Genomic DNA, 71,512 nt, shown 5'->3' on the forward strand with positions numbered 1-71,512 from the left:
AAAGAGCTCTGATTGAGAATAGACGAGAGAATAGATGAGATTAAGGTTTAGAAGTAAAGAATTTTACAAAACGTAGCAGATCCTGAGGGACTGCCTCCCTTTTTATATATGCAACAATATTTACAAAATATCCTTATACTTTATTCTAATGTTTAAATTACATCTAAAATATAAATTATAAACAGTCACTTTAAAATATATTCTAACACTCCCTCATCAAAATGAACATATTTGAGATTCATTTTGGACAATAGCAGCTGAAAACGATTTGGATCCAATGCCTTAGTGAAAAAATCTGCCACTTGATTTTGAGTATATATATGTTTGGGAAAGATGAAATCTTCTTTGAACTTGTCCCTTGTAATATGACAATCAATCTCCAAATGCTTTGTTCTCTCATTGAACACTGGATTTTCCGTAATGTGAATTGCTATTTGATTATCACACCATAATGTAATAGGTAACTGCAATTTCTGTTTTAAGTCAGTCATGAGGTAAGAAATCCAGACTAGTTCACAAACTGAGGATGCAAGACTGCGGTATTCAGCTTCAGCACTTGATCGTGAAATTGTCGTCTGCTTCTTTGTCTTCAATGATATGACTAAATCTCCCATTTTTATACAAAAACCCGTCAAAGATCTACAATTATCTAAGCAATTAGCCCAGTCGGTATCTGAAAAACACTCAATGATTTTGTTAGTTTTATAAGGATAGAAAATACCAAATGAAGGATTACCTTTCACGTATTTTAATACCTTGAACGCCGACTTCCAGTGTAGCAAATTAGGTTTATGCATATATTGACTTAGTTGTTGAACACTAAATCCTATGTCAAGTCTTATAAAATTAAGATAGATCAATCTACCAATTAATCTTCTGTATTTTTTAGGGTCTTTCAAAGTGTCATATCCATGTTCTTCCAATTTAACACTTTTCAACATTGGTATTTTGTCTGGTTTAACATTTATCAACCCTGTTTCATGAAGAATGTCCAATATATATTTATGTTGATTAACACAAATTCTATCATTGGATCTACTATTTTCCAATCCAAGAAAAAACTTAGCATCTTCAAGATCTTTGATTGAAAATTTTTGATTCAAAAAACTTTTAACATTTTCAATTTCAATAAAATCATTACCAGAAATCAACATATCATCAACATAAATAACCAAAACAGTAATAAAATTCCCTTTGCTTAAAGTAAACAAGCAGTTGTCATGAAGTGATTGAGAAAAACCATAGGAAATTAACTTACTTGAGAATTCAGCATTCCACTACCTAAAAGATTGTTTAAGTCCATATAGACTTTTAATCAATTTACACACTTTACCTTTTTCAGCTTTATCATATTCTTCAGGAGGAATCATATAAATATTTGCATTTAAAAAACCATGTAGAAAAGCATTATTGACATCTACTTAATGTAAATGTCAACTATTTGCAGTAGTTAAAGTTAAGACAAGTCTCATGGTGACAGTCTTTGCAACTGGTGCAAAACTGTCTTTATAATCTATCCCTTCTCTTTGATTATAACATTTTGCAACAAGTCTTACTTTTAACTTGTCTATTGTATCATCTGAATTAATCTTAGTTTTAAAAATTCACATGCATCCTATTGTTTTCTCACCTTTTGGAAGATCAATAATTTCCCATGTTTGATTACTCTCAAGTGCTTCAATTTCTTGTTTCATAGTTTTGTTTCAGCCATCAAGGCTCACAAATACTAGTGATATTTAAAAGAAATTCTTTTTGTTTTGTGTTATTTAGACATGACTGAAATGAAAATGTTTTAGGAACATAATGACATTTGTTAACACTCATTATATATTCTTTTGTCCAAATAGGTTTTTCTCTAATCCTTTCACTCTTTCTTAAAGGATCTCTAAGTCATACAATTTATATGCCTTTTTTCCTATTTGATATCCTAAAAATACATATTTAATTCCAAGGATATCAAATTTAGATTTTTCTGGTTTATTATTTGAACTATAGCAAAGACATCTGAATGTCTTGATATCTTCCAAATCTATATTTTTTTGTTTTTAAGAATTTGAAATGGACTTTTCCAATTAAGGATTTGAGATGGTAATCTATTAATAAGATGTGTTGCCATTAAAATTGAAAAGGTCTAAAATTTGATTGGTAAATTAGATTGAAACATAAGAGATCTTGCAACTTATAGAAGATGTTTATGTTTTCTTTCTACCACTCCATTTTGTTGGGGTGTGTAAACACATGATTTTTTTATGAATAATTCCCAATGATTTAAAAAAAATATTTACATCTGAAATTAGTAAATTCAGTCTCATTATTAGTCTTCAATATTTTAACTCTGGAATCATATTGAGTTCTAGTCATTTTACAGAACTCTATAAGTTTGTCACAAACTAATTCTTTGCTTTAAAAAAGTACAAGTACATTTACTAAAATCATCAACTAATGTGAGCATAAATGGACAGTTAATAAAAAAAAATTGTCTATAAGGACCCCAAATATCAGCATAAACTAATTCAAAACATTTAGAACTATTGGTTATGCTATTTTGAAATGGCAGCCTATACATTTTTTATTTATTGCACACTTCACAATGCTCTGATTTTGATTTGTACTTAGAAAATAAATGTTGAATAACAATATCGGAAGGATGTCCAAATTTAGCATGTAAAAACTTCAAAATTCATAATAGTTGCACAAACTAAATCTGGAGTTTTTATTAGCATTGTCAATATCAACATTGTCTTTTTCTTTATTACAAGAATCAAGAACATATAAGCAATTTGAAATATAACCAACACCTAGAGTTTCATTATATTCAAGGTTCTACAGTTTGCAACAAGTAGAATTAAAAATGCATTTAATTTGATTTGATTTCAAAAGTTTTGAAATTGAAACTAAATTATATTTAAATTCTGGTACAAAAAAAAATATTTTCAAGAATAATTTTGTCTCTTAGTTTGACTCTACCAGTGTAATTAACATACACTTTTGTTTTGTTTGAAAGATAAACAAAAAATGATTTTTTTAATGCTTTAACATCAAATATGTTTTGTTTGTTAAAACATAATGATTAATTGCCCCTGTATCAATGATCCATAATTGTTCTTTGTTTTGAAAATCATTAAAATCATTTGTTTTTTAACCGTTATGAATTTTATTAAAAGTATTTGAACAAAGCATACCTGCATTGTTTTTGCTAGATGATGTTTCAGAGAAATTAGACTTCAGTTGTCCAAGTATCATGTTTAACATCTGAATTGCTTCCTCTAAGTATCCCTTTTGTGAAATATTCATCTTTTGATCTTCTTCTTTAAAATCAAAGGGTGTAGATGCCATATTTACATTCTTCTTTCCTTTTGCATCACGATTTCCTCTCTACCAATCGGGATACCTTATAACCTTGAAACAACCTTCTTGTAGATGACTAGTGCCTCCACAAAATGTGCAATGAAGACTGCTTTTTGAATTACTCCATTTATTGATTTTGTTTCCTCCATTTCCTTTTCCTCCAACCTTGAACGACATAGTAGTATGTTCCACATGTTTTGGCTCACGTTACTAGTCTGTCTTTATTTTTGAACGGATAACAAAGTTGCATAAGCTCTATCGATATCTGGTAGAAGACCAGACACTAATATTTGACTTCTACATAGTCAAAAGAATCATGAAGCCCAGTCAAGAATTGTCTCAACCTTCTTTTTTCAACCTGATCTGAAATTCGACAACATTTATTAATTTGAATCCTACAGTCACATCTTGGAAGAGGATTTAGTGCCCAAAACTCATCCCAATGTCTATTCATCTTAGAAAAATAAAGCTCAAGTTCTCCAAAATTCTGCTTCATAAAACATATTTATTTCTGAAGCTGGAAAGAAGATTGTTCATTCTTAACTTGGTATCTTTTCTTAATTCTTTCCCACAATTCAAATGTTGTATTAGTATGAACAAAATCTTCTTTGATTTCAGATATCAAGGAGTTCAAGATCCAAGACCTAACTAGTGAATCTTCCTTCATCCATCTAGATTAATGTCATTTTCAGGACAACTAATTGACCAATTAATAAAATCTTGTTTCGATTTTTCCATCAATGTTATGCAAATTCTTCGGCTCCAGCTAATATAGTTTTTGCCATTGAAAAGAATTGTAACTATTGACATACCAAGGTTATCGTGTGCAGATACATACAAAGGATCATCTAGAATCTGTGTCATTGTTGTTATCGATTTTCTTGTATTTTCTTTCAAATTTCTTGAGTTCTTGTTAGAATCTCCTTTACTTTCTCGTTTTCTTCTTGATTTTCTTCAGTTCTTGTCGGAGTCTACTTTACTTTCTCGTTAATTTTTCCTTTCGCTCTGATAACATGAAAAATTATGAGGTGTTCTTGATTATTATCAACACCAGAATAGATTTAAAGAGCTCCGATTAAAAATAGATAAAAATAATTTTATAAAACGTAACCGATCCTGAGGCACTGCATTCCTTTTTATATATGCAACAATATTTACAAAGTATCATTATACTTTATTCTAATATTCAAATTACATCTAAAATATAAATTATAAACCGTCGCTTTAAAATATATTCTAACAATATATTAAGATTTTTCAATTTAGATCTACATTATTTGTATATAAATATAAATATTTTAAAGAGAAATTTGATATATTTCACAAATAATATTTTCATCTATATAAATATGATTAAAAAAATTCAAGTATTAAAAAACCTATTTATCTTTTATCATATCAAATTAGGATTGAAAAAATGATTTATAACTATTCAAAATAAAAATAAAAAATGACAGAAATTTGAGTTATCTATGTATTGATAAATCAACATCAAGATGTTTATCAATCAAATTATTCTTTTCAAAAATATAGTTAGGACCATGGCAACTCCTTTTCAAATGTATAAAAAAATATTTGTTTATCGAACCCTCAAATTCACACTAGTTAGATTCAAATTATAATACCAAGTGTAAATGGAACACAACCATACGATTGAATTCAATTTATATTTATATATATATATATATATATATATATATATAAGTTTTTGACATGTGGCAATATGTTACACATACTCACTATATTCACCTAACAAATATTAAAATCAAAAGTGAATATTTAAAAACACATTAATTAAAGTAGAATATTAAGATTATGAAATAATTTATTATTTATTTCATAAAACACAGTTTAAATCAAAAAAATTATTATAAAATTTATAAAAACAAAAAAAGATTATTTAAATACAATATCATAAGTCTAATCTATATTTCTATAGATATTTCTATCAAGTTTGAAATATATAATTGGTTAGTTTAATCTATTATAGTGTTTTATTAATAATGAATAAGTTGTAAATTCAAAAAATAAATTTAACTGTCTTTTTCCTTTTTTTAGGTAGAAAAAAAAAATAAAAAAACTCTAGAAAAGTTGTAAAGACCTCCTTTTTATGACCCATTCAATGATTTTTTTGTTAGGACTCAGAGGTGGTTTGTTTCTCTTCTCACCACACAGATTTGAGTTGATATTTTGTTTCATTCGGTACAATATTCTATTAGTCGGATTGAATTTGTCGTCTCAGATTTCTGTAATTCGAATAATACTTTCATTCTTTGGTAGGTCGTCTAATACTTATACTCTCCAATCATGTTGGTGATTATTTCTCGAGTTCGTGTTTGTATCCTTCTTTGTAGTAAAGAGATGGTGTTATCGGATCTGAAGTAATTTTTTATTTTTCTAATAAAAAGTTTTTGAAATTTTATCTTTTATCTAAAGATATTTGTGCATGTATCTTCTAATAATTTTTTATGGATTTTTGTTACTTAGACCATATTTGTAGATGATTAGTTTTTATTTGGCAAAACTATTTCGAAATTGCTTACCAACCATCGGGTAAAGACAAATTTCATTATCGTTCATAATTTTTTTGATAGAAATTATTCTGACACCGCTTAATTGGCTTGCTTTCATTAATCAATCATTATTATGGAACTAACATCAGTTTGTCTTTGGAGTCGCCTTAAATTATTGTATGATTTATTGGATGATTTTCATTAAAATTTCAATATTTGTAAATATGTATTATTTAATCTTTATTAATTGTAACCCTTTATTTATTTGACAAGAATTAATTTCTTATAAAAAAATATATATATTACATAATGATTGAATAAGGCAACCCATAATAATTTAAGATGGTTGAAATTAAATACATGTATTAAAAACAACCGTAGCATTTATTTTACGTTTCCATGTGACAATAATACACAAAAATATAAATTTTATTTCACATTTCGCGCCTGGAGATAATTATTTAATTAGTAGGGACAGTGTGAATGTGTTATAAACGTACATATAAAACAGCCTTTTCATACTATGGCACATGGGTCGGTATGTCTACTACTGATGTAAACGTTAATATAGATGCATCATATTTATCAAATATAAATTAAACTAAATTTTTTAGTTGACCACTTAAAATATTAAGGTCCACTTTTCAGTTTCGGTTATATCAATAAATTATAACACATCAAACATAGTTTCTACTATCTTATCCACAAATTATTAATTATTTTCTCTTTTAATCTTTTAAATAAATAACCCTCTACCGAACCGGTGAGTGTTTGATATGATTATAATTAATAAAATATTAATTTAGATTATTAACCTTAAATTGTGAAGAAATATTAGAGCTCATTTGAAGAGCCCATTTGAAAATAATATATTTTATTAAAATATTTGTAATTGTATGTCATTTGATATGATTTAAAAATAATCATCTAGTTATTTATTTAAGGTCTTATTAAAAAATAATAATGCAACAAAATAAATAATTGTGGATGAGATAAACAAATTTGACAAAATGAACTTAAAAGATCCACTTATTTGCATCCATGGTCACCCTATAATTTTTATTTCTCTGGTGACCACTTTATTTTTTTTTGACGAAAATACCATTATCGCTAACGCGAAAAAACTTTGTGTTTCGTGAGGTGGAAAAGTTCTTTATATAAATACTTAAATTTTTTCATTTTGTTATTTTTATTTCTCTTTACTTTTTGTTCTCTTTTAGACGGCGACGGTGGGGGCGACGGAACCCTAAACGAACATATCACACAAATCGATACCAAAACGAACACATTATACAGATCTGTGAGTTTTTTTGGTTGTACTTGTTGCTAAGATGATTGTTTGTTCCTCATCCTATCTCGTTCCATTTATTTTTGTTTTGTTTCGATGGAAGGCCGACGACGCCATTGATATGGTGGGAAGGTGATCAGATACTAGGTGGAAGAGATCATCTCGCCAGAGGTACGTGGTTGGCTTGTTCTAGAGGTGGGAGAAGTGTTTTTGTTACAAATGTCAGGGAAATTCAGAAGCTACCAAATGCTATGAGCAGAGGTGCTCTCCCATTTGTTGGGAATTTTGAAATGAAGATTACTTTTATACTGTAATCTAGCAATGTGAGATGGGTAAATGCACAAGTTATCCAAGTCTAAAACAGAAGATCAAACACAGAACAAAACAACACCAGATTTACGTGAAAAACCCTCTCAACCTGGAGGGTAAAAAACCACGGGGCCAACCAGCAAATTTCACTATAAGCAATAAACAGATACAAATGTTCTTCTCAACTTTAAACCCAAAGTTGAGGCATACAAACAGAGAAAACCAGATTCATCCAGACTTAAGCTAGTCTAGATATAAGATAACAAGAGATTGAAACCTGAAGTTGAAAATGTAAGAGATCCACTGCCTCCTTCTATTCTTCTTCCTCTGTTTCTTCTTCTCTGTTTCTTCTCTTCTTTGCAGAATAGCTTCTCTCTCTAGAAGTGATAGAATGAGCAGCATTCTTAGGGTTTTGCTTGTTTTATTAGATGCCTAATTGGGATGGACCCAAAGGCCCAACAATCTCCCCCTCCAGACCACGGAGAGAGGTACACCGATCTTCAAGTCATCACTTGGTATTCACGCCGACAAGCCGACAACAAAGCTCAAACTTGTCTTTTGGAACTATCTTCGTAAACATGTCTGATGGATTTTTATCAGTGTGAATTTTTTTCAGCTTCATCTGCTGGCTTTCTATTGCATCCCTTAACCAATGAAATCTCACATCAATATGCTTAGTTCTGGAATGATATGTAGCATTCTTGCTCAAATCTATAGCACTCTGGCTATCACAGAAAACAACTGTATCTTCTTGTTGCATACCAAGCTCCAAGAGAAATCTAATCAACCACATTAGCTCTTTACCAGCTTCAGTGGCTGCAATGTATTCTGCTTCTGTGGTTGACAAAGCCACACATTTCTGTAATTTGGATTGCCATGACACGGCTCCCCCTGCAAAAGTAAACACATAACCTGAAGTGGATTTTCTGTGATCCAGATCTCCAGCCATATCAGAATCAGTGTAACCTTCTAGCACATGTTTACCATTTCCAAAACTCAAACACAAATTGGAAGTGCCTCTTAGATATCTAAGAATCCATTTCACTGCTTCCCAATGTTGTTTTCCTGGATTAGAAAGGAATCTGCTTACCACACCGACTGCATAAGCTATATCTGGCCTAGTGCAAACCATTGCATACATCAAACTCCATACAGCTGAGGAGTATGGCACACTTGACATTTCATCCTTTTCTTTTTCTGTTGATGGACACAACTTCTTGCTCAATTTCAAATGGCTAGGAAGTGGACAACTTACTTTCTTTGCTCCTTGCATGTTGAATCTTTCAAGCACCCTTTCAATGTACTTCTCTTGTGACAACCAAAATCTCTTAGCCTTTCTGTCACGAGTAATCTTCATGCCCAATATCTGGCGTGCTTGACCCATGTCTTTCATTTCAAATGTCTTGGACATCTCTTTCTTCAACATAGCTATAAACAGAGCATCATGTCCTGCAATCAACATATCATCAACATAAAGTAAAAGGATTATAAATTTTTCATTAGGAAATCTTTTGAAGAAAACACATGGATCTGCCTTGGTTTTCTGGTACCCATGACTCATCATAAAGGAGTCAAATTTCTTGTACCACTGTCTCGGGGCTTGTTTCAAACCATATAGACTCTTCTTCAATTTGCAAACCATGTTCTCTTTTTCTTTCACTTCAAATCCCTCTGGTTGCACCATATAGATCTCTTCTTCAAGGTTACCATGAAGGAATGCAGTTTTTACATCAAGTTGTTCAAGTTCAAGATCTAGGCCAGATACTAGACCTAACACTACACGAATGGAAGTCATCTTTACCACTGGTGAGAAAATTTCCTCAAAGTCGATGCCCTGTTTCTGTCCAAAACCCTTTACGACCAGTCGGGCTTTGTACTTCATAAGTTCTCCATTTTCATCTCTCTTTAGCTTGAACACCCATTTATTTCTCAAGGCCTTTCTTCCCTTAGGAAGCTCCACAAGCTCATATGTGTCATTTTCTTGCAATGACTTCATCTCGTATTTCATTGCATCCTGCCACTTAACTTTGTCTTTATGAGCTTGTGCCTCCTGAAAACTTTCTGGCTCTCCTTCTTCTGTCAACAGGATATACTCTGAAGAAGGGTATCTTTTAGAAGGTTGGTGCTCTCTCTCAGACCTTCTTGATGGGGGCTCTTCTGGCTCCTCTTGACGATGTTGCTCCCCCTGCTCAGGAACACCATAAACAGTCTCATCATCATTACTACCATTCATGTCAGAGGTTTCCTCAGTGGATTCTTCATTTTGTTCATCTTCATCTGTTATTGTTGACTGTACATGTGAAGGAATTGGTATGAGTTCTATGGACTCATCAACCCTCTCTGACTTCTCAATTATTTCTGGATTTATCCCATTCTGACCCTCGAAGAACACAACATCTCTGCATCTAACAATTCTCTTCTTTTCTGGGTCCCATAATCTGTACCCAAATTCCTCATTTCCATACCCAAGGAAAATACATGGAATTGCTTTATCATCCAACTTGGATCTTTTCTCCTTTGAAATATGCACATATGCTTTGCATCCAAACACCCTTAGATGCGAGTATGAAATATTCTTCTTAGACCATACACTTTTTGATATTTCAAACTTCAAAGGAACAGAGGGTGACCTGTTTATGAGATAGCAGACTGTGCGAACTACTTCTCCCCAAAACTATTTTGGCAACTTTGCCATCTTCAGCATGAATCTCACCTTTTCTACAATGGTGCGATTCATTCTCTCAGCCACACCATTATGCTGCGGAGTTCCAGGCACTGTCTTCTCATGTCGAATACCATATTTGGTACAGTATGCTTTAAATTCCTTGGAGGTATACTCTCCCCCGTTATCAGAGCGAAGACATTTCAGCTTACTGTCTGTCTCTCTTTCTACCATGACATGGAACTCTTGAAAGTAATTGAATACCTGGTCTTTTGTTCTCATAAAATAAACCCACACCTTTCTAGACGCATCATCAATAAATGTTAAAAAATATCGATTGCCACCCAATGACTCCACTTCAAAAGGACCACACACATCAGAATAAACCAAGTCCAGCACATTCTGTTTCCTTTCTGATGTTTGACTAAAAGAGACTCTGTGTTGCTTACCAAAAGGGCAGTAGTCGCATAGATCCAGAACCTCATCTTTGGTTGAGGGGATGTGCAGCTTCCTCACCAAAATTCGCAGCCCTTTCTCACTCATGTGGCCAAGGCGTTGATGCCACAGATTTAGAGAGCTTTCAGCTTGTACTGCATTCAGATCATCTTTGAGTACCTTCACATGTGTTCTGTACAATGAGTGCCACGACTTCCCTTTTGCTACAATCATTGATCCTTTGCTGAGTTTCCATTCACCACCACCAAGATAATGCTTGAATCTATCTTTGTCCAATGCATCACCTGATATCAAATTTAGACGCAAATCAGGAATATGTCGCACATCTTTCAGTGTTAACCGATGCCCCTGTCCTGTCTGCAAATAAATGTCACCAATACCCACAATGCTTGAGTGACTAGTATTATCCATCTTCACTGTACCAAGATCTCCAGCCTTGTACGTGGTGAAGAACTCTTTATTCGGTGTAGCATGATAGCAAGCACCTGTATCAACTATCCACTCAACTCCTTGGTGATCTTCTAGATGTAGATATTGTTCCTTTTCACAAGAAAGAATAACTACATCCTCTGTAGTTACTGTGGTTGTGGTATTTCTGTTTTCATCATCTTTCTTCTGATTTTTGCCTTCATTCTGTAATCTTTTCCAGGCTCTACAATTTTTTCTTCATGTGACCTTCTTTACCACAGTGATAACATTCTCTTCCCTTAGATTTTGATCTGCCTCTTGACTTGCTATGGCCTCTTGATTGTTGTCGGTGTTCAGCTCTTCCCCTGTTCTCTGTGACTAGGGCCTGTGCACTATTTGTATTAGTTGATTTCCTTCTTGTCTCCTCATTGAACAAGCTGCTAGTAACTATACTCATAGTAAGCACACCATTCGGAGCTGCATTACTAACTGTCACAACCAATGTCTCCCAACTGTTAGGCAATGATCCCAATAGCAATAAGGCTTGTAGCTCATCTTCTAAGGTCATCTCCATCACTGATAATTGATTAATCAAGCTCTGGAACTCGTTTAAATGCTCAGCAACACCTGTGCCTTCTCTGAATTTCAGATTTACCAACTTTCGGATCAGAAACGCTTTGTTACCTGCCGTTTTCTGCTCATACAATGACTCTAGCTTCTTCCATAGCTCATGAGCACTTTTCTCACTTGCTACATGGTGATAAACACTATCATCAAGCCATTGTCTGATTGTGCCGACTGCTTTCCGGTTCAGTTTTATCCAATCAGCTTCAGCCATCTCTTTTGGCTTTGCACTATCTCCTTCAACTGGCTCATACAGATCCTTACAATAAAGGATGTCATCCATTTTGGATTTCGAAATCTGCCAGTTATTGTTTGTCAACCTTATCATTGTGCTATTGCCTTCCATCTCAACCTACAAAAGCACTCTTCAAAATAAACCTAACAGCTATGATACCACTTGTTGGGAATTTTGAAATGAAGATTACTTTTATACTGTAATCTAGCAATGTGAGATGGGTAAATGCACAAGTTATCCAAGTCTAAAACAGAAGATCAAACACAGAACAAAACAACACCAGATTTACGTGGAAAACCCTCTCAACTTGGAGGGTAAAAAACCACGGGGCCAACCAGCAAATTTCACTATAAGCAAGAAACAGATACAAATGTTTTTCTCAACTTTAAACCCAACGTTGAGACATACAAACAGAGAAAACCAGATTCATCCAGACTTAAGCTAGTCTAGATATAAGATAACAAGAGATTGAAACCTAAAGGTGAAAATGTAAGAGATCCACTGCCTCCTTCTCTTCTTCTTCCTCTGTTTCTTCTTCTCTGTTTCTTCTCTTCTTTGCAGAATAGCTTCTCTCTCTAGAAGTGATAGAATGAGCAGCATTCTTAGGGTTTTGCTTGTTTTATTAGATGCCTAATTGGGCTGGACCTAAAGGCCCAACACCATTTACCTTCTTTGAGGTGAAATTCCACTTTTGAGTACATTACTTGTTTGTTAAAATGCATGTTCAGCTATAAGATTAAGAACTAGATATCTAGGTCAATTGCCATTATATTTATTCATTTGAATGTGTATTTTTGTTTAAAGTTTCTAGGGTTTGAATTGACAGAAATTAGAAATAGTCAACCTATCCTGAATTAAGCTTGGAGATAGAACAACCATGGATTAATCACAATTTAGCGAATAATTGGCTTATGTGATTTATTCTTTTGCTTATTAATGTCTGGTATAGAGCAAGAATGATCCAAAAGTTTTTATAGAGGAACTGATGAAGGAAACAGATAATTATAACGGGTTTAACCTAATCATTGCTGATATTTCTTCTAGAGTAATGGTTTTCATAACTAACAGATCTAAAGAAGCTAGTTACCCGACAATGGAGGCTGTTCAACTAGGTATTCATGTATTGTCAAATGCAAGTCTCGACTCATGAATCATGATTGATTGTTAATAGGTTTTGATCAACAATTATGTCTCAATCTTTGATTGATACAGGCTAAACGACTAAGAAGAGTTTCGCGAAGGGATGAAGAAGAAAACTCATCAAGAAAAAGAAGAAGAGATGAACTTGAACTTTATTAAGGATTGCCAAGAAGAATAGCTCCATAGTTTCGTTGGGCAAAGTGTCTATGCTGATTGATTCATTGATTGATATATGTAACTATGTATTTTTGATCAGATTCATCCATTATACATAAAAGTTGCAGATTTATATATACAAATATATATTCTTCTATTTGATTAATTTCTATTAGTAGACAAAAATGTGTTATTGTATTGGTAATATACCTTATCAATAGTATACCTTATCAAAAAATGAACAACTTTGGAATATTATTATAATACATGCTTTAATTAATTACTACATAGTAAGTTGTCTTGCCCTACCCAAAAGTTGAACAAATTCAAACTACCAACAACTACCCAAAAGTTGTACACATAATAAGAACATACATAAACAACATACACATTTATTAACTAATTCCCCATCATCCTTAAATAAATGAAGAACAATTGGGACTTGTTTTTCAGAGTGTTAGCGATATCAATTACAAAACGGTATCTCACATCCGCCTTGACCAATCGCTCCATCGCAATGTTCACATCATCGATCGAAACAATCTCAATATACGCAGTTATACCATGTTTTGCAGCAAAATCAATCATCTCTTGAGTCTCCTTTATTCTCCCAATATTATTCCCAGTAAATATCTTCCTTCCTGCACAACAATCATCCAAATTCAACAATAACCAAACCAAATAATCAAATTTATCTTACCCATGATTAATGAGAATGAACAATCTTTCCATGACTCTTCATCTGATCATGGTCACTACTAATCAAGAACGAATCAGCACTGAGCCTCTCAATCGCCTCATTCTTCTTGCTAATCGAAGGCCCTTCGCGAAACAGGAAGGCCTTTCACGTAACGGAAAGGCCCTTCGCGTAACGTGAAGGCTCATCTAAAACAGAACCGAATCAGAGTCGCATCATGGTGGTGGTGATTCAGAATCAGAACCGGATGTCCCATTCATTTAAATAAACAATAAACGTACCAGTTGCCACAGTGTTCGTGCTCGTCGTGCTAATTGTGGTGTCCGTCGTCGAAGATCGTCGTCGTGATTGTCCATCGATAGCCGCCGCCGTTTAGGGTTAGCGAGAAGGAGGAGAAGAGCGGGAAAAGAGAGAAAGAGAAGAAGAGAAATGAAAAAAATGCCGAAGTTATATTAAATAGTAAGGGTATTCTGGACTTTTTACACTTTTTCACTTCGCGTTACGCGATGAGGGTATTTTCGTCAAAAAAAAATGGTCACCAGCGTAATAAAAATTATACGGTAACCACATAAGCAAATAATGGCATCTTTCAGGTCATTTCGTCAAATTTCAAAAAACATGAGGCTGATTTTATATTTTTATTTGAAATAAGACTAAATTTTATTTAAAAATTTAGCAATTATATCAATTATATCAATTATTTTATTAATTTAAATATTAAAATTACTTTTTACTTAAATATTTTATTTTATATTAATATATATATCATATTTATTTTATTAAATTTTAAATTAAATTTTATTATAAATTAAATTATGAAATAATTTCATTTTTTTTTAATTATATTACAAAAAAAACAATGTTATATTAGATATATGGTATCTTATAGGTTTATTTATATTGTGTTTTAAAACACAATATAAATAAACCTATAAGTTTAGATACCGTGTATCTAATATAACATTTTAATTTTAAATAAATAAATTATTATAGTACAAAATAAAATTGAATATATTTAAATAAAAAAATATTAATTAATTTATAAATATCTCATTTAAATTTTTATTTCTATATTAATAAAAAGAAATATTAATTTAAGTATATTTTTTATTTTATTATATTTTAATATAAATTAAATTATTTTATTTTAAAATTTTATTATTAATTATATATATATATATATATATATATAAAATACAGAGAGAGTACATATTAAGGGTTATTAATGGTAATAAAAATTAAATAATGAATTTTTTCTACTTTCATGAAACATGTAGGGTTATTTGGAGAAAATCTAGCTAAAATCCAAACCCATTTCTTCTCAATCGAGCTCCATATAATTGCTTATTGAATACGACCACTTTTAAACCTATTATAGAAGTTCCTAGAATAAACTAAAATAATTGACTTAGGGATTGACCAAATTTATTTAATACAAATTTATTTTAATATTAATTTAAATAAATAAATAATACCTGCATTCCCTCACCACACAAAAATAAAATAAAATATTCAAATGAGCTTATATCAACATAACCCCTCCATTCTCTTTCTCTCACTCTCCATCTCTCCCCCTTCTTCAACAATGGAAAACGAGCTTACTGGTTCAAGCGGCGCGTGGGCTTTAATGGCGAGCTGGTTAACACCCAAAATTCTCTTCTGTTTCCTCAACATTACCATCGCCACTATCTTCATCTCTTCCAATTTCAAATCACGCACCAAACGCCCAAACAACGTTGTAAGGTCATCTTCTCTTCTCCAACGTGCCGGTTCTTTCGATTTCTCTTTCTTCTCACACCACCACCACCAAGACACCACCGCTCCTCCTCGTGAACCATACGCGCCGTCGCAAGGCCCGCAACTCCACCGACCTCCGTCTCTCATAGATCGACTCAAAAGCTTCGATTTCTCCGTCTTACCGGCACCCACCCAAGAACAAGACTCAACTCATCAACCCGACCCACCTCAGGTTAAACGAGTTCCATTGCTTGAACGGGTCAAGTCTATTAAACTCTCTCTCTACAGTTCCCATGTTACTGATCCAGTTTCCGTCGTCGCCGACGACCACCACCATGTTGAACGGATCAAGTCTGCCGGCGCCGGAACCGGAACGGCGTCTAGAAAGAAGGTAATGGAGAATGTTTTAGATTAACATTATTTATACTTTACTGACTATATGTCTCTCTCTCTATATATATATACAGTCGGCGGCGCAGGAGAAGAAGATGAAGAAATCGGCGAGTGTGAAACCATTTTCGTCGGAGAAAGCTACTGAAGATGTGGAAGAGAGGCGGCCGGCGACGACAAGGCCGGTGGAATCAGCTTCTTTAATGGATGAAGAAGTAGATGCTAAAGCCGATGATTTCATTAACAGATTCAGACAACAACTGAAACTTCAGAGATTGGATTCCTTGTTGAGATACAGAGAAACTTTGAACAAGGGATCAGGTCCAAAGTAGGTTTCTTTTTTTGCATAATTGTTTGTTTACTATTTTGCCCTTGCATATTTAACTAAACTTAAGTTGTTTTCATGGTGGAGAATGTAATTTTAGATTCATAGTGCGTGCACTTGTAGGGTTATTTCATAATAATAATATTGATTTGCAGCTTTATTGTTGTATAAAGATTGATGGGCTTATTTTAAAAATTTATAAATATCTAGATATTAGTTTAAATTTTGTTATATTGACTATATAAAAAGCAACTAATAATTGTTTTGGCTCAATCAATTTTGTCATTTTTTATAAATGACAACCACATTTTTTGCACTAATAAAATTAGCATATTTTGAAAGAAAATATGACATGTACAAAAATATAAGAAGATGACTTAACTCAAATTAAAAGAAATCAATAAATTAAAATAATAAATTTATTTTCCAAATAAGATTTATTTATTTTTTAAATAAATAAAAATTATAAATTTGTGACTTCATTTTGACAAACTAAATGAAAACGGAGCAGTTTGGTTTGTGGACCATGTTGTTTTGGATGATATAGCGATTTCTAAAATGAAATTCTTTTTTTATTTCTTTTTTTTTCTATGAATGGACGCCAAATATAGAATGTTTCGATAGAAAATCTCTATATATTGTTAAATAATATATATTTTCCAAAAAAATATACATATATCACACTGTCACAACAGGCGTGATTAGGTAGTCAGATTTTTAATCTTTACTTTTAAAACTTGTAAACAAAAATAAAAGAACTTATTTCATGTTTGAGTTGTCAATTTTTTTTTAACAGTTTAGTTAGACCATAAATGAAAGGGCAAATTATCTGGACGGCCCTCGAACTATCTCGATCGCTCACTTTTGGCCCTCAAACTAATTTTTGAAGAGGCGATTTGTTTCAAAAATTAATTTGAGGGCCAAAAGTGAGCGATTGAGATAGTTTGAGGGCCGCCTATGTAATTTGCCCTAAATGAAATAAAACATTGAGAAATGATTGGGATGAGAATTGGGTAAGTCAATGAGATAGGGAATAATCTGAAATCTGATTGGTTGAAAATAAAATTAATTTTTTATATTTTATCTTTTCTCACCCTTTATAATTTTTTTTAAGTGATAAGGTGATGACACATCATTCTATTTCTAAATTTCCTCTCTATATCGTTCTAAAAACCGTTTCGATCATTGATTCGTTTCTTTGACGAACTTCGGTCCAACCAGTTTAATCGGTTGAACGACTGGACCAAATTTTTTTTTTTTTTAGAAAGTCTATATCTAATCAAATATATTAGTATATTACCATTTGCAAAATTATCCCTAATAAGTGGAGAAACATTTTAATTGTTAATTTTCTATACATTCAATTCAATTGAAATTGTGAATCAAAGCTAAAAAAATATCAAAGCACTCAAATATTACACATTTTAAAAAAGACATGTCATCTCCTTTAAAAGAGAACTAACACAATGACAACTCAATTTTAGTCTTAGATTCTGAATAATCTATTATAGTATGCAGAAACATTTGAACATAAATAAAATATAAGACATATTTTTTTGAACATAAACAAAGAATGGGTAATGTTAATGGTATACAAAAATATCAGTAGACTTTAAGCATCTTGTAATCATTTTCTTTATTCACTATCAAAATTTGAAATTCATTATAAAAAACACCTGCTTCTATAGGCGATATACAAGCAAAACAGACATAATCTAATACAAAAGGACAAGTAGCATCCAAATCGCACGTATAATTGGGTAAGATTACAGTTAGAGTTTAATTCATTTTTCTGTATTCAGACTATATGTTGTATAGTGTATACTAATCTATATGTTGTATAGTGTATACTAATTCAATAGGAAACCTGTGACTGTGACCGAAAACACATAAGTGAACTTGCTGATTGTTACTAAAAAATAGTAAAACTATCTAAGGATGATCAATTTTGGTATTATTAATAACAATTAAATTATATATATATCAGAAGAGCTGATAACAAAGTAAATTTGGTAACATATCTCAACTAAGAAGCTTAATAAATCAGGATAATTAAGCAATTAGGGCTTTTTTTAGATGAAACAAGCATAGGGGAAGGCGACGAAGCTAACAGCTTAACACAGATGAAAACTTTTCAAACTAAAAATTTTCGGTCAGACCGGATTTTAACCGGTTCGAAAGGTAACCGGATTGATGTCAAAATCCAGACCGTCCATCCAACTGTTTCGCGGCCGAACCATCAGTTGAACCGCGTATTTTAAAACTATGTCCCTATCAAGTTATCAACCCTCTATAACATGTAACCAAGGCGGTTAAAATTTCGAACTCATCATCTTAAACAATTCGAGCTATTCTAATTACAATTTGAAAAATTCAAATATTAAATAAAGATTAAAACCCTCAAATCAGGGGACACTGTAAGCTTATTTTATGAATTTTACAAATCTTTTGATATATGTATATGTTATGATAATGTATTTGTTATAAGGTGAGTTGTGAATATATGTTAGGTAAAATATCTTAACTAAAATTATATTATTTGTATAATTTATAATTAAAATTTTAAAGAAAACTGTAATAACACTTTTTTTCTCTTTAGAAAACAACGAAGATGTCATTTCAAATGCTAAATTTTGGGATAAATTTATTAAGCACGAGATATTTAACAAATAAATTCTTTTAATTTTTTTTTATAAAGTGTAAAAACAAACTTATACTCAACTCATCTTAAACAATTCGAGTTACTTGAATTTCTATTTAAAAAATTCATATATTAAATTTTATTTATTTAATTACATATTTGAATGGAAATCAATTGCTAATTTATTTAAAATCTGAAAGATCAAGTATATGATTGATTTGTTAATTTGATTAGAAGAAAAAAAATAAAAAGAATCAAATAATAAGTTTGAATGAAGATGTTCGAATAGAAGGTGTTTATATATATATATATATTATAAATAAAAATATTTATAAAATGAGTTACTCGAACTAAAAATTTAAACCACAAATTTGAGTACGATTCTTTACTCAATTAAATGAAGATGTTCATGAATTAAGTGAGGAGATCAATATATTATATATATATATATTGAACTAGAAATATAAACTTCCATCTGAAATTCGATTACAAAATAGATATTTTCTAACCCAACTTTTACTCTATCTAAGTTGAGTTTTAAACGAGTTACTTAATTCTAAAATTTATAAAAAAAAAAAATTCCAGATAAATAAATATATCCTCAGCCCCTTCCACTCTTCCTTATTCTTTCTCTCGCCTCTTCACTTTTTCTTCTTCAGTCTTGAGACCGCGGCAGACCCACCGGCAGTCGGCACAGTCGACACACGGTAAGCAGTATCACCGTAGTACGACTCAATCTCACCAGTCACCTCAGGCAGTCGGCACCTGATATCCGTCCAGTCCAGTCCAGTCCAGTCCAGCCTCCAGGTACCATTTCTTACTCATTTACGACTCAGTTTTCTCGGATTGATTTTTGAATCTCTTATTTCCCTTTAACTGTAACACTATGTTAGGTTAGCAAACTGTAAGTAAACTTAAGACTAAACTCTATCATTGACAAATTTGAACTGGGCAACAAAAAAATGATCTCTTTGATTTGTGCCTGTTTGTACCTATTACAATGGTACACAATTGATCCATAGCAGTAGTTATTATCATGAAATGTTAATGTATTACATACAATTTTGTTATTGAATTATATATTCTTCTCAGCTGGTACATGATGATCCATTTGAGCTAGAGCTTGGCTTGGAGTTTAGAACACAAAGCAAAGGCAAACTGAGTTAATATTGATGGTGATATTTCCTCTCAGCGACACCCATTCCACTATCGCATGAAATTTCATGGCTGCTTCATCGACTTCGCTGGGTTTTCTTGTCCACTCTTCTCTTTTTCCGTCTTCATCATCTCACTACTTTTCAATTCATCTTCATCGATCCTTTTCTGTGAAGAATGAGAAATTTAGACCTATACGATGTCAGCAGGAAGTCCTGCTTGAGGCTGCAGATTTTAAGACTGTGAGTAAGAAGAGGAGAAAGCCTAGGCCGAGTTTCTTTGAACAAATTCGCGATAAATGGTCCCTCAAAACTACTCCATTGACGGAGAAGCTTCCGTGGAGCGAAGATTTTCAGAGGCAAAATGAACCAAATTTCGAAGAAGACGAACTAGAGCAACAAAGACATCAGATAGTGGAGGATCAAGTGTCTGAGCCAGAAGAAGTGAAGGTCATCCCATCTACTAAATTCATAACTTCAACTGCAGTTTCAGCTCCTTGGACTCATGGAAAATTCAAAAATGTAACTGGATTAAGAGATTTCCCTGGCAAAATTGACTACAATGATGCTCCAGTACAAAAGGATCTGGCGAGGGAAGAAATTGCTTCTGTTGAGAAGCGCCAAGAGGTTTCCATTATAGAAAGAACGGTATCTGTGACTATTAAGGATGATAACAGTTCTCATAGCTCTTCAATTGATGAAAGTGGTTCAGTGATGTTGCCATGGAAGAGATGGAGTAATCCAACTTCTTCTGTTGATGAAAAATCCAGTAAGGGAAAGGCTGATGTCGCAGAGAGATTTATACCTGAGGCAGAATTAAATAGGCTCCGAAATGTTTCATTGAGAATGGTGGAAAGGATAAAGATTGGAAAAGCTGGTATCAACCAAGAACTGGTGAACAACATTCATGAGAAGTGGAAGGAGAATGAAGTGGTGAAACTGAAGTTCGAGGGTTCTTCTACTTTGAACATGAAAAGAAATCATGAAATTTTGGAGGTTAGTTAGTGTCATACTGTAGTATCATCTTTGTTGCATTACTCTAGGGATTCAGACTTTCTTGTTCTTATCTTTGTTATACATTGTCCTGAACCAGAAAAGAACTGGAGGTCTAGTCATATGGAGATCAGGCAGTTCAATAGTGTTATACAGGGGAATGACATACAAGTTTCCTTGTGTTCAATCTTATTCCAAGCAAACTGAAGATACTGCCAACAGACCAAAAGATCTGATTAGGAATAACGCTGTATCTATTCGAAACTCTTCTAGAGATTCAATCCATTTACATGAAGGAGAAGAAGTCACAGATTTGAGTGAGATTAACCTTCTGTTGGATGAGCTAGGTCCACGATTTAAAGATTGGACTGGCCCCGAACCACTACCCATAGATGCAGATTTGCTTCCTAATGTAGTTCCTGGATATAGAACTCCGTACAGGTTTCTAAGAGAAGGGTTCAGACGTTGTTTAACGGGAAAGCAAATGACTTTGTACAGACAAACTGCTCGAAAAATGCCTCCCCATTTTGCTCTAGGTATGATGCTACTTCTGTATACTGGTTTACAGGTTTTATTTATTGTACTTTTCTTTTTATGTTGTATCAATTTTCTTCTATACAGGAAGAAACAGAGAATTGCAAGGTTTGGCTATGGCCATGGTGAAACTATGGGAAAGAAGTGCCATCGCCAAGATAGCCATCAAGCGTGGTGTACTAAATACATGTAACGAGAGGATGGCAGAAGAGCTTAAGGTCAAAAAATTTTGACCAATTTTTATTTGTTTATAAATTCTGCTCGAGGTCTGTTTTGACGATTCCTATTATGATTTATGTAGGTATTAACAGGTGGAACATTAGTTTCAAGGAACAAGGAGTACATTGTATTTTACAGGGGTAATGATTTTTTGCCGCCTGTTGTTACGAAAGCGGTTGAGGAAGCACAGAAAAGGAATGTGCTGACTGAGGATGAGGAAGAGGAAGCTCGAAACAGGGCATCGAGAATGTTTTTGTCAAATTCCAAACCTGTAAAAGTCCGTCGTCTCGTTGCAGGAACACTTGCGGAAACAAAGGCAGCAACTTCAGAGTGGGGGAACCAATTTGCCAATGTTGATGTAGGGAAAATGATGAAGGATGCTGCTGTTGCTAGACACGCCTCTTTGGTCAGACAACTCGAGAACAGACTAGCACTTGTGAGTTGCATCATCTCTAAAAAAAATCGTCAATTCTTTCCCAGCAAAAGCAAATATCCCCTTTGGAAACACACTTTGACGAGAAACCGTCAATAATCTGTTAAGTTCAGTTTCCAAACGTGAGATACTTGAAAAAAAAGTGTTTTCAAATAAATTTATTGACAGTTTCTCAGTATTCAGATCTAAAAAAGTGTTTTTAAATGGATATATAATCGTTTCATGGTTGTTTTGCAGGCTAATCGAAAGATGTTGAAAGCTGAGAAAGCAGTTTTAGAAGTGCAGGAATCTCTCGAACCAGCAGATCTACCGACTGATTTAGAAACCATAACAGATGAGGAGAGACACTTGTTTCGCAAAATAGGACTGAGCATGCAACCGTATCTGACAGTAGGTAAGTAAAAATAAATAAAAACAATCGTTTTTTTCCTTCCGTTTAAGTTGAGATATTCATGGTGTATTCAGGTAGGAGAGATGTGTTTGATGGTACAATAGAGAACATACACTTAAACTGGAAATATAGAGAGGTGGTGAAGCTATTTGTTAGAGGAAAAAACATATCACAAGTGAAGCATATAGCAGTCTCTCTAGAGGCAGAAAGTGGAGGTATTCTTGTATCCTTGGATAAAACAGTTCAAGGATACTCAATTATTTTGTATCGGGGGAAGAATTATCGAAGACCCCTTACAATAAGACCCAAGAATCTATTGAGTAAAAGGCAGGCATTGGCACGATCAATTGAACTACAGAGACGCGAGGTAATAAGATAAATATGAATTTCATTTCTTCACAAGTTTTTAAGTTACACAATCACGTTTGAAAATCATCACAATCACAAAACGCCATTTCCCAATTTTAGTAATGAACATATCAATGTAATACTTGTTTCTTTCTTGATTGATTGATTGAATTCAGGGTCTAAAGCATCATATATTAGGCCTGACAGAACAAATTGAGAAGTTGAAGATGGAGCTGGTATAGTAAATGGAAAATTTTACCCTTGATCATCTCCAGTTCTCATATGGTTTAACTAACCCATTTAACTGTTAAAAACTGACAGGAAGATATGAAGAGAACAGAGGAGATTGATGAGGAGACTTTCCGTGCCAGGATGAATGTCAACTACATACTGGATGATGATGATGATGACGAAGAAGAATCAGAGGTAACTTTTTAAAATTTGTTTTGAATTTTAATAATCAAATAGATGCTACATTCTCTTCTCATGATCAGGATGAAGAGGTGCATATTGGAATTCATGATTGGAAAAGACGGCAACAATGAGCCAGATTCTTGAACAGTGGGATGAACCAAATTGCTAGCCTACAACTATAAGATCACGACCGGTTGGATGGGGGCGAGGTACGTATTATTCTTGAACAAAGCTAACTGTTGTTTTTTTCTGGTCTGATTATGAAAACCTACCTGCATCTCTCGTGTCAGAATAAGATGGAGATTATTATTATTAGGGTTGTAAAAGAGCATTAGCGAATAGCCGAATACATCAGAGATAGAATCGAACACCTGCCATTGAAGAAGAAAAATCTTGTTGTGCAAATAGGATTCCTAGTTGATATAGAGGAGAGCAATAATTAATATCATCCTTGTAACTTTGAAGAAGATAATCGTGTAGTTTTAATTTTGATATTTATTATCATTATTCTAACTCTAATTTTACATGAGATCCTAGCATATATCATATGTCATTAATTATAATTTATAGGTACCCCATACCCAGAAAAATATACTATATTGGAGTTATGTAAAAAATGTTGATTAAGAGCAGATTTTAATTTTTGGTAAAATATTTGAAAGAGTATTTGTTAAAAAGAGAATAATTTAGTAATTTGACTCTGTGAGATGGTCACTTGTTTTTTAAAATGAAATAGCTTAAAAGTAAAAGTCTATTTTTTATATTTATATATTATATTTTGAATTTAGGTATATGAATATGAGAAATGATTTTGAGAAAAATGAGGTCTAATCTGATTCTTGATTCTTGTTAGAAAAATTAAAAAATTAATACAAATTCTCTTTTCTTCTGTCACTTTTTATCTTTTCATCCTCGTTCAGTAAAATAGAGTATTTTTTTCATTTTTCCAAGTTAATAATGTTATTCCTTCTCCAATTTTTCTTTTCTATCACTCTTTAAGATATTTTCGTACGAAAATATTTGAGCACATTAATTAATAATTATATATATATATATATATATATATATATATTTTAAAGATATGAGATTTCACGGATTTATTATTATAAATATGACAATCATTTTTTTGGCTTGATCAATATTAAAAAAAAAACTGTATTCTTGTTGTGAATATATGGGACCGCATATTTCTTGGATTCGTGGCGCAGAATGAGGTCAACAACCGACATGATGTAATAAATGAAAACCGTATTTATTGAAAATATGATTGAAAAAAAAGGCAAACATACATGACGTGTAATTAGTGATGAGGTGGCATCATTGTAATGGACAATCTGACACCTGTCTGTTCTGATCTGTCCACGTGATGTTCTATCTAGTAGGTGGGAATTGGGATAGGCCCTAGATTGAAGGACACGTTTGCGGTAAATTATGTCGTTTTCTGAAAAATGAAAGGATTAACGAGGGAGGGTGGTCATCGTATTGGGAATTGGTATTTCTTATAAAATTAAATTTGGCCATCATTTAAATTCAGGTCTGTTTGGTTATTTCAATAATTGGGTTATTTGAAAATTGAAATATAATAATAATAGGTAGAACTTTTTTATGATAAAAAAATTACAACAATATCAAAATATATAAATTAATAATTCAAACCACGATAACTTGATTTTGATATATGGACACATTTGCTTAACACTATAAGATTTACGATTATATAAACGGATTATAAACTAAATCAAACTTTCTTAATACCTATCCTCCTCAAGTCAAGAATTTATAATATTTTTAATAAATTATATTGATTACACATGTTTATAAAATAATTTTAATACAATTAATCAAATATAATTAATCGTAAAAATAAATACATTTATAATCTATATATAATGATGCTTAATTTTTAAAGTGTTCGAATTGTCGGGTCGAGAGCTGTGGTTAATTTGGATATATGTGAGAGTAAATGGATACTTGGGTCGGATTGTGGGTTCAACCGCCCATAAAATTTTTACCGTAATATTTTTTACGGTTTTTTATATTATTACTCGTGCAAATGTACGGAATAAATGTTAGTTTTAATAAAATTACTTAAAAGTCAAAGTAATATATCTATATAATTTATTATAATATTCATCATTCATTATATTAAAAATCCAATATTCCATTGCTTTGATTTTTAAAATAATTTTTATACAAAAATTAAAATAATTTGATAAAATAATATATTATTTAAAATTTTAATTAATTGAATTTTTATAATATAATTAAATTTTATAAAATTAAGAATATTATATATTAATATATTTTTGAATAAATGGATCGATCTCATGATATGATTCGGAAGATATTGATATTTGATTTTGGATCTAATGTCTTGTTCGGTTTGAGTTATTATAATAACTTAAACATAATTTCACTCTCATTTCATCAATTATATTAATTATATCACTCTAAATACTAAAATACTTTTTATTTTAAATTATTATTTTTTATTTTATTTATATATATATTTATCAATATTTTTATAAAAAAAATAATCATCAAAAGCTCCTCAAATATATTTTTAAATTATTTTTTAAAATTGTGATTTTGAGAAAATGTGTTTTAAGATATGTATATTATATATATTTTTTAAAATAGGTATTTATACATATTTATTAACCGAACAAGGTGTAATAAATATGAATATTTTACTTACGATCGAATCGGCCATTGCTTCAACATTCCCACATCTGTCACTCTGTCTGTCTGTCCATTTTTTCTTCCAACCATTTCCCCTTTTTAGATAGATAGCAATCCAACTACAATTTCATCTCTCTCTCTCATCTTTCGTTTCCATTTCCATTAATGGATGATTATAATTTACATCCTAAAGCATCTTTGTCTGTGAAAGACGAAGCAATAATGCTCATTCACTCAGACCAGTACGCCGGTGGAAGCGGTGGTGGCGTTGATGGGTTTAGTTCCTCTCCGGCGACTGGCCAGGGTAGTTTTGTTAGTGATACGGCGCCGCCGTTTATCAGGAAAACATTCGAAATGGTTGAGGATAAAGAAACAGACGGAATAATCTCATGGAGTTCTTCACTCAAGAGTTTCATTGTTTGGGATCCTTTTCAATTCTCACGCAATCTTCTCCCTACTTATTTCAAGCACAACAACTTCTCTTCCTTCATTCGCCAACTCAATACCTATGTACTACAACATCACCATCATCATCCTACATCCTCTACATACATATTTCCTTCTTTCTAATTTCTAATCTTGTAATATATATATATATATAGGGTTTCAAGAAGGTTGATTCGGACAGATGGGAATTTGCGAATGAAGGGTTTCAAGGAGGAAAGAAGCAACTATTGAAAAACATCAAGAGAAGGAAGCAGCATCAACAGCAATCAGAGCTTACTATAAAGGAGCTAAGGAAGGATCAAACTGAATTGAAGATGGAAGTATTGAAGATGAAAGAGGAGCAAGAGATGGCTAATATCAATCTGGCTAAAGTGGGAGATAGGATTAAGAATTGTGAATACAAACAACAAAAGACTTTCTTATTCATGGCCAAAGCATTCGCTAGCCCGGTCTTTCTTCGTCAAATAGTGCATAATCTGAGACAGATAAGAACACAGAAGATGATGATGATAGATGATGAGGCGAAAATGGTCAGAAAGAAACGGAAATTGATTGATCAAGAAGAAGAGGAACTGAAGAACATGGAGCATGAAGTGCAGATACTTTCATATGATTCAATGGATGGAGGAGAAGGAGAAGGAAGTACTAGTGAAAATAACAGTGAATACATTCTGTGGGAGAAATTACTTGAAGATGATATGATCATATGTGAAAATAAGAAGGATAATGAAGAAGAAAAAGAAGCAGCTGACATTAGTATTGTTCGGGAATTGGAGGATTTGATTATCCACCCCAATGGATTTTGAATTGTCTAGGCTAGACTGTGCTTTGTTTGTTTGTTAGTTAGTTACATGTTAATATTAATACCTGTCTCTGTCTTTTTTTTAACACCCATGTATATATAAGTTACTACATAATTCAGTTTCAGTTGTAAGCCCAGTTTGTTCAGTGTTATGTTGGAGACTATTCCTGCCACAAATCTATGTTTTTTTTTCTTTCCTTTTATGGCTAAAATACTACATATGTATGTTCTCCAAAGAGACAAGTGGACAAAAACAAAAGTGGAAATTATTCTGAAGTCAAATATGTCAACATCATAAAAGGACTCCTAAAAAAATAAGAAACCTATAAAACATAATTGTTCTTTTTACCTCTTTTTTCCCTCAATCCCCCCAACCCCACTATGAGCAGAAATTGTGTCCAAAAATAGTACAAAACAAAGGCTTTGTTTGATCTTGAGTTATATGCTTGTTTGATGTAGGTTATAAAAAATTTCAGGTTATTTTGAGATTATTTGACTAAAAAGATATAAGTTGTATAAATATTGATTGTTTATTTGAATTTGTGACTGACAAGAAGAAGGGAATTGTTTATTGAAATAGTGGGTCATTTGGAATTAATCACAAATAACCCACTATCAAACAGTTTATAAGAAAAATCAAGATTATTTGGCTATGGATATTAGTTGCTCTGTATTTTGATTAATTAGTTAAATTATACCATTGACATGAGGATTGTTGATTGAATATAGAGTTAATTGGAATCCAAAAAAGGCGTAAATCAAGATAACTTCTGTACTAGAAATAGAAAAGGATTTCCAGTCAGATTTGTTGCCTAAACAAGAAAATAGCAAATCCAATTATTGCAAAGAGACAAATTGAGATCATATTAAAGCACAAACATATTATTCTCCATATGTGTTGTTTACCAGATTAAGTTAAATTGCAAATTATGTACATATGGAAAATATTTATTAGTGTGTTCCTAATCATAACAATCCTCTAAATATAACCTTAAACTTTTAGCAAACAAGAGACATGTGAAAGAAAGAAAAATCATACATGGATCACTCATTGCATATTATATGTAATCATCAATTGAAAATATACAAATAACATTTTAAAACTTACCTCTTTTCCATGCAAAAGCTGAATCTCTCTAATTCCTGAATGTAAACCTGCCATTGTTGTCATTGATGTTGTTCCTCCCTATCATATTTACTAGTACTACTCCAGATGTTGAGGAGGAAGATGATATAATTTGAGATCTGTCAAATTCCTCCTTATCCTCCTCAAAAGCCTTACCCACAATCTCTTGTAGTTCGATGTACTTTTGTCTCTTAACATGCCTCTCATCAGTTTCCTCCTCCTCTTCCTCCTCCAACTGACCTAATTCCGATAGATCCTCAGCATCCATTATCTTATCAAGTACTTTCGAACACCTTGGAAAGAACCGTTTACCAAGTTCCACTGTCCAAACAAAACCCCCCAAAACAACCCATTAGTCAAAACTTCACCAGAAACCATTCATTTCTCAAAAACTAACATGGTTTTAAAGTTTGATTTAGTATTGTACCAGTTTTAGAAAGTGCCCTTAACCGTTTCAACTGCTCCTCTTTGATTTTGAATGGTACATCATTAAGGTCAACTGATCTCCTTGCTCCAGCCAACAAAAACTCTGAAGTACCACTTACATGAGCGATATCCATAGCCACTTTTGCTTCCATTGGAAATAGAAGTCTTGCTAGTGTAACTGCCAAAAAACAAATTACCATCCATAACCACAAACAAAGCCATATATTAAAAGTAATAAAAAAAGAAAGAGAAGTTCGATTCACCTCTGTTCTCAAAGTATAGAAGCTGCATTCTGACATCGTCACCGCCTAAGGCAAGAGAAAGAGAAGCTTCTCCAAGTAAAGGAGCTCTTCCTTCTGCCTGCTCCAATATTTCAATGCACAGAGAGTCCTTAGGAGTCACTTTCCCTTCTTCTTTAGGCTTATTATATTCAACTGCCCTAGTCAGCCTTTTAGCAATCTTAAGTGCATTTCTCCCATCTGGAGTTAAGTCAGATGGTTCTGCTCCCTTTGTTAGAAGAGATACAATAAGTTTCGGCTCTTTCCTCATTGCTGCAATATGCAACACAGTATATCCCCTCGAATTTCTCAAATTGACATCCGCAATCGAGAGATCTAGAAGCTCTGTAGTGGTTTTCGCATCACAAAATGCAACTGCGTAATGAAGTGCGCATGCATCGTCCAGAGTAGTATGCCCTTCTTTCAGAAGTAATCTTAGTAATTCAACATCATCCGAGTCTAGAGCTCTATGTATCCTCTTCACATGTTTATCAGGATAACTACTCAGTCCAGGTCCATTAAAGCCTTGCGTGAATCTCGAGTCCACGATTTGTTTGACAATGTTTATGGATAGAGATTTTTCTAGGGTTGTTACATCAATATCAGATTTGATAATGTTGTCTATACATCTTGTAAGAAGTTTCTCACAAACTTTACCACAGATATCAGCAACACCCAAAACTACAAGAAGATCATCTGCTACAATCTTGTCAAGATTATCTAATAGATGCCCCTGAAACAAAGATTGATGAAAATCATACTTAAAAGAAAACCCTAAATATTTCCTAATCTAATCCACTTTCCTAGCCATCTGTTCAGTTATTCAATTCAAATAGAAATCAATATGATGAATAATTGCTATGATTCAGAGAGAAAGAGAGAACCTCACTTGAGAAAGAGACACTAATTCAGATATCTGAAAAGTGAACGATGCGTATAAAACCTCCACAACGAATTCCACCGCCGGCCGACAAGCGGCGTGGGAGCATTCCTCGTCCGCACATACAAAAACAGATTCCGGAAGCGGCTTCACTTTTCCACTATATAAGTAGGACAGAACGTTAGCCACTGATTCGAAGCTCAAAACAAAGTCCTTCGCCAAATCCTTCAATTCCAACTTCGTGCCCCTGTCTTTGTCAGAAAACACAGTCCTAAAGAATGGACTTCTAGCAGATAAAATGCAGCGATGAACTCGGAGCTCTCGTCCGTCAGCGACAACGAGTTTAGCGTCGGCGAAGGATGAATTGAGTTGAAGAGACGAATCGAAGATCGATTGGAGGTTATCGGAAAGTTTTCGAAGATCATCTAAGCCGGGAGGAGAAGGTTCAGCTGAGAATGATGGTTCAGTGTGAGCGGCGTAGCAGATGCTGCTGCTTCCGCTGATATCGTTGGAATCTGAGAAAGCAGTTCGAGCGTCGACCATGATGAAGAAGAAGAAGGTCAATGAAAGTATCGTTGAGCTGGAGAGAAGAAGCAATTCAGGAAGAATGCCACAGATTCAGAATAAGACATATAATTATTATTGAGAAAAGCAATGATGATGCCTTCAAAGTTGCTTGGTGGCGACGTGCATCGATCGATCGATCTATCTATATAGCTATCTACGTGGGGGGAGATGAGTGAAGCCGGCGATTAATCTGTGAAGAAGAATCGTGATGAAGATTGGAAGGAGTCTTTAGCAGTAAATGAGGACTTGATGATTCGATCATCTTCAATCTTCATCTTGACTTATCTAAAGGGGCGGGACGGGACGACGATATTTGGCAAGATAGACGATGGGTCCCAATTTTTTTATTTTTAAAACCATGCATAAAAATAAAATAAAAAACAAATTGTAATCAAAACATCTCATTTTTTCTTACAATAAAATGAAAATATACACTAACATTTAAATAAAGAGTGATGATAGAACCGCGATCTGAGCAGCGACTCTGACTGCGAAAAGCTCCAAATAGAGCAGGAAGCAACACGCGATAATAGGTACATCAGGTGAAAATACCTCATTTCAGTCGCACGCCAGAGAAGTAACGCGGGTTCTGACCCCTCGGCTTCTGAAATAGACCCTTACAATGGATATGGAAAGAAGAGGAAAGAAAGCACCGGTAAGAGTTTCGTTCTTTTGGTGCCATCATCATATAATAGAATAAAGAGTTTCGTTCTTTTGGTGCTATCATCATATAATAGAATAAATCACGCCGAATTTCGGAATACTTTCACTAAGACGTTCTACGCAACGCAAGCGAAAAAGACTTTCCACTTCCTTGTAAAAAGTTAGAGGAAGAAACTTATAAATATAAAAATTAGAGAAAAAGTGATGTTTGAAAATATTATGTCCTAAACATAGCTATTCCCAAAGATTATGTCATAAATATAAATTTTTCTCTCTAACTTTTTAGACAGTAAATGTCTCTCTAGTGATAATCTTAAATAAATAGATAAAAATATAAACAAAATATTTTTTTTAAAATATTATAATAATATAAATGTTTAAAATTATTAATAAATCACGAATAATATATTAAAATAAAAAATAGATCACTCTTATTTCACATTTTATTCATTTCGGTAAAACAACTTATTTTCTCACATATTTTTTCTCCAATAAATCTCTCATCTCGTGACATAACACTTTCATTTTGGTCTATCAAATATCTGATTCATATTTTTTAATATTTAGCGTCGTGACCTCACACTTTGGTCAATCAAATATTTGATTTATATTTTTTAACCACTTTTAATTGTTATCGGCCTATTATCCCTCGACAAACCACATCATTTGATTTATATTTTTTAACCATTTTCAATTGTTACTGGTCTATTCTCACTCGGCAAACCAACCCACAATTCGACCCAAGTATCAATTTACTCTCACATAAATATCCAAATTAACCACAGATTTCAACTCGATAATCAGGACACTTTGAAATTAAGCATCATTAAAAGTTGAACTTTTATTGTTCAAATGTCTCGCGTTTATCAAATTTAGTGTTTAATTTAAAATATAAAGTCTTATTAGTCTAATTGGTTAAATAGTTGTACTTATTTTTGTTAGGTTGCAAGTTCAAAACATACATATAACATTTTTTATTTTACTTTTAACCGTTTTAAATTTATGGGTATGTCAACCCACAATCCGACCCAAATATTCATTTATTTTCACATATATATTCAAATTAATCATAGCTCTCGACCTGGTAATTCAAACACTTTGAAAATTAGCATCATTATATATATATATATATATATATATATATATATATATATATATATATATATATATATATATATATATATATATATTAATATTAGTTAGTTAAAAAATTAAACTTATATAGTTAATAATGTTTCGCGTTCATTAAATTTGGTATTGAATTTAAAATAAAATATAAAGTTTTATTAGCCTAATTAGTTAAAGAGTTGTATTTGTTTTTGTTAACCGTTTTAAATTTATGGGCAGGTCAACCCATAATCCGACCCCAAATATTCATTTACTTTCACATATATATTCAAATTAAGCATAACTCTTGACCTGGTAATTCAGACACTTTGAAAATTAGCATCATTATATAATTATATATATATATATATTAATATTAGTTAGTTAAAAAATTAAATTTATATAGTTAAGAATGTCTCGCGTTCATTAAATTTGGTATTGAATTTAAAATATAAAGTTTTATTAGCCTAATTAGTTAAAGAGTTGTATTTGTTTTTGTTAGGTTGCAAGTTCAAAACATACTTATAACATTTTTAATTGTTTTAAGTGTAAGGCGAATCAGCAAAAAATCTGACCCAAATATCCATTTACTTTTTCACATATATCCAAATTAAACACGACTTTAATTTCAATCCGACAATCCGAAAATTTTGAAAATTAAACATATATTTTTTTTTGAACCGCAACTTGATTTCTATATATTTAATATTATTATTGAGCATAATTATAAAAAAAATTATATAAGTAGAATTTTGTCTAGAAATTATAATAAATCAAATTGTCAAATTGAGATTTTTATTGAGGTGAATTGTAATTTCGGACATCTTCTTTCAAACCTTACCATTTATGTTTTATTATTATTAAAATTATAAAAGAACAAATTTGTTTCATATATAGTTAACTTATTATCTATATTTATTTATAAATAAATAAATAAATAAAATATTCATGTCACTAATTTAACTTTTGAATTTAAGTTAATCGAGAGTTTTAACTATCATATTTCAGAAAATCGATAGTCAAAATCTCTTAATTCGTTGAAATTAGGTAATTAAATGAATTGTTTATTTATAAATAACATGTAGTAATAAATTGACGGGCATAAATTATTAAGACAAAACTTATTTTGTATAATTTTAATCGTAAGCAATCTAATTGTGAAGTTTGAAAATGAGGTCTGAAATCTAAATTGCGTTTAATTTAGTGGTATAATAACAAAATACAATAAAGAATCGGTTACATTATATGAATATGAATGAGAACATCACAAAAAAAAACACAAATAATCACTCCACAAATCAAATGAAAGCACCTTTCCTCCTCTCAAGTAGTAATCAAACAAAGAAGCAACAAAAGATTCCTAGACCAATACAAAAGAGAATCAAATTATATGAAACAGAAGATCACAAACATATAATCTATTCACACTTCACAACAAGCCATAAAAGATTCAAACATCAATCTTTCTTATGATCAAAAGGTGAGCAACACTTTTCTAATTGTCTTCCAACAGACAACCAAAATCCATCTGAGGAAGAACCAGGAGTACCTGCATCATCAACTATGATTTCTTTGTTGGTGTTGGAAGATTCTTTCTTTTGTTGGATTGCATTAACAATGGCTCCCAATTCTTCCTTTGCTCTTACAAATAAATTTGGAGCTTTAACTTCATTAAGAGGCGTTTTCTCATCAATATCATCTCCCAATCCACGAGTTTCACTCTGTTGATGTTCATTTGCTGACTTCTCCTCCTTCATGTTATCTATGATTGCTGCAATTTTTCCTTTACCTCTTTCTATAAGATTTGTAACTTTGCCAAATTTTCCTGTTCAGATTAATAATTCAACTTTTCAATTAACTACTAATTCAAAAATCCCATTTCAGCAATATTTAATCAATCAATCAATCAATCCATTACCCATTAACACAGAATCTGCCTTTGAATCTGCCTCTGAATATGATCTGAAATTCAGAAAATGAATGAATCAATCACTTTAAACTGAATTCTAATAGTAGTATTAATGTCAAACCTTGTAGCCTCCAATTGATTATCATTGGTTTGAATGGTATGAACAATTGCATCTATCTCCTCCTTGGCTCTTTCGAATAAGTTTGGAGCCTTCACATCATCAATAATATCAGTTTTGGATGATGATGATGATGATTTATCTTCCTGCAAAAGTGCTTCAATCCCTTCCCTGGCTATTCCAAGCAAATTGAGAGCGTGTATACCTTCAATTGCCCCCCAACCCACAACCAATAATATGAATGATTACATCTTACTGTTGTAACTTAATAAACATATAGACTATAGAAAGAAAGGAGACAGGAAAGGAGTGAGTATACGTACCTTGTTGTTGTTCTTCATTAGCTTCTGAAGAGTCTGGTTTTGATTCGGCCATGGAAGATAAATGGGTTCCTTGATTTTGAAACAGATAATACTGGATTAACTAACAGATGATGATTTCAGCTGTTCTTGTGGAGATAGATTATAGATACAAAGAAGAAGAAGAAGAAGAAATACAGAGAGAATCCAGACTTGAAAAGGCTGGCAAACTACCATTTTTTTTTCTTTCTTTTACCCAGTCTCAGAATAAAGGAATATACTATTTTTCTTTAAAAAAAATATATTATTTATCTAAAATTATTAGTCTGAAATAACTTTTATCAATATATTTTTTTTTTAATTTAAATTTTGTCTTAGTAGATTAGTTATAATCTATTAATACATTGCATCGTATATATATACATCCAATCATTCATATTTAATATTGATTGTAAACTAATTTTAAAATACTTAATCAAATAAAATTTTCTTACTAAATAAAAACGAAAAATCAAGTTACGTAATCGTACCATTTTAATTAAGAAAAATGATTGGGAGCACGACTTTGAGGGAGCGACTCGTACAGCGAAAGTGACATCGCTGTTATACGAAAGTGACATCGATGTTATACAAAAAAACCTCGTTGTTATACAAAATGGACGAGCAGCGAAGCCACTTTAGTATAACAGCGATGTCACTTTCGTTGTACGAGTCGTTCCCCAAAGTCGTGTTCCTATTCTTCCTCTTTAATTAATATGTTTCGAGTGCATAACAAATTAGTTTAATTATTTGAATGCACCATATTTACAATATTAGTCTATTCTTCTTAAAATAAAATATAAAAAAAAACTGAAATTTCCCCCAACCACCTAGAAATTGTTGTAAACATAACATAAATTATCAATATAAAAAAATTATAAAAAGAACGAGGCCGGCTAAGTAAGATAAAATATTTTTAAATGTCTATTTCTTTTTTAAGTCTCTAGTTGACTTTGTCTTTCCAGCTTATTTGTCACACCTCTTTTAGATTCTTTTTTTTCATGTTTTATTCCATATTTTATTAATAATAAGTTAAATATATATATATATATAGCAGATAAATAATAATAATAAGTATTATTATTATTATTATTAATAAGTATAGTTCCATCGAATACAAACCGAGTTCCCATGATCTAAAGAAGATGTAATGACAATGACATGTATATTTATTCCAAACTAAATATAAAATTTTATTCAATATATAATGCATTTTTTTTCTCAATAAAATATTATATATTATAAAAAGATTTGATCACATTTAAGGAGAAAATGACTTGCCACATACCCCATAAAAAAAAAGTTTGTGCTTGCCCATTTGCAAAGGATGACAGGTTCAACAATAAATTATAGGTACATTACCAACCATAAGTTTAATAAATATGTAAAATATTGGATTCTCCTCTTTAAATGTGTAAAATATGTTGATCTCCCAAATCCAAGGATAATATATTTTGTAACATTTGACATTTATTTGAAATTATCTTGAAATTCAAGTCAAGTCCTTCTCAAATTGAAAAAGATATGAATTCTAAGCTTAAATCCTTCAGATTTTGGAAGCTATTTTTTTTTTTTTATAAATTTAGGGATTTAACTAAAATAAGACATTAAGAAAGGTGAGTATGAAAATTTGATCAACTTTATTTTACTAATAATATTATTATTTATAATAATATTAAAATAATATTTTGAATTTTTAAATTCAAAATAACTCAAAAGAGATTAAAGATCAAATTAGAGTTAATTATTGTGATAATTAAATTCTAATTAGAAAAATTAAATAAAAACCCAAAAATAATTTGAAATTAAAATATTGTATTTATTTACCCAAATTAAACCCAATAATGAGTTGAAATTATTTAATTATAATTTTAAACATAAATTATGTTTAATTTATAGTTTAAAATAATTAAATAAACACTCCAAAATATCCAAAAATAAAAATAATAAACATAATTTTTATTGTGTTTCTAGAAATAATTTTTGAAATTTTTTTTTTTAAAAAAATGCAAAAAAAAAACATATTAAAATTCGATTTTAAATAACCCTTTTATAAAACTGATAATCTTGTATAGCCGAAATTATGTTTGATTATTGCAATTAGGATATTAGGATCAACACTGGATTTTCATCAAACGCCCACGCACTCCGCTGTAACAGACACGTGCGCCGGTCCACACAAAAGCAACTAATGGGACGTTAAGCCCGTAAACCCAAATCGCCAACGTTGCCGAAATAGCTGGTTAGATATAGATGCTCAAAAGACCATCCTCTTTGTATCTAAAATTATTGTTGTTAAATAAATGTTATTAAAACAAAAGACTACTTTATTTAATTTATGCAATTGAATTTATTGTGAAAAAATATATTTTTAAACTAAATTATTTTGAAATAATTTTGCTACTAAAAAGTGGATGTATACGAACTCAAAAAAACATCATTAACACAATTGGAAGATATAAACAGCAACTTCGCAAACAACAATAGGTAGGGGTTAGATTAGTTGTGCAAGTTGATACTAACCATCCAAGACTGAAATAGGACAACAGGTTTATAATAAATACACAAATGTCAAATTTACACTCCACAATGCAATTGTAAGCAGTAGTACAGATCAAACAAGGATTTTCAAATAAAGTACACATAACTGAGTGCTTTACACAGGAAAATCCAAAGTCAGGCAGAATAGATACATATAATAAATTGAACCTGTCTTTGTAGTTTACTCCTTCCTTCCTGGAAAGGAAGAAGAAATGTGCTGTTGCTGCTGCTGCTGCTGCAGTGCTGCCTGCTTGCTTATCATTCTCATAAATTCCCATGCTTAAATCAAGAAAGAACCCAACAAAGTTACATGATTGATTTACATGATTTTGAATTTAGTTATACTATTTATTAACGTAGCTGGTCTTCTTCCTCACGAAAATTCAGACCTTCAATCCCTTTCAGTGCAGACTCGTAGTTCTTTCCTGCACCACCCGAACTGACCATGATCCTACCAGATGATGATGTTGTTGTTCCTTTGAGCATATCTGATGATGATCTACCACCACCAATTGGTGAACTTCTTTGAACACTACTACTAGATATCTCCATTGTCGTCCCTGGTCGAGCAGGATCACCACCAGATTCATAATTTCCTACTCCTCCCCGTCTCAGTGATCCACCGCCACTTGATCTTCCAAAAAGGTTGGAGCTCGACACTATTGCATCTCTGCTTGATGTTGTATCGTTTATAACGGGAATCTTCTGCTTCAATAAACCTCCAGGATTTCCAACTGGCCCAGAAGAAACCCTCCTGCGAGAAACCTCTGCTGTTGCTGATGCTGATAATCCACCTATTCTTCCTCCTTCTTCCTCACCTATATGATAATAATAGTATATATGAACAAACTCCAACACACACAAATAATACACGGTCCCAAAGATAATAGAACCAACCCTCCTCTGGAAACTGCAGCAGCAAATTACCTGCTTGTCTATCCGTATTATTAGTCAATCCAGGGGGTACTACTCCAGAGCTCGTTCCAGCACCAGGAACCTACACAAATTTACAATCATTACTTACACATGCACAAAAGTAGGTAACAATTAACTAAAGTTGAAATTGTTTTCTCAATCATGTACTACTACTTGGTACTTACGAGAGCTCGAGATGGTGGGACTGCAGTTTGAGATTGCTGATACTTCAAAATGGTCCAGTCAAAAACATAATCAAACTGGAAACCTGCTTAGAAAAGGCACAATGCAAGAATGATTAAATTATTAACTTCCATCTTCCAGCCTATTTACTTGTAGATATGTGACCTTGGAGTGAACCACGGAAATTATTAACACACCTTCATGAATAAAAAGGTCACGGAAAATCCTCTTCAGATAAGAGTAGTCTGGTCTGTCATCAAACCGCAAAGATCGACAATAATGGAAGTATGATGCAAATTCTGATGGATAACCCCTGCACAAAGACTGAGGTGCAACACGAGGTTATGCATGATCTTGCATTAGATGTTGGCCTATATTAAAACTCTTTTAAACATGTTACCTCAATAGTTGTGGAAACCTTTTTTTCACTTATCTTCTCATACTTCTGCTTTTTATTCCCAGCTTTTAGCCCTTGCCAAGGAAGACTACAGATAAAAGAGATGTCAAAACGGATGACAGTAGGGTGTGTGACCATTGACAAAATAGATGAAAAGAATGCTAATTACCTTCCTCTAAGAAAGTACATAAGGACAAAACCAAGTGATTCTAAATCATCTCTCCTACTTTGTTCTGTGCAACAAAAAATATTGCAAAGAACTAGTCAACACAAGAAATGTATAAAGTACATACAATCAATAAAAATAGGTAATAGAACCACACACCAATGCCCAAGTGAGTGTTCATGCTGGCATATCTTGCGGTACCAGTCAAATTTTTGTTCTCTCTGCAGAAAAGATAAATAAACACATGAGGCAATTACTAAAAGGGGCTAAAAAACAAGCTAAGTAAAATGTTGCTTTCTCGGGTTCCGCATGAACATATGAAATGAAAAGTAATTCTGAGATCAGACATATAGATGCTTTCCATCTCCAATATATTAATAGAAATTGAAAAAAAAAAAAAAGATAAATATACTTCTTGATGCTCATTTTCAGAAGACAGCAGTCATACTCATGCAGTGTCCCATAATCAAACCCAAAGACACAAACATTATTTATATGGTGGTTGTTGAAGTGCTACACTTATCTACGAAACTTGAAAGACTCGCATTTTTGTCTCATTTTGTTTTTTTTTAATGTAGGATGCTAGCATGACACCTCACAGTCATGAAATCTACTTCAACTTAACGCATTCTAAGTGGGAATCAATTTTGTGACATTTGGTCTATTAGGAATCACTCTTGCCACTTGAGCTACCTTAGTGGGTTAGAAAGACTTGTTGAAGTCCTACACTTATCTATGAGACTTGAAAGACTCACATTTGTCTCATTTATTGTGTTTTTTGTTTTTTTAATGTAGGATGCTAGAATGACACCTTACAGTCATTACATCCAGTTAACTTAAAGACATTCTAAGTGGGAATCGAACCCGTGACCTTTAGTCTCTTAGGATCCACTCTTGTCACTTGAGCTAACTTAGTGGGTTAAAATGATTTGTTGAAGTGCTACACTTATCTATGAGACTTGAAAGACTCGTATTTGTCTCATTTGTTGTCTTTTTTTATTGTAGGATGCTAGTATGACACCCCACAGTCATCACATCCACTTCAACTTAAGGCATTCTAAGTTGGATTTTACAACAGTCTAGTAGCTAAAGAAATCATAATTGCCCCAGCCATTTTGAAATAAAAAATCTACAAGGCAAAAATGTAATGGCGTGGCAATCTAGAACTGAACAAATTGGTTGAGAGCCAAATTGACAGAAAAATGGTTTCACCCAAATTGCAACATCTACCCCATGCAGACATATGTTAGCACAGCTTTTTCAAAGGAAAACAAAAGAACAGACTACACTTATCACATGGGTACAAATCTTAGCACTAACATTAAACAATAATATAAAATATATATATATAATATTAATCTCACCTATAAGGAATATGCTGATGGGTTGTTGAATCCCTATATTTCTTAGCCAAACCAAAGTCAATGATATAGACCTAAACATAGTGCGCAACGAACAAACTTGTTAACATACTAACTAAATACATACACAAAGTCCAAATTTTGATATGGTATACCTGATTTGCACGTCTTCCCAGTCCCATGAGAAAATTATCAGGTTTAATATCCCGATGGAGAAACGATTTAGAATGTACAAACTCAACACGGTTGATCTGAAGCAGATAAGGTCATTTCAATAGACTGAAAATATATAACTGACAGAACTGTAACCACCAAAACAAACATAATCACCATTTGATCTGCAAGCATGAGAACAGTCTTTAAGGAAAGCTTTCTGCTGCAAAAATTGAACAAATCCTCAAGACTAGGCCCAAGCAAGTCCATCACCAGGACATTGTAGTCGCCCTCCACTCCATACCACCTTACATTAGGAATGCCAGCTGAAATATATAAAAATATTAACATCCAGAAAAGAAATACATAAACCACAAGAAAAATGAGTTCAAACAAATGAAAAGCATGCCAAGTCCAAATTATGGTCAACTGAAAAGGAACAAGTAACAGTTTGCATTACTTCCTCCTTGCAGAATTCTGTATAACTTCGACTCATATAGTAGTTGTGGATGCTTTGTCTTCATGTTTTCCTGAGAACCATAAACATATGTACATTTTGTTACAGACTTGCAATGAGACATGTCAAAGGAAATAAGACAACTTTTGTTTTCGAGAAATCATATAGAGCTTCAGAAGAACTCTGTATTTCATATCAAATCACTAAATCATCGAGATTACGTATGCCTTAAATCAACTAAAATCACTTCCAGAATTAGTCATATGGAAGTTAATATTCACCACACACAAGAAACCTTATCTACTTTCTCAAGCACCAAGATCTCCTCAATCAATCATACTAATTAACGAATCATCCAAGAACTACTGTGTCACATTTGCACCTAAACGGCCGACTATATAAATGCCGCAAAAGCATTCACAAAAATGAAGATTTCTGGAACTTCCAAGAAAATCAATAATTCACTCAATTCAGTAAGAAACTTACCAGCTTAATTGCGACCTCTTCATTCGTCTGAATATTAGTTCCTGTAAAGCGAGTCCACCGACCATAATAAATCCAAAGTAAGAACAAAAACAAGAAGCAGAAGCACAATCAGAAGCATAAGAGCAAAGAAAGAATGAAACAAACCGAGATAGATCTCTCCGAACGATCCACTTCCGATTTTACGACCAAGGCGAAACTTATTGCCTACGCGAGGTTCCATGATAAAAGTAAAAGAATCTTGTAATCCAACTTTCCACGTAAAGGAGACGCCAATTCAGCGGATAGAAAGAGAGATCTAGGGTTTTAAGAGTTGGCTGCTGAAGTTCTACCTACGAAGAACAGAAAAGAGCAAGAAAAATGTCATCGCGATTGGAGTTCGATTCCTCTCTCTAAGTCGTCTTCATCTTCATCTTCATCGATCGATCAAAGCTCCTCCAAAGGTCTTGATGATACTGGTTTTGAAGCAGTGGGAATATCGCGTATCGTTTGCTTCGTTGTTCTGCCCTTCTACTATTGGTCCTCTCCGCGTTGACTCACGCGCTACTCGATGCCCTAGAATCCTTGGACGGCTGGATCGCGTTTACAGGATTTTCAAAAAATCTTTATTTACATTATCAAATATTTCACCTTAAATTATTGACTAACTTTTAATAATTAATATTAATTTTTTTTAAATTACAGTAATCATCATGCAAAATAATATATCATGGCACATTCCTAAAATATATTAAAATAATTATAATCATAATTCATACTTAACATGCTAAAACTTATTTTAATATCTACAAACTAATTTATTTATTTTTTTAAGTAGAATGGACAATTTTTCTAGGTTTGTTGTACTTAATTTAGGGCATGCAGTAAGAATATGTCCATTTGTTTATTACATATAGGATATCTTGTATTTTATTTTATTCAAAAAATGTGACCCAATTTTTTTTAGCAATTATATGTATTGAATTGGGGCAATCGATGGAAATGTTTTGGGTTTTACAAGAAAAATGCATAAACTATTTTATTTTTATTATTGGAGTTTTGGGAAGCTAATTCACTGCCTCCAAAATAATGCATAAACGATTAGAAATCTATATTATATTAGCTTAAGTTATTGGTTGAATGTATTGGATTTAAGAATTTATGATCATTTAAATAAATATATATATATATAATTTTTACTAAAAAAAACACTTTTAGATCTAAATTTATTAGTGAAAAAAGAATAATAAACTTATTTATAATAAAATGTTGTTTTTTAGAAGATAAAATTTTATTTGTAACTTGGTTAAAAACAACATACAATGAATTTTTTTTTGTGGACACAAATAAAATAATGGGTTTATTTGAAAACGTCAAGATTTGGATCTGAGTTTGGGCAAAAGAAAAATTAAATATCTTATTCGGATGTTAATTTAGATGAAATAATGTTCTGGAATATATTTTAATTATGTATATATTAACAAATTTAATAATGTTTGGTCTTTCAAATTATGTCTCACTCAATTATATATGTTTCTAAACCAGCTCAATAATATTGAGACGTCCATAAAATCAAAATAATATCCTCTCACAAAACAAAATTATCAAAGTGGAAACGACAAATAACCGTTAAAAAAATAAAATAAAAAGATAAATGATAGCATCAAATAAAAACTGATGCACTCTCCTTCCACCCAAATTGGTATTGTTCTACGATTAAATACTCTTACTTAATACAACTAGTTCAAGTTTTGATCTTAAGACTGCAATTCATATTATAAATTGTTAACAATAACTTCATCATTTGTATGATAAAAATCAATGTCAAACAATGTCCCCATGATAAAATTATGGTTAAATAAACTTAATTTATTTAAGATTATCTTTAATTCATCTTAAACCTAAAAATTCATTTTCAAACTCAACCAAATATTCTAGGAATACTTTTTTATGCCAATTTTTTTAACTTCTTCAATAACTACCTTATATATTTATCAACTTTATAAATTATATTCAATATTTTTTTAAACCCACACCAATTAAAGAAAATTATGATAAAATTAATTATAGATCAATAATTTATCTATAAACAAACAAATTAAACATCTAAATTACACTAAAAAAATTATATCAAAACAAATATTATTAAAAAAAATTAAACAACACTAAACGAGGACATTATTAAAAAAACAAACATTATTAAATATATAAATAAATTATATATATATATATAATTAACTATAAAAAATCACTTTAAATAAAAGTTAAAGATCAAATTAAATGTTTAAAATAAATTATATAAAAAAGTTAAATATTTAAATTAAAACTTCTTTAAACTTCAGAATCTTTTTAAATTTTAATTACGCTTCTGCGTTTATGAATATAGATGTTTATGAATATAACTGCTACTCATACTCATATTTAGCCTCGTTCGGATTCAGGTTTTTTTAAAAACTTAGAAGGAGAGAATAAATAATTATTGGTGATGATTTTAGGATGTGATGATTATTTTTGGTAAAAAGATTTAAAGAGTATTGATATATATATAAATAAAATAAATAATAATAATTTAAAATAGAGAGTATTTTAGTATTTTGATTAATGAAACGAGTAAGGTTGATTGTTGAGAAGTGAATGATTTAAAAATTGATTTTAGTTGAGTTTTTAAAAAAAACCTAAATATAATGGATTTATTTAAGAGAAAAAAAAATGCTGAAAAATAAATTATGAAATTGCATTTGTGATGAGTTGGAGGATGAAAACTCAAATCAATATGTGAATGGCTTAGGGTTGAAGATGGTCCAAGTCTTTTTAACTGTGATTTATTTATTTTACAAAATGTTAAGCATAATAAAATTCATAATTATAATTAACCATTCACTTAAATTATGTTATATTTTTTTCAAGTAAAAAAATGAACTTTAAATTTTAAACTCTTAAATAAAGATATTTTGAGTTATTTTAATAGGTTAAATGTTTAATTATTTAAACTAAATGACAAATTATATTGGTATGACTTAATACTAATAACAGTGTTTACAGAAATATAGAGAACTGGCGTGTAATACACGAACGACATAGGGTTGGTTGCGCTAGTTGGACAAAGTGTGATTTAATTTAAATAAAGTTAACAATTAGTTAGTGTATTCTTCATATAGAAGTTTCTATTAAAGTTGTTATAAATGTCAATTTAATTCATATAAAAAAATATAAGAAAGAAAGATAGAAAAACCTAGGTGCAAGAGCAGGTGAAGATGGGCACAGTCCGTCAAAACCAAACAGGTCGCAACAAGAAAGGATGAAACAAGCCTTAATAATTTGGCCAACATATGAGGTGGAATTTTGGAAATACGTGGAAATGACCCTAAAAAAATCCCTTAAATGCGTCGGTGAGCATATAAATTTAATTGCGTAAATGACCATTTTTAAATATTTTGACGAAATTATCCCCGTCGCGTAACTCGAAGGATAGGATCGTCTCGCAAAAGAAAGTCCTGTGAAAAGTCCATAATTATCGTGTCTTTCGCGTGATTATTGTGCCCTTCGCGTGACGATCTTGCTGTTTCGCGTGACGATCATGCCGTTTCGCGCGACGATCGTGTTTTTCGCATTACGCGACAGGGGTAATTTCACAGGTTTTCCTTTCGCATGACAATCCTGTCCTTCGTGTTACGCGAAATGGTATTTTCGTCAAAATATTTTAAGTGTTCACTAGCGCAATTTAATTTATGCGCTGTTAATTTTTTTAGGATCATTTTATCAAATTTCCAATATATGTTAGGTGAGGTTCATATCAATGATTATATTGTATTATAAATATTTCAAGTCATCAATTTCATTTATATAACATTCCTATTTATTTTTAATGTAAATGTTATCATAATCACTTTAATTTTAGACTTTGGTCACTTCAACCAAAAAAAATATATAACATTTACTTAAATAATTATAAAAAAAAATTACTAATTTAAATAATCTAACACTAAGGAGAACTTGGCTATAATTAAGTTTGGACTAGAAAACCCACCATACTCATTTACCCAACTCCAACTGCTTGCTTTGGTGAAAAACCTAAAATCTTTAAAAAAGAATAATCTTCATCTTAGTTTGCCTCTTAACATTTCTAATCCACAAACTCATTCTCAAATCCAAAATGCAGTAAACGTCACATCAAACCAGTAATTCATCTCCAACTCAAAAACTCATTTCCAAACCTAAAAAAATATTCTTTTTTTTTAAATTAACTTTTTAACCTAATTAATATTATTTATATATTTATCAACTTCACATATTTAATCCCAATCTTTTCTTATTCATTTAATAAAATTAATTATATATTAATAATTCATACGTAACAAAAATAATTAAATAATACATTTAAATAAACAAACATAATATATTAAAACAAACCTTATTAATAAAATAAAAAATTATATGTTTATTCGTAATTATAAAATAAATTAGATAAAATTTTAAATATAATATAATTTAATAATTTAACTATACATTTAAAAATATTATAACTTTTATCTTAAAAAAAATAAGTTTAAAGCTTAATTTTAATTATAGATATATAAGGTTATATATAAAAAAATAAAAAATAAAATAGATTGAGGACCATTTTAAAAAAATGGTCAAAATGGGGAATGAAGAGTGACAACCCAAATATGGGTTGGTTGGAAGAGAAAGAAACATCCAAAAGCATTTTGGGTTTGAGAGGTGTCCTTTGGAGTGAAAATGGAAACGCATAATGGGATTTGCGTGCCCGTTGGAGTTGGATTTGCAACTCCAATAATACTGCATACATATATCTAAAATGGGTTTTCTCTTCCAACCGAATTGCAAAACCAAACCCAAAATGAGATTTTTCATTTTCCCTCTTCAAAAAACGCAAATATGCGTTGCTACTATTCACAATCGCATATATTTTTATTTATTTTTTGCATTTTAGCTCTTTAACTTTTACTTAATTAATTTTATATATTAAACTTACTTATATAATTAATTTATATAATTTATTTATATTTTAATTTGTTTATATATTTTATTTATTTATATGTTTTATTTGTTAATATTTTTATTTTTATTCTATATTTTACATTGAGCTTATTTATATAATTATTAAATTAATTTATATAATATTTTTTATATAACATAAATTTATAATAATATTTAAAAAAAATATAATAATATTAAAAAAATTACTTTAATATATATATATATATTATATTAAATATAATTATAATTATAAAAATTACCAAATACATTACAATAATACACAAAAATACAAAAATATTTGGATGATATTATAATATTGTGGTGTAATTTATAAGTTTGTAAAAGATATGGGTGACATGAAAAAGTTATAAAAGTTGATGTAAGAAAGAATATTATAAGAATATTCTTTTGGATTTGAAAATGAGTTTTTCGGTTAGAGTAGAATTACTGTTTGATTTAACATTTATACCAAAATGAGTTTGAAAATGGTTTTTTTGGTTGGAGATGGTCTTAAGACTAAACTTATTAAGAAAACCTGGTTATATGATTAGTAATAATTTTTAGTATTTAATGATTATTTTTGATAATTTTTTTAATAAATATTATAATAATAATTTAAAATATATAGTATTTTAGTATTTTATTTAATAAATTGAATAAAACTATGATAGGATGATATTTTATTAGATTATTCAAAAACATACAATATTTTCTTTTACAAATCTTGATTCTAAATATGAAATCTCTAAAAAAAAAAATTACAGTTTTTTTAATTTCATAATTACTTTTTATATATTTTACTTTTACAAGTTTATTGAAAATAATATTAATATAGAAGAATAATTGAATAATTATATCCTCGATTTTAATAAATACAAAATAACATATCTCATTAAAATAGTTTCTAAAATCTAAATGTCACGTCATTCACGTGTGTGTTCGGTTCTCAATTCATATTTCTTAAATATAAATATAAATATAAATTATAGTGTTATTAAGTTACATATTAGCCTACATTTAGAGTAATTGTAATTAGCACTAATTTATCTTTTAAGGTGTAAAAGCTACTAATACCCGGAAAGCATTCCGAAAATCCTAACTTTCATTTTCATTTAGCTTTTCATTTATATATATATATATAGTTGTAAGATTTATTTTTGTTTATGCTTAACCCTACTGCTTTCACCATTAACATTAACAAGAAGTCAATTTTCAAAAGTTTAAAAAATAAAAAGAAAAAAAATTGAACATCAAGTTAAATATATCGCTCACAAACACACTTAAACATTTAACAACGAAAAGTTTAAATAATACAAATATATAAGAGATTATAATAATACAAATCAAAGACAGTTTAAAAAACATATTAATATAAGCTAAATATACAACAAATTAATGAAGGGTGGTAATCAACGTCCAAAATGTACCAATTATGGGCCTAATAATCTTTAACCTGGAAACAATTTATTTTCTCGTGATGGGTACCGCCGCAGAAATAATAATGGTTGTAATCAACGTCCGAAATATATCAATTGTAATCGAATTGGACATACATCGGATAATTTTCGCTCTCACCAACAATGTCAACTTTGTAATGGTATTGGACATCTTGTCAATACTTGTCGGCGTAAGTTTGATCATAACATTCAACCTTCGGCTTCGCCTGCAGCTATGATGGCCAGCCCATCAGTGATCTCAGAATCTGCTTGGTATCCAGACTCGGGTTCTATTGATAATATTACAATTGACTTAGAAAATCTCCACTCACTTGGCATATCAAAGTACTGAACGAATTTCAATTGGTAACGGTAACCCTTTATCCATATCTCACATTGGCAATTCTATTATTAATAGTATAAGGCAAACTCTACATCTACGAAATATTTTTCATGTTCCACAAATTGTCAAGAATTTGATGAGTGTTGTTCGATTTACCGCTAATAATAATGTATTTTTTTTTAATTTCATTCTTACTACTATTTGGTAAAGGACTAGTGAACCACTCTACGAAGATGGAAGTTTTTCGAGGCAAACTTAAAGACGGGTTATACAACATTTCTCCATCAACATGCATCCTTAAACATGCTCTTACGGCCTCTTGAGCTTCAGCGTCTACTTGGCATCATCGTTTTGGACACCCATTTGTTTCCACCACATCTTATATTATTTCTCATTTTCAGTTACATATGTTAGGAAATAAAAACTTTAATGTTTGTGAAGTATGTCAGATTGGAAAAACTCACAAATTACCTTTTCCAAATCTTGTATCAAAAACTCTTCCTCCACTTGATTTAATTTATTCTGATGTTTGGGGACAAACTCTTGTTTTTTCTACATATGGTCTTCATTATATGGTAATTTTTGTTGATGATTATAGTCGGTATACATGGTAATACCTACTTCAAAAAAAATTGGATGTGTTATCTACATTTGTGAAATTTAAGGCACTTGTTGAAAAACAAATCAACCGGAGTATAAAAATGTTTCAGACTGATTGGGGTGGAGAATATCGTAATCTTGGTCATTTATAGAACATCATGGTATACAACATCGATTCTCATGCCCATATATGAGCGAACAAAATGGAGTTGTTGAACGAAAATTACGGCATATCACTAAGATCAATCTCACCTTAAGGGCAATGCATCGATACCTCCTCAATATTGGGATGACGCGTCTCTAACCGCAACATATCTTATCAACCGATATCCGTCACCTTCTTTATATCATCGCTCTTCATATGAAATATTATTTCGGTGTGTGTCTGACTATATTTCTCTGAAGACTTTTGAGTGTGCCTGTTAACCTCTCATAAAACTCTATAACCAATACAAGATATATTTTCGGTCCACTCGATGTAGCTTTCTTAGATATAGCTCGGTTCACAAAGGTTATAAATGTCTACACCTACCAACTTATCGTATATACATCTCTCGACATGTTACCTTCAATGAACAAATGTTTCTATTTTCCACAATATCATCTTCGGCACCTACTCACACAACCCAACAACCATCGCTATCTATCCTCATATATTTTATTCCACCTACAACCTCAACATTTATTACTCCACAACAAACCACACCTACCCCCTCATAATAATACAATCAATCCAGTCACTACCCCACATCAATCTTTTCCTAAATCATTTATTCTCACATTGGTTGAATCCACACATATTCCTAGAAACCCTCTTCCTCGTACTTCACATGTTCGTGCCCCTAAATGCTCCCTTAATCCCATTGTCACTCGAGCCAAAAACTAAATTCAATCTTTAAATATCAACTTTGCCTATAGTGTTGAATGTACATGTGTTTCATCGGCCAATAAAGACCCTATTTGAAGGATTGTCATGACATCCGAGTATAATTCTTTACTCCAGAACAACACATGGACTCTTGTTCCGCGAACTCAGGCTCGCAATGTGGTTGGATGCAAATGGGTTTTTAAGCTCAAACGGAAAATTAATGGGTAAATTGAACGACACAAAGCACGGTTTGTTGCAAAAGGTTTTCATCAACAATCTAGAATTGATTATGTGGAAATGTTCAGCCCGGTTGTAAAACTAACTACTATTCGAATCATTCTCTCACTCGATGTTACACGATAGTGGCATATCCACCAATTTGATGTGAGTAATGATTTTCTTCATGGCACATTAATTGAAGAAGTTTACATGGCTCAACCACTTAGACTTATACATCCTGATTTCCCACATCATTTATGTCGTCTACAAAAGGTCATTTGTGCACTAAAGCAAGCCCCACATACTTAGCACTCCACGTTATGTAGGGTTTTATTATCCATTGGCTTTATTGAATCCAAATATGATATATCGCTATTTTTTTTAATCACAAATGCATTATTTAAGCTTATCTACTAGTTTATGTTGATGATATTATATTTACGGGAAACTCTTCACCACATTTTATGTCTACGATATCTAAATTGTGTAAATTATTTTATATTAAAGACATGTGTGATATTCATTATTTTCTTGGAGTTGAAGCTACTCGAACTCCTAGCGGTTTGTTTCTTAGTCAAGTTAACTATATTTCCACAATCCTTAAAGAGAGCTAATATGGTGGATGCAAAATCACTTCACACTCATGTTGTCACTTTGTCTTCTCTTTTCAAACATGATGGTGAACCCTTGAGTGACCCACTTCTTTATTGAAAGATTGTTGACGCTCTTCAATATCTTACTCTCTCACATTCTGAGCTTACCTTTGCAGTTAATCGAGCGTGTCCTTTTATACACTCTCCCACCATTAATCATTGGGCGGCTGTAAAACGAATATTGTGTTATTTTTGGCATACACCGTATCATGGATTACAAATTCGATCATCGTCACACCTTTCTCTTACGTTTTGATGATCGTCGATCCACCACTAGCTATTGTGTTTTTTGGAGACAATCTAATTTACTGGAATTCCAAAAAGCAACAGGTTGTTGCGAATATCACGCCCTTGCTCATGCTATTGCTGAACTTTGTTGGCTCTAATCTCTTCTAGGTGAGCTTCATGTCACTTTGAATCGTTCTCATATTATGTGATGTGACAACATTGGTGCTGCATTTCTCTCTGCAAACCATGTATTTCATTCTCGTACCAAACACATTAAGATTGATTTTCATTTTGTTCGTGAACGTGTTGGTCGTAAAACACTTATCATTCAATACATCTCAACTCGTGATTAGATTGCAAATATCTTTACTAAAAGTCTTTCAATCAAATACTTTACATTTTTTCGTAATAAGCTTACACTCTATACTTCGTTTGCGGGAAGATGTTAAACAAAAAAAATTTATCATTAGTATTAACAACAAAAATTAACCACAAAAATTGATTTTATCTCAAACAATAATTCAAATATATAAAAGAGATTATAATAATACAAATCAAAGATAGTTTACAAAAACATATTAATATAAACTAAATATACAACAAATATAGAAAGAGAGAAAGAAAAAGATAGTCCATACTCCATATGATGTTTTTATGGATTGAAGAAAGCAGAACCACACTTGCATTTCCATCCCTCCGGTTCATAGTTTGCATAAAGTAGACCTAAACGGTCACTAGTCGTTGGCACTTGAATCGCCTTACATGGCTTACACTTCCCACACCTGTGTTCGCATTTCGGAGGCCTTGACCCTATTTTCTTCATCATATTATTCCCCTGTTTAATTTCTAATTAACCACTATTCTTTTGTAATTAAATTGAACACTGAATGAATGAAGTAAGTACCTGTAAATGCAGGTTTTTGTGAGATACCCAATTCTGTGGGGAACCTGATGCATAAAAGGGTTATTAAATTCAAAGGAAAAAGAAAGAGTTTGATGAAGAATCCAAACCTTTTCCTTGAAGAAGAGAGCAGGTAGCTAAAAACAGAAAGATGATTAGAACATAGAAAAATCTTCTCTTCTTCATGTCCATTTGAGGATCATAACCATTCTCTGTACATGGCCAGTCAATCAGTCTCTCTCTATATATAAAAGAGAAACAGAGAGAAAAGAGAGAGAGAGGACTGAATCATCTTCTGTTCATTGTTTTGACTATTGAAAAATGGGTAATAATAATTACAAATAATAAGAGAGATTAGAAAAAAGTGATTGGGGTTGGACCCATATTGCAGAAAAAGGTAAAGAAAGTGTTGTCACTGTTCATATAAGTATTTGTTGGGTTGTTGTTTATATAAAGAGGAAATCTACTAATTATGAACACAGACATAGACACAAACAGTCTGAAGTCTGGAATCATGGAGTGAATGATGAAATGTGTTTTTTTTTTCTTTTTCTTAAATCTGTTTGTTTGTTTGTGCAGGCTTTAGCTGAAGAGGTCTATGATAAATGGAGGGACACAGTTTGAATCAAAGCTATTATATGTATATTATATAGAAGAGGAGCTAGCCTTCTGGCCTAGCTTTGTCTGTGACCATTTTGCTGTCTATTAAGAGATTCTCCCTTTACACAAGAGAAATTTTGATGTACTAGATGGTCCTAAACATTAATGATAAGGGTTGGATCGGATTTGTGGTTAATTATTAAAAAAATGAAAGATGGTTGATAATTTTAATTTTTTTTAGACTTAATTATTAAATGAAGAATACTTTAATTAACTATGGAATGATTTAATGGATGAGAGATAGGTAAGATAATGTTTGATTAGGACCAGGAATCCGGTTTATTCTTAACTTATTTATTCCAACTTATTCAAGTAGAGGAAATAGCATAAAAAAAATTGTGTCTAAACGTAAAATGTTTTAATTATAATTTATTGTGATAGCTTATTACGTAAATTATTAATGTAACAGATTATTACGTAAATGTTAAACACTCAAAATTAAACATCGAATCAAACGGGTTCTTAAAAAATGTTGATGTGCGCTGATTTTGAGAAAGTGTTTTTTTTATAAAAAAAATTACTTAAAAGGTATTATTAATGTATAATGATAAAATATTTTTTTATGAATGAAATAATATTATTGATGATAGGGTAGATGAAGCGGTGTTTGATTATAATTGAATTTTAAAAAATAAATTAGAACTTAGAGTTTAAATGATCATAATAATTTTTTTTATAAAAGTAATATATAATAGTTTAGTATTTTAATTAATAATTTAATTGATTAATAAATAAGTGAACAAAATGTGGGTGATTAATTATATATATATATATTCTTCTTATTTGGATTAGTGTTTTTTAGTGGGTGTCATTAAAAGTGAATTATTAATTGGAGGTTATTTCAAGTTATTTGGACAAAATTATTTAAAATATGTTAATATATAATATAAAAAGTAAGATATTTTAATATTTTGTTTGATTATTTAAATGGAGATATCTATTATGTTTCGGCTTGTTTGCTGTTGGTCACTGACCATACATCTAAACGGATCGATTGATGATATAGATTGACGGTTAATTCAGATACTTGAATTTATTTTTATTTAAAATATATTCAATAATAAATTTAATAGCATTTATGAAATAAATAAAAAAAATATTTAATAATAAATTTAATAACATTTATGAAGTTCGTACATGAATCAATCTAATTTATTATATAAACAAATCAAGTACATATAACAATTAAACATAATGTTATCAATTAATTACAAACAATTTATTAAACGTAATATTATTTAGTTAGCAATGTTCAAATTTATTTGCATATATGCCATTATTTTGATTCATTTAAGTTGACAGAAATATGTTCAATATTTTCTAAAGAATTTGTTGGAATTTTTATACTCATTCCTTTATAACATTAAATATATAATTGAATAATTAATTTTATATTGAGCTTATTTCATCTTGAGTTTTTATTATTATTAATTTTATGTTTTTTTTAAATAGTTTGATAAAAAAGTATGAGTTTTTTTATGATAGAATTATTAAAATGTTATTTAATATTTAATCAAAGAAATTATAGATTTTATTTGCTGAATTATGTGATCTGTTATGCAATATAAATAAATTATAAAAAAAAGCTAAGCAATATGAAACTAGTTATTTTTGGTTGAAAAAAAATGCAAATATATGGTGTGTTTTATTTCTTTCAATTTGTCTTCTGATCTATTAATGGTTCTTTTGATTTATCTATATATATAAAAAAAAAAACATATTTTCTCCTTTCCAGTTTGTACTGGAATCCAGTTCATATATAGAAAGTCTCGCAATGATATTTCTGAAAGATTCCAAATTGTCAATTCCACCACAAAAAGTCGATTCAAACATGTCCCAATCTATGTTAATTATATATTTTGGGGAAATGAGAAATCGATATTTTTTTCATTCAAAAGTAAACATCCCATGATTTACAAACCAGAAACAACGTACACATATAGAAGAAAACACAAACACAAACACATAATCAAATAAAAATTTATATTATTAAGAACTATATGAAAAATAATAAAATATCAATTAATCTATTATAATCTAACAATTTGATGTGAATTTATTCTTTAACTAAAAAGACTAAATAATACTAGTTTTTGTTGCGATAAATTCTTTAATTATATTGAATACTAGTTAATAAACTAATTTATTTTTATATTTTTAACTTATCAAACATGTTTTAGTTATATTAAAATTAAATCTCCTGAGTAAATATATAAAATAAAAGGGTTATTATATTGTATATTTTGTAATTATAATTTCAGGCTTTACCCTATATATAGTAAACATTCAATTTTAATAAAAGTTCACATGATTTATCCTCTAGTTTAATGATAATTTACTTTAATCAGTCTTGCACTTATTAAAAATGATAGTGTGACAATATAATAATGTTATTTTTTAAAGATTAATAAATGTATTGTTAGGTAATACATTTTTTTTTAGGTATTGAGTTTATTTTCATTATGAGTATTTCTTGATTACTTAAATTATAAGAAACGTGTAATATTAGTACTTATAAAAGTGCATCAAGTTATAATAATACAAATTCTAAATTTGTTTTTATTGCTGATATTTTTCTAAATTTAGTAAGCGATAATTCTCACTTGTTCACAATTGAAATAATGAGAACCAAATAAATCACCATCACCAATAATGAAGAGGGTTTCATCATTAAATTTGATATAATTAAACATGACAGCGCATGTAAACAAAATAAATTTAAAAATCAAATTAATCCTAATTCACGTTATTAAATTGCTTATTTTAAATAAATAAATTAAGAGACTGAACTAATATTTTGAGTTGTTCAATAAAATAATATATTCAATATTTATTATAAAAACTAGGTGAAATTGATATGTTACGCGCGTGAACATGAAAACCAGAAAATATATAATAATAATAATAATATCGCAAATTCTCTTTCTCCGTCCACTTTCCCTTTTCTTTTCTTCTTTTTTAAACTTTTTTTTTTCTTTTTGGCGAAGTTTTTATGTTATATTTTGTTCGATCCTGAACTTGTTTGAATTATTTAATTCAAATATTTATAATACATCTCTTATAATCCATCACATAAATTAAATCAACAGATCAAAATATAAAATCATTTTATATGCTTATTTATTGATTAAAAAATATTATAACATAAATATATTTTAAAAATATATAATATTTTAATAATTTAATTAATAATATCGGATTAAAAAGAATGTTAGATTTAATTTTATTTATTAGGTATTACACAATTATGATATAATCATATATTATTCAAATATCTTTTACTTTTTACAATACATAATTTTATATTTATATGTATAATATTTCATTAGTCAAATAATTTTAAATAACTTTTTTTTAATTATTTATTAAAGTTATTAATAAATAACAAAGTTTATCACTTAATTAAACTAATTTTTGTTAGAAGACTCTGTTTTGATTTTCTAATGGGCGAAGAGAATACATAACATGTAAACACACTTAATCAGATGAGCGAAACTAGTTGTATATTCAAAATTATTTATAATTTTCTCCGACCAAACAAGGCATAGTTATTATTATGATTATCCATTTAAATCTGAATCGTACGTTCTTCTATCTGAGATTCTTAACCGCGTTTTTACCTAAAAAGACAAAACAAAAGAGCATACATCTAATCGCGCGTTCACACTTTCTCTCTCCGCGGTCTCTGGCTTCTTCTTCTCACGCGCTTCCTTCCTTCATACTGAATTCAATTAAATTCAATTCTTGTATGTATATAATCATCGTTGAATTCAATTCCTCTTCATTTTCAAACAGAGTCTTTAGCCGTCTTCTCTTCTGGTTTCACATCTCCGTTCAGATTTATCAAACGCTTTCACACCCAACAACGCCTTCAATTCTCTCCTTTTAATAATGGAAGTCTCTGCATTCTCTTTTCTTAATCAGGAAGATTACAACAACAACAATATGGTCGACCAAGACATTAATAATAATGGAAATAACCCAATTATGAAGACAACAACAGATTTTGATACTGAATCATCAGACAAAGCAGCGCCGTCCTTCGATGAAATCCTCGCAACATTTACGCACAACAACTGGGCTGTAGACACCGGTTTCGATTCATTCACCAATCAGATACCTCAACCCATTAATGATTATGTCGATAACTCACATGGGTCATCGTCATTTTCTGATTTCAAAGATAACAAGAACAACAAACGGTCTCGCAAGGAAACCCCCGAAAGCAGCAGCGGCCAACACCAACAGCAAAGGAGATTGTGGGTGAAGAACAGGTCGAATGCGTGGTGGGAACAGTGTAATTCACCTGATTTCCCTGAAGATGAATTTCGGAAGGCATTTCGGATGAGTAAATCGACTTTCGAATTGATATGTAACGAGCTCGATTCAGCTGTCACTAAGAAGAACACGATGCTTCGCCTTGCAATACCAGTCCGGCAACGCGTCGCCGTATGCATATGGAGGTTGGCGACTGGGGAGCCTCTGCGTCTCGTCTCGAAGCGATTCGGGTTGGGAATTTCAACCTGTCATAAGCTAGTACTCGAGGTTTGTTCCGCTATTAAAACTGTTCTCATGCCCAAATTCCTGCAATGGCCAGACGAAAACAAATTGAACGAAATCAGATCTGAATTCGAATCCATTTCAGGGATTCCAAACGTTTGTGGATCGATTTACACAACCCATATCCCAATTATAGCTCCTAAGATAAGCGTGGCAGCCTATTTCAACAAACGTCACACAGAGAGAAATCAAAAGACATCTTACTCAATAACAGTTCAAGGCCTGGTTGATCCGAAGGGAGTATTCAGCGATGTTTGTATCGGCTGGCCGGGTTCTATGCCGGACGATAAGATTCTAGAGAAATCAGCTTTATTACAGAGGGCAAACAACGGAGCACTGAAAGATCAATGGGTTGTGGGTAATTCAAGTTACCCATTAATGGATTGGCTGTTGGTTCCATATGGGCATCAGAATATAACTTGGACCCAGCACGCGTTTAACGACAAGATCGCGAAAGTTCAGGAGGTAGCGAAGGAGGCTTTTGGGCGATTGAAAGGGAGATGGAGCTGTTTGCAGAAGAGAACAGAGGTGAAGCTTATGGATTTGCCGGTTGTTCTTGGGGCATGCTGCGTTTTGCATAATATATGTGAGATGAGAGGAGAAACGATGGAACCGGAGCTGAAAGTGGAGCTTTTTGACGACGAGATGTCGCCGGAAAACCCAGTGAGGTCTGCCAGCTCGATGCAGGCTAGAGATCAGTTTGCTCATAATCTCTTACACCGCAATCATGCGGCCAGTCATGATCTTTATTTTGTAGGGCAATGAATTGTTTTTTATATAAAAAATAAATTAAATTTATTAGCTAAAGAAAACTTTTAGTTTTGAATTCTTTTAAATTATTAGTTTTAGGAGTTAGGATTACAATCTATTAATAATAGGCCTTGTTCAAGACCTTTTGGGTTGTTATTTTCAAATAAAGTGCTTTGTTTTCTATTATATATATATATATAAAGTAAATTATATGAGGACAAAGCGAAACGAAAATACTATTTGAACTAATCACACAAAAAGTAAGGTTAAGGTAATGTATTTTTAGGTTTAAGTTAAAATCAGGTTTATCATTTTATCCGTTTAACCTAATTATAAATATGTTAAAATTGGGTTGACTCAAAATAAAAAAATAATAAAAAAAAACGTTTATAATTTTTTTTTTGATTTTGATGAGTTTTGTGTTTTCTTTTCATATACACCACCTACTCATTTTCTTTTGTAGAAAATTTTTTAAAATTAATTTGTAATTTTATTTTGTGTTTATGTCATTTTAATTTGTAATTAAGAAACGTGAATTAATTTTAACGGGTTAAATCAGGCTGAGTTAGGTAAATTGGGTAGGGTTCATGTTAGAGATTTTGACCCGAATTATCAAAAAATCAGGTCATGTTAGTATCGCTCAACCCGTTAACAAGTCAACCTGAATCCATATGAATAGGTATTGTCACCCTAATATCAATTTTATAAATATTTAATAAATATATAAACAACATTTTAATTACCAATTTATAAAATATGATCAATGAAAAATGTAGATTTAGCCATAAGGTTCCATGATTTCTTTGGTTTTTATCCATTACAATGTAAATGGACATTGTAATTTACTTTATTAATAGAAATTTCAATATTCATGAAAGAATATTAATTATGAATCTTTTGATAGTCTTTTCACCAATTACCCAATAAAATTAAGAAACAAAACAAAACTCTTCCCTTAATTTGATTTGGCTTCTTCAATTAATTTATTAATTAAAACTAGTATAAGTATGTTTTGATATATTAATAATATATTTTATAAAATATTTATAGTAATATATTATTATATATATATATATATATATATATGATGTTATATATATTTATACAGTATTTATGCTATTATATTATTTAAATATTAATCATTGCAAATTTCTAAATATATATTTTTAAATTATACATGATAAACAACTCACTATTTATTTATGTATTTTTCAATAATATAATTAAAAAAAAAAATTAGTTGCTATAGATAATTTGACACTTGAAATGAACTGTTTTTTTTTCTTAATAATTTCATTAATTCTTTACTATTTAATGAAATAATTTTTACCTTTAAAAAAAATCAGTATGGACCAGATGCAATAATATGTGGGCCAATGTTGTTAACTGTATGATTCAAATAAAGATTCATATAAAAGAGTTAAGGGTTAAGGATGGAATAATAATGATTTGTGAGTAAATTGTTTGATTGACTCAAATTTCTTTTTATGGAAGAATTAATCTAAAGTCTAAATTATTATTAACAAGATTTTCGAAAATCTGCAAATGTTTATTTGGGGCTCAAAGTTACATCAATTTAGTTGGCTATAAAATTGGTTTGATGAACCAAAATTAATTTGAAAAAAAATAGAGTCAAATAATGATATATTTTCCTGTAGCAAATTATTTCTTCATATAGTTGAGGAAGATATTTATCCATTAATAATTTTATTTTACCAAAATATATGTAGACACTCTTTTAAAACACTTGAATTTATGGTTGTAATTGGATTTCAACAAGAAAATATCAACAATGTATTTGAAAATATGTATTTGTCAAATATATTACCAAGATGCTAATTTAGATTATATAATATCCATAAACTTAATTAGTATATATTTTGATAAATTTGTTTACATTTTTTAAAACTCAATTTGATTCTATTTTATTTCGAATAGTGTTGATATATTGATTATGTAGTAAATTGTTTTAACTATAGAATATTCCAAAAAGAATATTCTAGCAATTGAGATTTCTAAAGGCCCCAGGTTCCATCTGACTTCCTATTCTATATAGCACGTTTTTGCCGTTCTTTAAAAACGTAAGGACAAATTTATGTCGATTTGTGTATCTAATTCAACACTACGAATCCTTGATTTGTTATGTAAGAAAATTCATTTGAGATATTTTATTTTTTTTGTTTTTGTTTTGAGTCTTTCATTATTTTATTTATTTCTTTTTTATTTTGTTATTTTCTTGATAATTTATTTTTAAAATTTGGTCATTTCAAATAGGACTATCAAAGTCTATCATTCATTTTGGTTGTAACTGATATATCCATTAATAATTATATATATTATTATTTTCTAAGAGAAATTAAAAAATTTAGTGTTTTTATTCTTCGTTAGATTTAAACGATTATTATTTATATCATATATTGATATTTAAGAAAAATAATTGAAAAATCATCTTACTCATGGCCCCTCCCCTCCGATAGCTTTTTTAGCCTCAGATGGTGTTGTGTTTTGTTCGATGCGACATTCTATTTAGCTAGATCGGATTTTTTATCTCGGATTTTTATAATTCGAATAATATTTTCAATCTTTGGTGGATTGTATGTTGCTTATACTCACCAATCGTATTAGTCATATTTCTCGAGTCCGTGTTCGTCTCATTTTTTGCAGCAAAGAAAATGATGCTGTCAGATATGAATTTTTTTCCCTTATATTTAGCTTTTGGATTTTATCCTTCGTTTGGAGTTTTTCTTACATGTATTTATTAATAAATATTTTTAAGTGTTTCTTGTTATTTTGACAATTTTTGTAAATTGTCAATTTTATCATTTGACAAATATTTTTTCAACGTTGTTTATCCTATCATATATTCATTGCCACATAGAATTTTAAGTAGAGATTATTTCGACACCGCTTAATTGGTTCGTTCGACTGATTTTTTTTCATCACTTAGTTTTATTGAATTCAAATGAGTTTGTCTGTAAATTGTGTGATTGGTTGATATTTCAACTATAGTTTTAATCTTTTTAAATTTGTATTATGTAATTAATGTCTAAAATTTTATTTATTTCAATTGATTTTTTAGATGTTATTTCCTATTATTTATATATCATTTTTTTAATATATATAATTCTTTATTTTATTTAATAATAATAATTTTCTTATAAAAAAATGGTCAATTTTGGAGAATTAATTGATAGTTGGATGCATTTTGTCATTTAATAGTAATATTGAATTATTTAAAATATATAATAAGAGAAATGATATATAAAGTGTAATAAATAGCAAGGCCATATTTTGAACATGCGAGCCTAAGCTGAGGTGTACTAAGGCAATTACTATGCAACCAGTAACCATCCATATATGTTCGATTTGATGTGTGTTTTTAGGATTTTATTATGTCTTAAAAAAAATATCATTATTATAATCAACAAAAGATTAAATTTATTAATTAAAATATTTAAACATTTCTATTTTATTTTTATTAAATTTAATTTATATACAATCAAATATTTTAATAATTAAAACAATTAAAAACTCGAATACTTTTTTTAACAAAATACAAGCAACCCATCAAATAACTAAGAACAAACAAGCTGATAGGGTTCCCCTTTGATAGGATAACGCTGCAAAACAAAGCTAATTTAAAATAAATAAAAAATGCAAATGCGAAATTTGATCCTTAGCCTTAGGTATAAAATTTCCAAACAAATGACTTAGGTCCAACTAATTTGAATGATTTATTTATTTATTTAATAATTTATAACTATATTTTTTCTTAAAAAAAATTTGAAATAAAGTTGCAATAGTCCAACCTTGGAGGCTCTTTTAACCCATTAATTTTACCACTATAAAGGAAACATATCTGGACCTAGATAGACCAAATATTAATTAATACTAAATGTAGTCTTTTCAAAAAAGAAAAAGAAAAAAGAAAAAAAAAGAAAGACATAAATGTATCTTGTTGTAGTTAGAGTTTTTATTTTATTTGGCTGTAATGTCTACTTAGAGGTTGGAAGTTAGAACATGATTAAATGAGATAATAATATAATTATTCTCTTAGAGCTAGTTTGATTTTGAATTTTATCTAAAAATATTGTTTGATAAAAATTATTAAAATGTTATTTGTATTTAAAATAAAAAACAAAATAAGAGTATTTTAATTAATAAATTAAATAATTTTATGATTAAAATAATAGTGATGTGATAATTATTAATTTTTTATTTAAAAAATATAAAACTGGTTCCTTTGAATTATTTAAATAAATCAAACAAATCAAATATTACTTTTTTTTCTTTCTCCTGTACCATATTACTAAATTCATTAATTAAAATATTTTTTATTTTAAATTATTATTATAATTTTATCAAAATATCGTTACCTCAAAACTATTATCATTCATTACATTTTCTTACGAATTCATTTTTTTAGATCAACTCACCCCAGGAATCGAATGAAATTTTATAGTTTTTTTTAAGTTTATTGTATATTTTAAAATATATACATAAACTTTATTTTGTTTACTTTTTAATAAGTACAAAAATAAAATAATAAATAGTAAGAAAATAAATGAGGAAAAAAGTGCAATACGTGATCATGGAGCATGCCTGATTAATATGACATTGGCAGAGGGATGGGCAATTGTTTTTATTTTATTTTATTTGAAAGGATAGATTTATAATTTTTTTATTAAAAAAAACATAAAAAGTTTTAAAAAAAAGTTACATCATTTTCTTTAAGATAAAACAAATACAGTAATATGCAATGAAGGTGAAGGCTTGACATTTTCAGTTCTTTTTTATGATAAAGACAAATAGACATGTGTTAAAAATTAGCGGGACTTTGTTACATTTATTTTAATTTAAATGTTTAAAGTAAAAATATAACTCATGAGTCATAATATTTGATTTCTATTTCAATGTACTAAAAATAAAAACATAATAATTATAAAAAAATAATAGCATTAATAAGAATTAGTAGAATCTTGACCTAATCTCTTTTTATAAAAATGCCATGTTCTTATTAAAAATAAAATTAATACTTATTTGTTATAAAAAAATTGTTAGTAAAATTAGATGAAATAGCTTTTTTTTAAATTTATTTTGTTTTCACTCACTTCTTACATATTTAGAGATTGTTACCTCACATAGATTACATGGTAATTTAAATTAAAAATAAATAAGTAATGTTATTGTCGATTTTTATAAAGCAATATCAATTAATGTACATTAGAAATAATAATAATAATTGAGTACAAATTTAAAGAAAATTACCAATTATGATAAAACAAAAAAAACATACAAGTTTTTTAATATAAAAAGTTAATATGACCTTAAAATATTTGAATTTTTCTTAAGAAAAGTTATCTAATATGATAAGAAAACAAAAAAAATAAAAATACATACCAATTTTTTTATTTTAAGAAATCAAAATTTAATCCTATACGATAGTTCAAGTGACAATAGTTTTCTATTACCTGTTTTTCTTAACAGGAGATGTGCAAAATGATAATTTATTTTATTTTATTTGTAATATGACCATTTTGTCTTTCTTTGTAAAGGGAACATGAAAAATAACGTACTTAACAGGGAATTTCTTCGACAATAATCGATGACTAAAAACCAAAGTCCCCGAATTTCACTTGTAACTAGATTAGTACATGGTAACTTTTTAAAATAAAATAAAAGATGAAATAACTAAGTGACCATAATCAAATGAAGCAAACCATGAAAGGCAACAAAGAAACAGAAAATGTCTTTTTGGTGTTTAAGATAAATTTTACTATTTTTGTTTATGCATACATAAAAGAAAATAAAAGTGCGAGCCGTTGAAGCCGACTGACTCACTCGAGGATTGATGTTCCAATATTACCCCTAATGGTGTACATATATATATATATATAGGTTATAGTATCAGAAACCATGGACAAAATTGTACTCTCACCACCTAAAGCCAGCACATTTGCCGATCATAGAACGCTTTCGTCCTCCTTGGCCGTCTTTGATTTCGAGCTCCCAACTCATAAATCATACTTTTTTTGGATTCTATCTTTATAATTCAGATAAGCTTCGCGATTCTTCACACTTGCGCTATCGATTCAACTTTATTCAACAGATTTATAGTTCACAACTCAAGGTATATGCGTGCGCCAATTTCTTCATATGTTTATCTCTGTATTTGTGATTTACTTTGCGTTAAATCAACTTCTAGCGTTTCATTTTCTTTGCAGCTGTGAATCTAGGTTATCTGCTTCCATTTTGTGTTTTTTTTGGGGTTATTGATTGAACTTTTGTCCAATAAGGTTTGTGTTAATCGAGTCATGTTTTTTGCTTAGTTGTTGAGCTGGGTTTGCTGATCAAGTTAATGATGACTTAATTAATGTTATCTTCATGGGAATGAAGCATTTAATGCATGTCATGTTGAGACAAGCAGGAATTGTTTAAGGATCACTTAGGTAGGTAGTTGAGATTAAGAGATAAAAATAAGTAAAGTGGTGGTTGGTGTTATCTTCATGTGAATGAAGCCTTTAATGCATCTTATATTGAGACAAGCAGGATTATTTTTAAGGAAGTTGAACTGAAAGATAAAAATGAGAAGATGGGGGTTAAGTGTGAGAGAGGTAGAGGGGTACAATGGGCTCACTGTCTTTTATTTCTTTATTCTGATGGGTGCAGAGTAGTATATATTGTTGGAAGGTCTAGATATGTTTGGTATAAATGACATTATCCTATTTCATGCTTAGCTTAGTCGATATTTCTAATAGTTTTTGGGTTGTAAGCATCCGTTAATGACGATTCATGATTATGGTGTACTGTCCATTTGGCATTCCTGTAGAGTATATACACAGAATTATGACAGCTTTACAAAAATTGCACATGAAAAATCTGTGAGTTGTAAATGTCCATGACACTTGTAGTGTCAAATTCAGTTTTGTCTATTAAGAAACAAAAAAAATTCCATGATATTGAAGAATATGTTTTTTTGACTAGTTCATATTCAGATTATGAAATGGAAAATAGTAGCTGTTTGGAAAGTCTATGCAATTGTGTAATCTTCTTATGTCCCGTCTCATAAAACCCACAACAAGATTCTTGCTTTATGCTAAGGCGTAAAAGGTGCTTCCTTAGGGGCATTGTTGATCACATGAATTATTATGGCATTAGGCTTTAATGTTGAAAATCTCATGCCCTTCTTTCAGAATAGGCAAGCTTGTGACAATGTTGTAAAAAGTTGATAACACTAACTAACTCATCTAAAATAAATAATTGATTCTAGGATCTAGCTATAATTTATATTATGACACTTCATATACGTTTAAGATGAAAAACAAAATGTTCAGAAGTAGAGTGCCGAGGAGTTGAAGTGATATAAGTTTTCACGTTGTCCTAATTCAAGTTGCTATTATATTCTTCATTACGTCTTTAGTCTCAGTGAGGTCCATCTGTTTAGCTCATTTTCTAGTATCATATACTTCCCTAGGTTACGAAAGGTGGCTATTACCTGTAGGGATCATACCCTTGTGCTACAGCTGACCTTTTAGAAATTTACCACCAGACAATGTTGCTGGATTAAAATTATGGTCTGTACAGTTACCCAGTTTGCCATTGGTGTTGCTTTTCTTTACTAGCGAAATTACTGTTTTATCATAAAATAACTGGCTTCCAGTTATTGTTATTAACTTAGATTTTGACTTTTACTTGTGATTACAGGTTATCTCTCCTTCTAGTCAAAGATTTATAAATTGGTCTTTGATGTGCTGCATCTGTGTTATATTGTCATGCACCACTGTCTTTATTGGTCGTATTGCACAGAGTGTGTGTGGAAGCAGGTGCTATGGCAGCATCTACTAAGTTCGACAGGTCTTCTAATAGCCCAGATAGGCAACTATATACACCACGTGGATCCTTTATGTCTGCTTCATTGGATCGATTGGGTAGCTTCAGAGAGAATGCAGAACATCCAATTCTATCGTCTCTACCAAGCCTTTCAAGAGGCAGTTCTAGTACGAGCCAAGGAGACGTGGCGAGCTTCTTACAGTGCTTGCAGTTTGATCCAAAATCTATGGCTCTGGAGCACAAGTATAATCGGCACGTGGGGTTTAAGCGAATTGCAAATGTAGCATTTGGCCTTCCATCAGATGGTTCTCCAGCAGGTCCTGTGAAAGGGAAACCATTGCCATCTCCCTCTCTTGATGATCTTAAGAGGCTTAAGGAAGCTGCCCGTGAATGCACTATTAAAGCGAGGTATGTATATTTTACTTGTTCTAGAAGAGTTGAAAAATATATTTAGCTTATGGAGTTACATTTTGCGACAGGGAGCGCGTCAAGATCTTTTCTGATGTCTTGTTGGCCATGAACAAGTGTTTCCCCAATATTACATCTAGAAAAAGATCACGGTCAGATGTTTTGACAACTGACAGGTCCAATGTCGTGCCTTCTAGCGATCGCTCATTTCTTAAATCTGGAATGGGTAAGATAGGGTCCCAAAGTCATGCTACTACAAGTAGTTTTGATCTTGAGCCACAAAGAACTAAGGAGAGGACCAAACTTCCGATCCCAAACAAGCGTACTCGAACTTCTATGGTGGATATGAAGGTTTTGTCCCTACAAGTTTTCTTGAAATTGTAATTAAGTTGTTCATGGTGTATCCATGTTTCTCTTTAATCATATCATACACTCATTATGTTAAGTTTCCTCTTATTGCATGTGTGTCTTTGTACTTTGTACATTGCCATTATACATGTAGGGAATACCTTATAGAAGAGTCCACCCCTCTCATCCTTTCTCTCCCTCCCATATATATATATATATATATATATATTGTGTGCGTGTGGTAGAATAACTACAATCCATTCAGTGTACTAAATAGTTTTCCCAGAGGACTGCCATAGGAAATGTCATTTCTTCAGAACGGCATTATCCATTAAAAGTAAATTAAAGTAAATGTTCAGGATGTGTCTTTGAAGAGCATTAACATGTACATTATTGATTGGCATAGACTGAAGCACGTCCGAACACTCCAGCTAGGCCATCTGGTAATGCAGATAGAGACAAAGAAACACTAAGATTTTCTAATAGTGGAGCAGCTCAAGGTGAGGATAGAAGTCTTTCAGTTGGCGTTGATGGGTGGGAAAAGTCAAAGATTAAGAAGAAGCGATCTGGCATAAAGCATGATCTATCTCCATGTACAGGAACTTCAAAAGCCAATGATGGATACAGAGAACCTAAGCAAGGAGTGCATCATAAAGTAGTTGCTGATGTACGATCAAGGGTAAATGATTCCCATGGATCAAGGTACTGCTAGCTCATACTGTCCTAGTAAACTTCTTTATTATATATGTATACAAACTTTTAAAATGTGAGCTCTTTTTATTCGTTATGAAGTGCAAGTTATTTAAAGTATTACTTTTGAAATTTTGATGTCACTTGAAGGCTTAATGTCTCATAAATTGTCCAGTTACCCAAGCGTTGCAGTGTAGACCTTGTGGGATTAAATTATTATACTGAAAAAAATGTATGTATATGGGCAGAAAGTAGGGCAAGACAATCAGTTTGAGAGAGCCATTCATCCTTGTAGTCTCTTAGTGTATAGGAACTTAATTCACTGTGTTCTTAGAAGCCAGTTACAGCTTTGCATGGGTTCCCCTTTTGGGTAGTTGGGACATATGGAAATTACATTACATTCTTCCTCTTGATGAGTGTTTGCATCATGTGAATTGATAATATTCATTGGAACTTCATAAAATAACAATAATTCATTGGTATATTCTGTTGGTCTGCCTTCTGAGATGATGTTGATTCATACTTGAGTTTCTTTGCCTTTTGCACTAACTTTCTTATAATTTGATGCAGGTTAGGAGTTCCTAACGGATTAGTTGGAGTTGGAAAGACTGAAAGTGCAGCACAGCCAAGTGGGGCAGCCCTGCGCTCCTCAATACCCCACCCGGATCAGGACAGTAGTTCCATTGCACATGATAGAAAGGAACACCCTGCAGATAAGGAAAAAGTGAACTTCAGAGTTCTGAACAAGTATGCTACACATTTTAATTGCTTCACATTTCGTGTACATGTATTTATCTCATTGTAATGGAGTATTTTAGCTTCTTGTTTGTAATTTTTATTCCTATCATATGTAGGGTGAGTGCTAAAGATGACATCAATTCAACAAGTCCTACAACAAGCAATAAGTTACATCCTTCTGTTAGAGCTCCGCGATCAGCATCAAATGCTGTACCAAAGATGTCGCAAGTTGTCCAGCGAGCAAGTGATTGGGAGCTTTCTCAATGTACAAACAAGCTTCCTCTTACAATTCGCAAACGCATGCCATCAGCAAGGTCTTCATCACCACCAGTTGCTCATTGGGCAGGCCAAAGACCACAGAAGATCTCACGAATGGCTAGAAGATCGAATTTGGTCCCTATAGTCGGTAATACTGATGATCATTCTGCTCTGGATGCTGCAACCACCACGGCTGCTAGTGAGAATGTGTCGAGCCATGCAAGACATTTACTTGGCAGTTCTCCACAGAAAGTGAAGAGTAAAGTTGATCATACATCTTCCACTACACTGTCAGGCAGTGAAGAGTCTGGAATTGCTGAGACCAAATGTAGAGAGAAGGGGAAGAAGTTTGATGAAAAAGCTTCTCATAGTGCTCTAAAGGATCTCACACTTGTGCTGCCTCCACAAAAAAATAAGCTAGTTTGTGGGGATGATCTTGGGGATGGTGTACGAAGACATGGACGGTCAGGCAGAGGTCATTCTTCCACAAGATCTCTCATGCCAATCACCAATGTAAAGATTGGCAAGGTAGGAACAGCAAAACAGCTGAGAAACACTAGACTTGGTTCGGATAAGGCTGAAAGGTTTGTTATATCCATAAAATTGATAAGTTTACTTGCGGCATGTCAATTTTTTTTTAATTTCATATTTTTGAAGTTTGTTTCAACTTTTTCTATCAGCAAAGCATATCGCCCGCCAACTAGGAAGCTTTCTGACCGTAAGACTTATACACGCCAGAAACATACCACAATAAATGCATCTGATTTTCTTGGTAGACACACACTCAGCTTATAGAACATTTTTAGATCATTCTGTAGTACTTATCAATTTTTCGTTCTCATCATGTTATGGGTAACTTTTCTATGGTCAGTTGGTTCTGATGATGGAAATGAGGAGCTACTGGCTGCCGCTGCTGCCGTTTCCAATCATGGTATTTTCCTCCCTAGAACACATGGAGGATATGAACAACTTAGTAAAGCTATCACTTGCTCTTGTTAATACTGTGGAAATTGTTGATGCAGCTGCTTGCTTTCCCAGTTCATTCTGGAGGCAAATGGAGCCATTCTTTGGTTATATATCAGATGCAGATATAGCCTATTTAAAACAACAGGTAGCAGCACCTTTATTTATTTGCTAGATATATCCAAATGAATTACATCTTTTAGATTATGATGGGTTGGTTACTGCTTGAACATTTGAAATTATATTTACCAAGAGAAGGGGAAATCCATGCTATTAAACCTTATAGAATGATATTATGGCTCAAATTAGCAGGTTTCTTGAACTGTTTCTGTTTCTTTCAGTTTATATAATCGTTTCTATTAGTTTCACTTGCATATTAAAAATTGGTAGTAAATTGTCAAGGTTCCTTTATGTAGGGTTCCATTCATTAGGTTGGAAAGATATACTTGTGAAGGATGCTATTTCTTTTTCATATTTTTCTAGGACTTTAGCATTGATTCAGTTTATGGATGATTCTGGGGTGAGAATTTTGAATCCTTGACACCTCTTTACTGGGAAATCAAAAGGATGAACCAGAGGCAAAACCTTGGATGTAGTAGCATTCATGTGGGCTTTACATCAACATTTAACTTGTTCTGTATATGACTAGATTATTGGTCTTTTGATTTCATCTCAATGGCCTCAACTATCTAATATGTTATGTGTCAGATTAATGGGCAAGTCTTTCTCATTTTGATTTCATCTCAATGGCCTCAACTATCTAATATCTTTTGATTTCATCTCAATGGCCTCAACTATCTAAGTGTGAACCTTTCTCATTTTGCTGTTGGATTCAATGTAATGTAGTTAGATATGTTCTCATCTTTCAATGTTCTTTTGTAAGGGGGGTTTTGAATCTGCAGCACCAGCACTGACTCCTCCTTTTGTTCCTAGCTCTGGGTTCATGGAAAATAGAAGGGAGATAAATGAGCTAAGAAGCTGTAATCTAGACCTGGGTACAAGGACTTCAAAAGAGGTTCCCCTTTGCCAGAGACTCATTGCAGCTCTAATTTCAGAAGATGATTTTCTCCCTAATCAAAATGGAGATCTTGAATCTGACGTTTATGGATGTAGTTTTGATTTGGAGACAGATATAGAATCTAGCTCTTTTAACAGTCACTCAAGGGGAAACTTCCAGGTTGCACATGCAGGCTATAATAGCCATGCTAAAATTCAAAATTATAGCTCCCGCACTGAGATGGAAAGACCAGTTAGAAATAACAGTATGGTGGTCACGTCAGACTTTGGCTCTACAGAAAATGGAATAATCTCGGACCAAGTGTTGGAACCTCATATAACCTGTTCTGAGTTTCAGTATGGTCAAATGTCTTTTGATGAAAGAGTTCTCCTGGAACTCCAGAGCATCGGAATTTGTCCGGAGTCTGTGGTGGGTTCAAGAAACATTGCTCCTATATATATTTTTTGTGACCATTTATTTATCTTTCTCGAGCAAGTTTCATTACTATCTAGATTCGTACCATGTTTTTCATCTTCAGCCTGATTGGTCACAGGGAGGTGATGAAGAAGTCAGTGAAGATATCAGAAGTTTAGAGGACAAGTTCCATGAGCAGGTATTGTATAGTCAATTAGTTAACAGTTTCACTATGCACATAAATGCACTTTCTTATCCTGACTCTCCCTCCAACTGCCCTTTATTTCCTTTACAAAGCAGAAAAGAAGGGTGAAAACTAATGTCCTGTTTGTTATAGATGTGATGTTGTTCAAATTTAATTTACTTGGCATCTTCTCCTAGGCTGAGTCTCGGGGTGTTCAATTTTATGCATTTGTTCTATGATCCCTATCTACTCTTCTGGAGTTATTATACCTTGAATTCTCATTTTGTCTATGGTTATTGCTTGCATTTACTATTACTGTATTACATGTTTATGGATCTCAATTTTTTGTTGCTCATACTTTCCGTTAGATATGGAATAAAGATGTTAAAATGCAGGGATGCATCTAGTAATGCGAATAAAAAATATTCAATCAAATGCTGTTTTCTCTTCAAATACACCTAAGACTTAAATTATTTATGAAAAGAGGTTCAAGAGGTTAGTTTGCTTGAATATTGGATTTGTATTCTCTTTTACTTAGAAAATTGTGTATCACAGGTTCCAAAGAAGAAAGTCTTATTTGAAAGACTAGTGGCTTTGTCTTCTGAGACAAAGGAACGGCAAGAAAAGTAAAGTTCCTATCTTTAAATCTATTTGTATTTCTAGATGTTTTGCAGTTTTACTCATGTGTATCACGTTCATTATCTTCTGGTTATGTTGTATGCAGAGAGTTTGAACAGCAAGCGCTTGACAAGCTTGGGACGATGGCCTATGAAAAATATATGGTGATTCCATTGTTAACTACTCTCTTCAGTTTTTTGTTTAAAAAATCCTGTTATGTTATCTATATCCTGAAATTATAAAATCGGGTTGGTTTTTAAAGTTATTGTGGTAGGAAATGATTTTCTCATCATATCAGCAACCAATTACGAATTTACTTTATTTTTTACAACACGTTCAAATACTAAGAGTATTTTGATCATTTATCCAAATAAACCACCTTTTACATCAATTAAATATTTTCCAAAAAAAAAAACAGTATTTCCAAATAATCTTAACATCAAACATGCTCCATT

At 31.1% G+C, this 71,512-nt stretch overlaps 9 protein-coding genes across 11 annotated transcripts in view; 6 read left to right on the plus strand and 3 right to left on the minus strand.

Moving 5' to 3' along the window:
• Positions 1 to 7,196: 7,196 nt before the first annotated feature.
• LOC124924766 (transport and Golgi organization protein 2 homolog) lies at positions 7,197 to 12,993 on the plus strand (the record flags this gene model as incomplete). The annotated part of the gene is made up of 2 exons (XM_047464759.1): positions 7,197 to 7,424; positions 12,793 to 12,993. Coding segments are annotated over 2 exons (429 nt in total), but the record flags the coding sequence as incomplete, so codon positions are not given.
• Positions 12,994 to 15,361: 2,368 nt separating this feature from the next.
• On the plus strand, positions 15,362 to 16,479 carry LOC124927190 (pathogen-associated molecular patterns-induced protein A70-like). The gene is made up of 2 exons (XM_047467560.1): positions 15,362 to 15,964; positions 16,041 to 16,479. Exons 1-2 carry the CDS (start codon positions 15,422 to 15,424, stop codon positions 16,293 to 16,295), a joined length of 798 nt encoding a protein of 265 aa, XP_047323516.1. The 5' UTR covers positions 15,362 to 15,421; the 3' UTR covers positions 16,296 to 16,479.
• A 3,542-nt stretch (positions 16,480 to 20,021) lies between these two features.
• On the plus strand, positions 20,022 to 23,917 carry LOC124924312 (CRM-domain containing factor CFM3A, chloroplastic/mitochondrial). The gene is made up of 10 exons (XM_047464369.1): positions 20,022 to 21,079; positions 21,177 to 21,612; positions 21,698 to 21,828; positions 21,912 to 22,265; positions 22,500 to 22,656; positions 22,728 to 23,020; positions 23,178 to 23,237; positions 23,323 to 23,427; positions 23,496 to 23,624; positions 23,706 to 23,917. Exons 1-9 carry the CDS (start codon positions 20,153 to 20,155, stop codon positions 23,544 to 23,546), a joined length of 2,514 nt encoding a protein of 837 aa, XP_047320325.1. The 5' UTR covers positions 20,022 to 20,152; the 3' UTR covers positions 23,547 to 23,624; positions 23,706 to 23,917.
• A 2,206-nt stretch (positions 23,918 to 26,123) lies between these two features.
• Positions 26,124 to 27,543, plus strand: LOC124927170 (heat stress transcription factor A-7a-like). The gene is made up of 2 exons (XM_047467534.1): positions 26,124 to 26,607; positions 26,700 to 27,543. The coding sequence occupies exons 1-2, from the start codon at positions 26,263 to 26,265 to the stop codon at positions 27,348 to 27,350; spliced, it is 996 nt and encodes a 331-aa protein (XP_047323490.1). The 5' UTR covers positions 26,124 to 26,262; the 3' UTR covers positions 27,351 to 27,543.
• A 766-nt stretch (positions 27,544 to 28,309) lies between these two features.
• On the minus strand, positions 28,310 to 30,659 carry LOC124925720 (BTB/POZ domain and ankyrin repeat-containing protein NPR1-like). The gene is made up of 4 exons (XM_047465797.1): positions 30,066 to 30,659; positions 29,162 to 29,909; positions 28,900 to 29,076; positions 28,310 to 28,793 (listed from the first exon to the last, which is right to left on the minus strand). Exons 1-4 carry the CDS (start codon positions 30,597 to 30,599, stop codon positions 28,483 to 28,485), a joined length of 1,770 nt encoding a protein of 589 aa, XP_047321753.1. The 5' UTR covers positions 30,600 to 30,659; the 3' UTR covers positions 28,310 to 28,482.
• A 3,567-nt stretch (positions 30,660 to 34,226) lies between these two features.
• Positions 34,227 to 34,881, minus strand: LOC124928162. The gene is made up of 3 exons (XM_047468689.1): positions 34,744 to 34,881; positions 34,424 to 34,625; positions 34,227 to 34,355 (listed from the first exon to the last, which is right to left on the minus strand). Exons 1-3 carry the CDS (start codon positions 34,793 to 34,795, stop codon positions 34,292 to 34,294), a joined length of 318 nt encoding a protein of 105 aa, XP_047324645.1. The 5' UTR covers positions 34,796 to 34,881; the 3' UTR covers positions 34,227 to 34,291.
• A 2,408-nt stretch (positions 34,882 to 37,289) lies between these two features.
• Positions 37,290 to 41,896, minus strand: LOC124925485 (casein kinase 1-like protein 12). Its single transcript, XM_047465496.1, has 13 exons — positions 41,562 to 41,896; positions 41,418 to 41,458; positions 40,935 to 41,004; positions 40,652 to 40,800; positions 40,477 to 40,572; positions 40,325 to 40,395; positions 39,120 to 39,181; positions 38,964 to 39,027; positions 38,798 to 38,882; positions 38,595 to 38,721; positions 38,400 to 38,482; positions 38,227 to 38,296; positions 37,290 to 38,117 (listed from the first exon to the last, which is right to left on the minus strand). The coding sequence occupies exons 1-13, from the start codon at positions 41,635 to 41,637 to the stop codon at positions 37,651 to 37,653; spliced, it is 1,461 nt and encodes a 486-aa protein (XP_047321452.1). The 5' UTR covers positions 41,638 to 41,896; the 3' UTR covers positions 37,290 to 37,650.
• A 14,174-nt stretch (positions 41,897 to 56,070) lies between these two features.
• On the plus strand, positions 56,071 to 57,748 carry LOC124928076 (protein ANTAGONIST OF LIKE HETEROCHROMATIN PROTEIN 1-like). Its single transcript, XM_047468609.1, has one exon. The coding sequence runs from the start codon at positions 56,191 to 56,193 to the stop codon at positions 57,622 to 57,624; it is 1,434 nt and encodes a 477-aa protein (XP_047324565.1). The 5' UTR covers positions 56,071 to 56,190; the 3' UTR covers positions 57,625 to 57,748.
• Positions 57,749 to 63,540: 5,792 nt separating this feature from the next.
• LOC124923904 overlaps positions 63,541 to 71,512 on the plus strand; it is a 9,901-nt gene continuing 1,929 nt past the window's right edge. Inside the window, exons 1-14 of one of the 3 annotated variants that reach the window (XM_047463902.1) lie at positions 63,541 to 63,739; positions 65,314 to 65,847; positions 65,919 to 66,198; positions 66,602 to 66,695; positions 66,795 to 66,897; positions 67,456 to 67,632; positions 67,740 to 68,465; positions 68,562 to 68,653; positions 68,753 to 68,812; positions 68,904 to 68,992; positions 69,728 to 70,270; positions 70,380 to 70,454; positions 70,995 to 71,065; positions 71,164 to 71,221. In XM_047463902.1, the coding sequence (XP_047319858.1) occupies positions 65,438 to 65,847; positions 65,919 to 66,198; positions 66,602 to 66,695; positions 66,795 to 66,897; positions 67,456 to 67,632; positions 67,740 to 68,465; positions 68,562 to 68,653; positions 68,753 to 68,812; positions 68,904 to 68,992; positions 69,728 to 70,270; positions 70,380 to 70,454; positions 70,995 to 71,065; positions 71,164 to 71,221 (2,778 nt within the window). In that variant the 5' untranslated portion in view covers positions 63,541 to 63,739; positions 65,314 to 65,437. Of the gene's footprint in view, positions 63,740 to 65,313; positions 65,848 to 65,918; positions 66,199 to 66,601; positions 66,898 to 67,455; positions 67,633 to 67,739; positions 68,466 to 68,561; positions 68,654 to 68,752; positions 68,813 to 68,903; positions 68,993 to 69,727; positions 70,271 to 70,379; positions 70,455 to 70,994; positions 71,066 to 71,163; positions 71,222 to 71,512 lie in introns of all 3 variants that reach the window. The other 2 variants (XM_047463900.1, XM_047463901.1) reach the window with 2 other exon arrangements.

Source organism: Impatiens glandulifera, chromosome 2 (genome assembly GCF_907164915.1).
Source record: "Impatiens glandulifera chromosome 2, dImpGla2.1, whole genome shotgun sequence".
Taxonomy (NCBI): domain Eukaryota; kingdom Viridiplantae; phylum Streptophyta; class Magnoliopsida; order Ericales; family Balsaminaceae; genus Impatiens; species Impatiens glandulifera.

Coding starts and splice junctions, on each gene's coding strand:
- LOC124927190 (XM_047467560.1), top strand. CDS start 15,422: ATGGAAAACGAGCTTACTGGTTCAAGCGGCGCGTGGGCTTTAATGGCG. Junction 15,965..16,040: donor GAACGGCGTCTAGAAAGAAG/GTAATGGAGAAT, acceptor ATATATATACAG/TCGGCGGCGCAGGAGAAGAA.
- LOC124924312 (XM_047464369.1), top strand. CDS start 20,153: ATGGCTGCTTCATCGACTTCGCTGGGTTTTCTTGTCCACTCTTCTCTT. Junction 23,021..23,177: donor TTGAACTACAGAGACGCGAG/GTAATAAGATAA, acceptor GATTGAATTCAG/GGTCTAAAGCATCATATATT. Junction 23,428..23,495: donor ATGACGAAGAAGAATCAGAG/GTAACTTTTTAA, acceptor TCTCATGATCAG/GATGAAGAGGTGCATATTGG.
- LOC124927170 (XM_047467534.1), top strand. CDS start 26,263: ATGGATGATTATAATTTACATCCTAAAGCATCTTTGTCTGTGAAAGAC. Junction 26,608..26,699: donor TTCGCCAACTCAATACCTAT/GTACTACAACAT, acceptor ATATATATATAG/GGTTTCAAGAAGGTTGATTC.
- LOC124925720 (XM_047465797.1), bottom strand. CDS start 30,599: ATGGTCGACGCTCGAACTGCTTTCTCAGATTCCAACGATATCAGCGGA. Junction 29,910..30,065: donor AATTAGTGTCTCTTTCTCAA/GTGAGGTTCTCT, acceptor TCTTTGTTTCAG/GGGCATCTATTAGATAATCT. Junction 28,794..28,899: donor AAGGGCACTTTCTAAAACTG/GTACAATACTAA, acceptor TTGTTTGGACAG/TGGAACTTGGTAAACGGTTC.
- LOC124928162 (XM_047468689.1), bottom strand. CDS start 34,795: ATGGCCGAATCAAAACCAGACTCTTCAGAAGCTAATGAAGAACAACAA. Junction 34,626..34,743: donor TAATGAAGAACAACAACAAG/GTACGTATACTC, acceptor GGGCAATTGAAG/GTATACACGCTCTCAATTTG. Junction 34,356..34,423: donor AATCAATTGGAGGCTACAAG/GTTTGACATTAA, acceptor TCTGAATTTCAG/ATCATATTCAGAGGCAGATT.
- LOC124925485 (XM_047465496.1), bottom strand. CDS start 41,637: ATGGAACCTCGCGTAGGCAATAAGTTTCGCCTTGGTCGTAAAATCGGA. Junction 38,883..38,963: donor ATGTACTTTCTTAGAGGAAG/GTAATTAGCATT, acceptor TTTTATCTGTAG/TCTTCCTTGGCAAGGGCTAA. Junction 38,722..38,797: donor AGGTTTCCACAACTATTGAG/GTAACATGTTTA, acceptor GTTGCACCTCAG/TCTTTGTGCAGGGGTTATCC.
- LOC124928076 (XM_047468609.1), top strand. CDS start 56,191: ATGGAAGTCTCTGCATTCTCTTTTCTTAATCAGGAAGATTACAACAAC.